The sequence below is a fragment of the Leptosomus discolor genome, chromosome 2 (assembly GCF_034619465.1).
Source record: "Leptosomus discolor isolate bLepDis1 chromosome 2, bLepDis1.hap2, whole genome shotgun sequence".
Taxonomy (NCBI): Eukaryota; Metazoa; Chordata; class Aves; order Leptosomiformes; family Leptosomidae; genus Leptosomus; species Leptosomus discolor.
Window position 1 is genome coordinate 109,883,791 of NC_141392.1, and position 72,089 is coordinate 109,955,879.

The following is a 72,089-nucleotide window of genomic DNA, read 5'->3' on the forward strand; positions in this document are numbered from 1 at the left end:
GCCTTCAGACTTTTCACTGTCCTATACAACCACAGTAATTGACCACATCACACTCTTCAATGTACTGATCTCCGCAACACCTCTGCAACCTAAACACAACAGCCCTGTTTTACAGATGCTGAAGTGAGGCACTAGAAAACTAAGTGATATGTTGAAAACCATACAACAAACAGAGAATCGAATCCAGCTCTCCCAAATACTGGGACAGTGTCTAAACCCGGTAGACATTTTTAACATATATCTTCTTACAAAAATTAAGGTGTTTTCATCCTCAGAAAAGGTCTGCAAACGTTTTCAAAAACTTAATTTTCTCTTAATTTACCAAGAGTTCAATTTGTCAAAATTTAGACAAACATTTGACTGAAATGTAACCCAATAAATGTTCAAAGTAACTGAACACTGTGAAATGGAATTACCTTGGAAATTTAGAATGGCATGTGCTTTTTTTACTTTTTTATTTCCATTTTTGTACAGCAAGAATAAATCTTTGTTGGTTGAATAAATGTGGAGACTGGAGCGGTAGTGTCTAGAAACTATAAGATTAGACAAGTAAAATCTACCACAACACCTGCTGTTCTTCTAGATGCCCCACATGCAGCATTTTTAGCAAGAATTACTGAGTCTAGAGATATCTAATTAACACTTAGTCCTTGTGTTTTCCGAGTCTGATCCAGCTGCAGCAGTGAATATGCTAGCTGAAGTTTCAGTCTTCTAGCTTTCCATTTTTAATGAAAAAAACCCTATTTTTCTGTCAAACAACAGTTTTAATGGAAGTTTTTTTGAGCAGTCCCATTGCCAAGTGCTCTCAAGCCCCATTAATTCACTGAGTAAGGGCATTTAGTATCTTTAAGTGCTCAATACTTTTGCACATTACCCTTTGGGATTGACATAACACGACATAGAGCCAGAAAAGTAGCTCCAAGTAGCACAAAACCTAAAAGTGTTTATTCCATTCACTGGCAGATTTAACTGGGATGGATGAAGCATTTACCATTGCCAGCTGTCGCCTCTGTCCCTCTGTTGGAAGCTACCATCCCAGGGACAGTTTAGCAGAACAAGTATCCCCTCTTGAGTCAGCAGGGTTTACAGCCTGAAACCAGCAGGAGCTTACAGGAGTACAGCAGGCTGTAAGCTCCCCTGGCTGGGGTGCAGGCACACACCACATTCAGCCAGCCCTGTGGCAAGGCAGCATCCCCAGCAAAGGGTGGGGAAGATAGCTGGGAGCCGTTTCTACTTCAGCTATCTCTGACTGAACTCTGTCACCAAGCATGAGTCAACACCCAAAGCTGGTTAGCTGGCTACCAGCATATAGCAGGGCTGGTTTATAAAAAGGAATGACCCTATAAAAATAGTTAGGGCTCAGACTTTCAGTGTGCACATCTGTTCTTCAAGATGGACTCTAAGGTCACTTTGAATCACAGAATGAAACATACAGCTAGTGAAATCCAAGAAAAATGACTGCCTTTCCCCTTGTGTCTGAACTTTTATCTGCTCATCTGAACATTTTGCAAAAACCAACAGAAAACCTATTACAAAGATTGCTGGTGCATGAAATGATTGAGAAATATTTGCAGTTTGAAAGCAGTTTCACTTCCTGCCTGATACCACAAAGAAGCTTTTTAATAAAGTTAACATCACTGTTATTTGTTTTACATCTATGTCCTTATTTTGTCTATTTTAAATTTCTTGAATACTTATTTTAAAACAAAAAGACCCAGCTCTTAAAGCCAGAAGTTCATGATTTTTCATTGTAAGCCACACTGCTGATAATGTAATAATGTTTCTAATCATAATACTTTGTGCTTACACTGTAAAGCAGCTTTCATCCACATATTTCAATGCATGCTACCAATTTTAGTTAAGCTACCTAAATATATGCACACCGTTTTACAGCTGGGCAGACTGAAAGATTTTGTGACCCTCTTTCCACAAGCATAGAGACTGAAAAACTAGTTTGTGGAGTCCAGAGTTAAGATACCCCAGGAACCATTAAACTATACTGCCTGTGCAACACCTATTCACAGTAGTCAAGCTTCAGAGCCGGTAGAATACTAATTAAATTAATTTTGCGAATGCTTCTGTGCTGCTACTTGTAAGGTTGTGTTCCAATACGCAGACAAGCTGTTAGATAGTCATAAAATATATTTGTGAGTCCTGAAAGTAATGAATTTCAGCATGAATAGCTAGCTAAAGACTGTCCTATGAAATGGAAATCCTAACAAAAAGCTATCGTATGTTCCCTACTATTATTTTTGGTTACTTAAAGTGTTTCAGCTACCCACTCAAAAAGCCACGTGACCAGTATCATAATCTTGCAGCCTATGTCTCTTTATAGAAACTACTTGCATTGTGACCAGAATAAAAAGGCTAAATTTGCTCATTACAGTTTTGACCAATACAATTAAATATAAAACCAATTACTGTTCAGATCCACAAGGGAATTGGCACAGGGACGGCTGACCAATAGTTCTTGCTTTTAGTTCAAAAGGAGGATCACTGGTTTCTATCACTAGTTGACATTTATGACCTACGAGCTTTTTCCAATGTTGTGTCACTGGCAGTGGCAATTACTTGGTTAAAAATCACATGGCCAGTCTTTGCTAACACGGTGATACTTCAGCCCATGTTCTGCACTACATCAAAGGTCATGTTTCTTAAATCTTCTGAAGCCATCTGGGGGCACCTGCTGGTAGTTGGACTTGCTGGACCCTGGTTCAGTTCTTGCAGGATAGTGGACATTGCTATGTAAGTAATGTGACACATGTATGTCAAAAATCTTTTTTCTTCACCATTTTTTTCCAAAAGGGAAAGTTAGACATGCATATTTAAACTCAGGGCTTTTATTACTATAGGTCTAAATGAGTTGCAAGCCCCACACCAAAATACCATTCTGGTTAGTGACAAATGTGGGAAAAATGCAGTAAGATGGAGCATGAAGGGCAGGAAGCAACAATGGTATCTGGCCGATTCATGTGTGCTTCTTTCTTTCATATAAAACTTTCGTTGCCCAGGGACAATCCCAGAGTGAGCTGAAGGGTATGAAACCATAATAATGAGTATATTCCTCCTGCGTAAGTAGACCTGTGTAACTGAGATCCTTCCAGTGTAGCACACTGGAAGGTTTATGCACCAGGACCTGCAACAACTGGAAATAGCAGAAATTCTAGACAAAAGCTTTTTCTGATGTGCAGAGACTTCCTTCCCCCTCATGGAGTCCTCACAGCAGGCTGAGGCTTTCACTGCTCTCTGTCTCAACTCTCACATTGCATAGTGCCCACTGCCCCCACCACGCAGCAGGAAAAGACTGCACTGCCATCGGGCACGCAGGATTTGCAGCACATGTTTCCAGGTGGGAAGCATCACTATGGGACCTGCAGAACCTCCTCTGCTTTGAAATTCTGCTTTTATCCTTCTTTCTTTCTTTAAGCATACCATTTCTCTTTTGTTTCCCGATCTTGAACATGCACTGAAAGACACAAAGATCGTCAGGTCCCTGGAGGCAGGGCTGGGCTAGCAGTTAGCCTCTGTGCAGGCAGACGTGTGTACGCACACACTTGGCAGGATGACCATGTTTCAAACGGGACAGCAAGACACCAACAGTGGATGACCACTCAAGTAGAATATAGGAAAGGAAACTTGGAAATCAGATCACAACCTTTCCCTGCTTCAGCAGGAAAAACAGGGTCAATTTATGACAAGAGACAAGGTTTTACAATGATGGAGTTATCCCTGTATGATACTTTATTCCTGCCAATTCCCAGCATTTCTAGTGTCTATGCCAGAGCATCTTCTATACCCATACCCCTCACCCTTGTATTGCAACCCACTAACCTTACTCTTTCCCCAGTACCTTCATATCCACCATTCCAAATTCTTATAACTTTAAAAACTCCATATAGATGTGCATACATGTGGAACACATAGAACATACATACCTATGTTCCTATTCACCCATATGAAGAATCCTTAGGTAACACTATCCACTGCCCTGAACCTCTGTTGCTCTCCAAATCCTCCTCTCTGCATTGCCGAAGATTTAGGACCAAACCTTATATCCCCTTTCAGAAACAGACATAGGCACAAACTGCAATGTAATGTTGGGAATTGCATCTCTTCACACCTACTTTCCACTGGACCTCAGCAATTGTCATTCAGGGTATTAGGTTGGCTTCTCAGGTCTCTGGAGCTAAGAGTTCCAGAGAAGTCAGGCTGTATTTGTTCACGCTGTTTGGCTAACATATATAAAATACATTGCACCCATCATAAGAAGAATGGATGTTACTATGTTGATGGGCACTATAATAAATAACAGGTTACATAATGAAACGAAACACCCATGCCACAGGAATAACAATCGGTAAACATGCTGGTTTCCTTTTCATGGAGCATTTCAGATTTTGTCTGGGTTTTACTGCACTGCAAGCAACATTTGCTTTGTGTTAGGTTACTCTTCTCTTTTATTCACTTTAAAAGCAATGGAGATTTGTTCTACAGTTACTGAATTTTTATTCTTATCTTATATACCACTGCACTATCCATATAAATGCAGCAAGATTAACCGTTCCAAGCATGACTAAAGCAATCTTGGAAATAACAGGAATAAACTGATATATTCCCCAACCCCCACTTCAGCACACAAACAAAAAGTTGCTAAACAGTACAAGCCAGCCAACATAGAAATCTCCAGCATTGTTCCCTACTTGATCTTGATTTAAAAGGCAGAAAAATTGGAAAATGTGGGAGAAAGAAAAAGTCATAGACAAGTACAGTTATGAAGACAAAGAGAATTTCTCATATAGTCCATTGTATCCAATTTCCAAAGCTTTTTCTAGTGTATACCAAACACCTCCTCACTGATTCGACTAACAGAGGAAATCGCAGTCTATTGATCCAGTTAGCATAGCTGCAAGTTGTATGTGAGTACACAGACACATATTAAACACATTTTGGAAATAAAAAGGAGTTTTTAGTACATCACTCCTCTCAACTTGGCTGTAGCAATGCTGCCAATTGTGCTGCAGTTTAATACAGATTTCCTATGGAAATTAATTCCACATGCTGATGGCTTACTAGTTAATGCCTACGAGTCACTCATTTATCTGTTTTGCATTTATCGACTGTCAATTTCATAGAATACCCCCCACCTTCTCATGTTATGAGACAGTGAATAGTAGCTCCTCATGTTTCCTCTACTCAGTAGTTTCCAGTAACTGTCTTATGCCTCTCAAGGAAATTTTACAGTGTTTTAAATGTCTTTTTATACAGGCCTCTTAACTAGGATCATTACACTCTTACCTAGTCTATTTTATTTCATACAAGGTTTCTGAGGCAGTCAAATACCTTTAGTATAATTGGTAGGCTCCTAAATTATAGAGGATATTGTTAGTATTTTCCTTATCAATCTGGTTTTTGCAGATAAAAAGCAGTTGTTAGGTGAAGACATGTAAACATCATTGTCAAAATGAGAGAGGACAAGTTGTGTATTCACTTTCTCTATGTGATCTCACTCATATATTTCTGTAGGACTGACTCTGTTAATGCTGTAATTTGGTTTGAAATCTAGTTTTGCAAGGCAAGCATTGCTAACCAAAGCTGGATCCTCTTACTCTGCTTTTTATTATACTTTATTTTACTCCAGCAAGACTTCACCTGTGAGATTTGCAGCTCAGAAATAGCCTGAAGTCATTGTCTCACATTAAGAGAGCAAATCTAGGGAGACCCATTTCCCTTCTGTATTATCAGTGCTCTTCATGTACGTGATAATTATACGTCAGGGCCTGATTCACAACAATAGTGAAACTCTATTAATGTCCACTGAGTTGCTCCCAACACAATAGAGATTTCCAAACCCTACAATAAGTTAAGATACTACTATTTCGTGAACGACCTTGTGTGGATCTTGGTGACCATATGTTCGAATTTTAACATGCATGCTGGACATAAACATCAGCACAATTTTTTCAAACAAATTGTGAAAGTGGTTTTGTTAAAAGCAACATTTGGTAAAAAGTCCTTTAGTGGATGAATTTCTGCACTTAACAGAAAGCAAGAAAACAATTGTTTCCTGTAATTGGACAGTTTGATTAGAGGCAGGTGGTGCAGAGCTGAGAAAACTGGAACCACGAAGCCAATTTTAGCGTCAAGCACATTTCCTTTTGCTTTAGGATCCAGAAGCATAACATGTAAATTGCTTCCCAAAAAAAAGAGTAAATTCAGTTTCTATTTATTATCCCTACTGGTACTCTATCCATGATAGAAGTTTGCAGCTCAGAAAGAGGTGCATACTCAATGTTCGCAATACACAATGTACACAGAATCACGGGTACAAAAAGAACATAGACTTAAGAGAAAGAACATAGACTTAAGAGAAAAAAAAAAGTCTTTAAGATTTTCTTCAAAAGGTAAGCAAGAGATCTGATGAGGATTTGTTCTTGTAAACCCCAATTCAAAAAACACACCCTCACTAAACTATTATCAACTGCAGCTTTACTACTTATTATTTTTATTATCAGTGCACTGAGGACTCCCAGCAATGGACCACTGTGCCAGGCACCATACAAAACAGCACCTTTGACTGCAATAGAATTAAATTTCATTCAACTCTTGCTGAGATTTCAGTGGGTATCAATCTCAATTACTGCACAAGCAAACACAATAACCAGGTCTACTCAACCAGCCTCAGCCCACATCAAGCCAGATACCGTACTTATGCAAGAAGAAACTAAAATCCTGACATGGGGTGAGAAAGAGGTTGACCATTTTATAGACAGCTGATTTAAATATTCAGAATACCTAACATTGACCTGAGATAGAATTAATTTTCTTCTTCATAGCCCACTTCACATTGATCATTCATGAGTATGGTTTAAACAACTGAAGGATGAAAACCCTAGGGACATATTTGCTGCCGATGTATTGGTCAGTATTCGGTGTAGGATATAAGTCTGAACAAAGTGAACTTGCTCTTCAGAGGATGACAACACACCAAGAACTGCCAGTGCCACCAAACCTCTCTGGGAGCTGACTCCTCATGCACTGAGATGGGAGATGCTTGTCACTCCCATTCTGATGTGGTACAGAGGACGTGACCTCATCCCACCCGCTCCGACTGAGAGCCCGCTGCACATCTTGACAGCAAGTGAGAACAGAGAAGCGATCCAAGCGGCACTGCGTTCACAGCACTTCTCAGCTGGGCCCTGTGCGTGGGAGGAGGAAGCCGTCTTGGTTAGCTGTCACCCAGCGCAACTGCGAGCGATTGCGTACTCCCACTCCCACCACCTGCATCCTACTCAAGCGAGCTACACCTCTGATCTGGACTTAGATGCTATGTGAGCACAAAGTCTCCTCCCCAGCACTGCTGGGAAGGGGACAGGGAAGGCCCGTGCGAACAGCCACACTAAACCACTAAGCACTGTGAGCAATGCAGAGGCAGGAAGGAGTTGAGCTTCTCAAGTGCATGGCAAAACTTACAAGAGCTACTCCTAGGCTTGTGAACCTTAATTATCACACACAGCTCACAGTTGGGCCTAATGTCCCCTCTTAACCTCCAGCAAGGGAGTGCCTTTGGGCAAAGCTTCATCCAGAAGCACTGCCTGGTGAGGAACCTTAATGAAATGCAGACAGATCAAGTTAGAAGTGCCAGCAGTGTGATCACAGGAACAGATGACACTCACGGAGAATATAGGAGGAGGATTTGCCACAAACGTAAGAGGCACCACTAAGTTATGTGATGGGGCAGAATGAACTTCCCCAGATGCTGCTTGCATGAGAGACAATTGATACACAGACAAGTTGCTACTATTACAATAGCAGTATTTTCACAAGGAAGAGAAGTACTGAACAATACCTTCACTGTACTGGGCACAATCATAGCTTCAATCAACATAACCCACACATGACCTTTTCTCCATCTATTCTTTCTTTCAAAGAGATATTTATTGCGGGCAACACCAGGCACATTTGCAGGGCAAGTGACTTCTTGCATCAGTATTGCACCTTTTAGACGAGGGTAACATGCTGTATATTACACCCTCAATATTTATAAGTCAGGCTTAGTAATAATATGAGTACGGGACAACAGAGATTCCAAGTGGTTTCTTAATATCAGAAAAAATGCTCTTTGTTAAACAAAAATTAAATTCTGAGAGATAGAAGTGAGTTTATGTGAAATTCAGGAGTGCCTAAGCATCTCTTGACACAGTTCAGTGGTCAGCACTAGTAACTTGTTAATTCCAGCACAAAATATTCTCTGGCTTTTTCCTAGTTGTCCAAAAATTGTTCTTACTTCGGACATTAATTCTTCCAGAGCAGTCCAGCCAGGGTCCAGGAAGATGACTGTCAAGCCCATCACCAGAAAAAAGGATTTGATATAAGAGGAAGAGTCATTACCAACAACATGGTAAACAAAGCACTTTTTGATCATCTCCTGGAGCTCACACCTCCCTTGGCAACTCTCTGTGACATACACTAAGAGAGATAAAGGATCAGTTCTAATGACAACACACTGGACACTGGTTTAGAAGAGGCTCCCTCAAACTAGAAACCTGCTCCTCAGCACTGAATAAGCTTGACCACTCTCTGTAACATTTATAATATACAGTTGTTCCATAAGGCCCATAAGTTAAATTCTAATCACAATATCAGTCCACTGAAATTCTTTGCATTTCCTCAGAAAAGTCAAAACCAAACAGATTCTCTTTGGTAGATATAGTATTTCTCACGCAATCATGCCAACTATGAAAAATCAAACCACAGTATTTAAGCTGTCTCACTATATACCTCTTCAGCTTTTCCAGCACCCTCCCTATGGCTATTGTCTCTTTTCACACTGCAGTATTTACCTAAATGATGCAAAAGCACAGGGACACTGTGTACACTTGTGCAATTGCTAGATGGACAAAATTGGAACAAAGTCAACACAGATTTTAAAGATGTTCAGGCATTTAGATCCCATGGCATTAGGAACAAGACATCTCACAAAATCTGATTGTTAGACTGAGACTGGAATAGAATAGCATTCCTCTGTACAGCTGGAGCCTGATGGTCATATCTGAAAAGGGTCTTTATCCCTAAAGTAGAGAGAAAGCGGACACAAATCAGCTGGAGATAAGGTCAACAGCTATGGTGAGCGAGGAGGAACTCCTGTTCTTCTTTTCCTAAATCTCCAGCAATTTCCAGTCCAACCAGACCTCTTCCAGGAGCAACCAATGCTGTGAAATGCAGCCTTCTCCCTAACGTACAACCTTCCACTTCAGGCACAAGACACATTTCTCAGCCCACCCTTAAGCAACAAATATTCTACAATACATACACAAATAATAACAAAAAAGTGCTACTGAAACAAGGCCCTCCAAGACACACTTGTTCTTCCAGGAGGAGAGGCTGAGAGAGCTAAGACCGTGTGGCTGATGTTGCTGAAAGTGCTCTGATAACTCCAGAAACAGCTGTAGTGCAGAAACGCACATAAAATAGAAACCACCCAGCCGATAATGATGTACTTTGATCTCTCTAGGTCATCACTGACATTACAGTCTTACCAGTCTTCCGGCACCTCCTAGTTTTCTCATGTTGTTCCATTTGCCTCAGAATTCAGAGAAGGTGGTTACCTAAGCATGGGTTATATCGACCTTGAGAAATCAAGTTTTCGGGCATTTCAATTTCATGATCACCTCTGCAGGTCTGATCCTGATCTTCTCTAGTAATTCGCTTTTCTCCCTTGGGAAATTTCTGCCATCTGTCCTCTTACTCATTCCTGAAAATGGAGGCAAAAATACAGCTTTTAGCAACATCCTCAGTCAATGCTTTCACTTTCTCTCACAGGCCCCATCATCCTTTTCAGTAGCCTGTTCGCCCAAACGCACTGCAAGCAAATACATTTAATTCCCTTTAAAAGCGAGCAAAGGTTTCAGTTACCAGTTTCATTCTTGCCCCCACATATATTTATTTCAAACACTTATTCACGTTTCCTTTCATTCTCCATCTGCCTTTTTTTATTTCCATTCATTCTTTCTGTTGTGGATTGTCATCTAATGTAGAGCATTATAACGGAAGTCAGGTCTCCTAATTCAGCTGCTTATCCCTGAAACTTGCACTGTGACCCTGTGTGTGTGTCATTAAGCCTTAATAAGCCTCAGTTTCCTGCCTATATTAAAATTGTTTAATTTAATCAGAATAATACTACTTTATAAATGCTAAGTACTATTTCTATTTCATGCCAATCATGCCACCCACATTAATAAATTCCTTTGTGTTTACCTCTGGGCTGATACATATGTCATCATCAAATGTCGGGCTCTGGGTTCATAGTGAATAGATAACTTTCACTCTGTGTGGAGATCTGTCTTGCTCCTGAACCCTTCACCCTCCTGCACAACCTTCCTCCCAAATTTCTTCTTCATGAAACCACACAGAGAAAACCTGTTAAAGAGAAACTGAATTTTTAAGCTGAACAACAGATAACGTAAATAGTCTGGTCCCCTATACTGCTAACTGTTTTCGTTCTTTAGAGCTTTTTATAAGAGTATCTGAATGCATTCATTCACCCAAAGCATTTTCAACACGATGCAATCACATTGAAATGAGGAAGGAGAACCTAGTACAGATAACTGGGGGGATGGATCCCACCTATTTATTTGTGACTCTGAGAGACGCAGAAAGCAAATAACACTCGAACAATGTTAACGAATTAAAAATTGATACAATGTGTTTTGCTTTGGTTTTGTTTGAGGGTTTTTTAAAACTTCAGTATGGTATTATTCAAATCAATTGACAGAGATTGGCTACTCTTACTTTAGTTTTGAATGGTCTCATTAGCATTCAGCTCCACTAATTATAGTTTCTTTTGGCAAAGTAAAAATGTCCTTCCTACTCAGAGCAACTCAACAAAACCTCCTTTGGTTACTGCCACTGGAACTTTGTAGAGAGTAAAGTCCAGGTGGCCTTTGTGCTTCAGGCAATAATTTGCTAACACCTTATATATGTCGAGCCTTAGCTACATTCCCCAGATGCCCAAAACTCCTCTCAACATTATTTGTACATTAGAATGTTCAAGGAACGCAGAATCAGACCAAGGACAGCAGAGCATGTGTTGTACAATTTATTGGGATAGAACCATCTCAGTCATCACTCATCCTTGCTTATAGGAGGTTATATTACCTCTTCAGCTCTGGTTGCTCTAGCAGAGAGAATTGCCTATCAGTTGCTTTCTATTATAATGTCAGATAGTGTCTGCTCTGGGCACCTTCAGTAACACACATTGGTGGGAGACAGTTTATAAGGGGCAGACTGTGATGATTTTCATTATTCCTTGGAAATACGAAGGCTCAATCTATGGCTTGATCCATGGCTTGATCCTAGCCATTGAGAGGACTGGAGCAGAGCTGAGTGCTTATTTCATGTCTGGTATTTCTCTCCTCTGACCACATAAAAAGGGATAAGGAGAAAACACAGCCATGACACTCTGCCTCAGTAAACCTGTCAGGCAGAAAGAGTGCTCCAGGAAACTCTGAAGTTCTGCAAACTACAACTTTTTCTGTAAGATGCGCCTCACCTCTTCTGTTTAGTGATTTTTTTAGTGATTCCTGGGTAGGTTGTTATAAAGCTCAACACATGCTCACAGTTCCATATATGCCTCCACAAGGATGCTGCTACTTTTGTGCCCTGACCCCTTAGACATTTCCATTTATCCAACATTCACAACTTTTTTCTTGGATTTTGTTTTCTAAAACTTTTCTTCTCCCTCCAACATCAAAGTTATCTATTCTTCAGCTCACCTGGTGTCTCAAGTGCTCACCACTAACTTCTCCCTGTCTGTCTGATTATCTAAACCTCCTGCAGAGAGCTCAGCCTGTCCTTTCCCACTAACCAGTATTAAAGAGCAGGCAGGGGCTGCAGAAGATGCTGACTTCTCAGTAACTACTTTGTTTGTTCTCAAAGACTAAGTGACTACTATTTTTTATTCATCACCCAAAGATAATCATATACATTTACCAGCAAGAAGAGTACTGCTACTCAAATATAAGTGTTAGTGTTACTCAGACTGTTACATCTATCCAAGATGGGTACAATTTCCTGTTGCCTTCTGCAAGTCTCTTTCTTCGACTTCAGGCCTCATTTTTTTCCTTCTTCCCTGCATGAGGATATTTCCCCCTGTGCTCTGCTTCACAAGAATGCAGCACTTTCCAAGAGATTAATGAATTATTTGGCAACATCAGGCTCTTCCACCCCATCTTCACCACTGGTTCCTACCCCTAGAGCCTGGTTCTCAGCCAGTGACCTGCTGAGACTTTCACCCCACAAGCTGCTCCGTCTCCAGCCCACTTAGCTGGTTTCTGCTCCCCATATCTCTATCTGAGAACTGAGTAGCACAATTTTCTTGAATCATTCACCTTTGCATTCACACAGCTTTGGAGGCCTGGTCCCAAGGCACATCCTCCTGTGGTGCAATACCCACCCCCTTTAGACTTACACCTTGCAGACCTCCCTCTCAGAAAAAAAAGAGAAAGGGCTTGTCTCACCTACAGACCTTACAGGCTCAGCTGATCGTATGGTAGAAGAAAATATTTAGAATATATATTGCTGCCATAAACTGTAGATAGTTAAAAGAAAAGGAACCATGTGGAGATATCTGAAATCTAAACTCAGACAGGCAGCAATCTAAAATAAACTACAGACGGTGTTTCAGCTTTGATTCTGCTGCCACCAAAGGCAAATGGCACAATTCCCATTGATTCCAATTAAATCATATACTAGGTCCTCTTCTTAATCGTCTTTCTTTTTTAGATGTCTCTATTTGCTTTTCAGTAGTAAGTTTTCCTGCAATACAGTATGGTTGTCATGACCATGAAAATTTTTCAGAAAAGTCCATACAAATACAAATCTTGGTATTTTTTGTTTTTTCATAAAGGAAGTAGCTAAGATGTTTAACTCCCTTAATTAGCAGCATGAAAGGAAAAGCAGCATGGTTTTGTACTCATGGTTTAGCTGGTTTCAGTTTGCTCTATAATCCATCCTAAAATCCAACGTACTTTCTGCTCATCTCTCTACTTAAGAAAAAACCCACTCCTTTATGACACGAAAAAGTGACATAGCATAAATGCTGAAACGCAACTGTTACCCATTTTGCAGTGAGATGGGTGTTTAACCCTTAGACATCTAGCTTGACCTTGACATGCCTTATCTCAAAGCAGAACCTGCACACATACATTTTTAGGCTGCGCTTTGCACACAGGCGTATGAAGGAAGCTGTGCTGATGTGCGACATCCCTGCGTTGGCGCTGCCATTCTTGTGGGAGCTGCGTCACCACAAGCTATGCAGCTCTTTGCTTCACTCTCCATTCTTACAAGGACAGCAAAAGGCTCTCCTGGTTTACACTTCAACGGTGACACAGAGCGCGACACTGAATCCGTGCTGTGGGCAGTTCAGTTGCAGCTGTTTTGAGACATTTGGGAGTCAAGTTTCAGGGTTGTCAGCTCCTGTGCTTTGCTGGGCTCACAGTCATCTTTCCTGGAGGTTATTACCTGCTGTCCTTGAAACTCTTGCCTTCCTGGCTGCAGAAATAAGCCTGAAAACATGGAATCTTACACTATTTTGAAGTGTGACTCATGACTTTTTACCATGAAGGGCACATACTACTGCCTCCTTTCAACTTCCCTTTGTCTCTTTGCATGCAGCCGCACCTGCAGATGTTCAGGGAGGAGTGCTTGCACTCATGCACCCTAAAAGCAGCTTCTGTGTATGCAAAAGTCAGCACCCGCGTGCACAGGTGTCACTATTCCCAGCGGGCGGGTGCAGGGGTTCTGCTTGACAGGGCCGTATGTGTATAAGCAGTTGCCCCTTTGGGCAAACTAGTCTCTAAATTTCACATTTTAGCAAAGTAGTGTAGCTTCTTCCATGTGTTCCTTCCAGACCACATTTTTGAAAGTAGTTTTATAGTGTTGAGATATACAGATGTCTATCTCAGACTTTTTTTTTCCACTTGCACTATCTGATGGTACAATGCAGAGCTTATAGTTCTATGCCACTGGTGGATCCTGGGATGAATTTGCTTTCTTTTGCTCATCAGGGTTCTTAAAATAGTCAACGTAAGTTGTGAATTTTTAGGACAAGTTTAGATCCATTTCCTGCATGTGTACCCAGGCAGGGCACAGGGTACAAAGAGCCTCCCAGAAAAAAATTAATCTATCAGGCACAGAAAAATATGTAAATATTAAAACGTCATTGTCTATCACCCCTTCAAGACCCTCACTTGTCCCTTTGGTTCATTTCTGCCTCTTTTTTTTTTTTGTGTATTATTGTATTTCTCACATCCCACCCTCCATGATCAGGCCAGCCACTACCTTCCCACATTTCCTTCTCTTCTATATCTTCCGCCAATCTCCCCAATACACAGCTTCCCCCTAAAGAAGAGGATGGGCAGGAGGCTGACCCCTGTTTGTGAACACAAGTCCGATAGCAAAGGGAAACAAGGACTATCACAACACAAGCCGACCTTCTCTCTGACAGGTAGCCTGAGTGGCTATGCCCCAGAGAGTGGCCATCTTGGGGCAGGAAACGCCTCGGTGGTTTTCTTCCACACAGAACTATCAGCACCAGATCTCAAAAAAAAAAAAAAAAAAAATGGTGATATAATTCTGAGATTTCTGCAGAGAGAAGGAGGATAGAGGATGCCAAGGTGAGCTGGCACAGGATCTGAACAGCGCGGGACAGGCAGCCCTCGCTCCGCTCCTTGGGGACCTGCTGCCACACACACACCCCCCCTGTCACAGAGCCCCTTCCCTCCCTCCATATCTCCACCCTGCACACCTACCCCGGATGGCACCTCAGGAAATGACAACCCTAATTGGTGCTCAGGCTACCTATCAGGCATAAACAATGCTGTTGATGAGGGTAATTTTCAGATGAGTTGAGATAAGTATGTTGTGTTTTACTCTGACCTTCGCAGTTATTTCACACAAAGCCTAGAGCTCAGTTAACTGTTTCTAATGCCTGCTGCTGAGAGCACTCAGCGCACAGAGGAAGAACCAGCCCAAACAAGTGCCCAGGGTGGGAGGACTCAGAAGTGTCCATCCTCGTTACCACTGGTCCTCCTCAGCTTCCTCCGGGGCTGGGGGGACACGTAGCCTTGCCCCATAACCGATGGGGCTGGGATGCTGGTGGGCCAGGCAGGGACCAGGGCGCTCTGCCCTGCAGCCCCCTCCCAAAAGAATGGCCCTCCTGCCTTCACGGCATGCCAGGGTCATGTAGCAACACACAACCAGAAACTTTCTTAATTAAAATTAATCTTAAGACTGATTTTTAAAAGATGTACCAATGAAAATGTCAAAGAGCGCTGTCATTTTGCCTCAGAGATGGCAGAACAGGTTTGCTCCTTCTCCAAATCAAAAGGGAGGAGATCTGTCCCTCCAGCAGAGTCACATCATGGGACTCTACTGGCAGGAGACCTTCTGCAACCTGGCAACAAGGTTTTTTGTATCACTCAAAACACCCTTGCTGCTTTCAGAGCAGTACAGAGGGAGCACAGATCCTCATTTCTCTTTATACTCCCTGGATCATTTCCTCAAGAAATGACACTAGACAACGAAAGTGACACCACGGCAGACCCAGGGGAACCTGCCCAGAATGGCCTCAGCCACCTTCAGCATGAGGCTGCCCAAAGAAATCATCATTCCAGATAGCTTTAATAACAACGCCTATGTCTCAGACAGCACTTCTCATCAGTAAACGTCGAAGGTAGCTGAGCATCATCACCCCATACAGATGGGGAAAACCAGACCCGCTGGGCTAAGTGATTTGCCTGCAGCCCCGTAGCACCTGGCAGACCTCAGAGCAGAAACTAGGGCCAGGACCATGTTGTGCTAATTCACGGCAGAGAGCCAGTGCATCCCACCTGCCTCAGAGGGGTTACAGCCTGCTTGCTCCTCTGCATGCATGAGCTGAGTGTGACCCCACAAATTCTTTTGCCTGAAGACAAGATGAAATACAAATTTAACTGGTTATTTTTGCCATTAAATGCGTTCCACCAGCCTAGTCCCACCGGATAGTATACATGAATACAAAGCAAAACAGAATGTTAAAAATTCAAGTGTAAGTGACTGAATTCAGTAAAGCCAATAGTTGCATTCAATAGAGTAGCATATTTGTGATTATGGAGTTTTGTTAGACACATTTTTAAGATAACATCTTATTTGTACAATGTAGTTAAAATGAACGGTTAAGCTAATCAGTGCAAGGGTTTAAATAGTCTTAAGTACATTAGCATAATCACTCATGAAGCACATGTAGTTTATAAATGAATTAACAGCTACAAATTAAAGAAGAAATGTCTGGTTTTTAAAGCATCTGCCCAATTTAAAGGGAAAAAAAAAAAAGTGAAAGTTGGGCATTCTGATTTTCAAATGCTCTCAGTTTGTGCACTGTGGAAATGCCTGCTTGCACCCTCTGCTCTTTAACCTGCCTGGCTCCCCATGGGACTCCAGGGGCAGCTCACAGGAGGTAGGACTCCACACATGAATGAAGCTTTGCAGACCCCAGTCCTGAACTCTAATGAGTCCTACCTCACTCAACTTCCAGATTTTTTATGTTATGTTGGGGTTAAACTGTTCTAGGTTTTTAAAGTGCTTGCACTTTCCCAGAATTCAGAAAAGGTGTATTTTTATTAATATGAAGATTTTACAGACCTGTTGAGTCTTTGAAGTGAGCAGGATGCATGGTTCCCGCTCTGTGCTCCCTCATCCCTGCACTCCTTACATATGCATTAGGCAAACAATGATGACTTCTTTGCTGCTCCCTGAGGTCAGCCACACTTCAGCCAACCTGACTGCCCATTCCCCTTGGAGTTGAGGAAGACAAACTCTGCAGTCAAGGAACAAGCCACCTTAAGCCTATACTGAAGAAATCCCTGCTGGAAAGACCCTCCGCAGCCCCATATCACAGTCTCCATTGAACATACGAAGGTGCACACACGATGGGGGTTCAGGCATTTCCTGGAGGGGTATGATTCTTACAAAAAGTGACACAAAAAAGGTGAATAAGAAATGCTCACTGAGAAAAGGGACACAAAATAGAAATCAGGAGACAGAGTCAAAACAAGGAGAGGTATTTCTCAACAGAACTGGTAATTAAATGGAGGACCTCCTTGACAAAGGATATTGTGAATAGTACATGGCCTCAAGATGCATTAACACAAATTCATAAGACAGACATCCATTTGGGTACTAGACACAGACTTCTGTGGCTTGGGAAGGAAGGAAATGTATAAGGAAATATTCCTGCATTTGCCCTGTATATCCTTCCCTAGGCATCTGGTTGACTATTATCAAAAGACAGCACTGGACCAGCCATTTTGTGTTCTCGTATTTTTTACTCTAGGCTGGCACAACTGGGAGTTAAGAACTGCATTTTCCAGAAGGGAAAGCAAGTGGGAACATTTTACCCCAAGGAGGCAGGATGTTCCCTTAGTGGTTTGCTGCACAAGATCTCTTTAACAAGCTCGTTAACCTTCCCTTCCTTAACATCCACCCCACCCACAAAATGCACTGGCAGTGGGTGTGTTGGGGCTGTGGTAAACACCTCTTGTCCCCTCCCTGCCCACCCCAGCCTGCACACAGCCCTGACAGAGGAGACCGACCGGTTCATTAGTCTTGCTTGTCCTACAGTTTCACTGTAGCAATTGTCAGCTACTGAGTGTGGAGCAAAAATTTAGTAAACACGTTGCCCTTTTGGCTATACTAGTACTACTCGGGCTTTTTTTCTGTGAAAAAAAAAAGATACCACTAGAGCAGATTTAGCCCTTCGCACAAACTAAGTCAATAAGGTGAATTTGCCTTGTATTTTGGATAGGTACGTTTGTTTTCTTTACCTTCCCGACTGACTGAGAACCACTGCGAGGCAGTAATCAGGAGCCTCACACTAGAAGTCCAACCTTCTGGCTCAAATCCCTAGTAAATTTACTGCTATTTTCATCTTTGGCTAAGGGCAGCCCAGTCACCACTCACACTGAGAGGTATTAAAAATACTTTCCCCAATTCTCAGAAAGAGAATAATCTAAAGTCTCAAACTAACTGAACTGAAAAAGAAAAAAAAAAAAAAAAAAAAAAGAAGAAGAAAGAGGAAGCTTAACGTGAAGAGCTATTATTATGTCTTCTCACATTTTGCTGTAGCTAAAAGCATGAGTTGTATATATAACTAATGCACCACCCACCCAAGCAAAAAATACTTGCTTGAAAAAGTAAAGCCATGCCTGTCAGAACTCATTCTCTTCCATTCAGTCTCCATTGTATATTTTTGTTCCTGTGATAAATTAGCCCACTACTTCTCAGGTGACTCTAGCATTTCAAATTTTAACACAGGACATACTCAAGTAAAATCATCAGTGCTTTCTTAAATTCACCAGCAGGATGAAATCACAGGGCTTCTAGTACTCAGCAAAGCAAAACCGAAATGTGAAGGTAATGGGGTGAAAGTTTGAGGCCTGCCCTCCACTTGCACTCACTCACACACATAAATGTTTCCATCCTGGCAGCTATAAACACTGTTTACCATCAAACACCTGCAACAGATTTCCAATACTCTCATGCTTGCAGTCTAGGTTAGGGTGTAATCTGTTTTGTATGCTAGTGCATAAGCAGAAACCTGAGATTGCCCTGGAGGGTTACAGTTTGTATGTGGAGCTGCCTGGTCACATCTTTCTTAGTATTCTCATTTCTGTCTTTCTCCCTCAAGATTCTAAATGTTCTTCTCAGTGTCAGCACTGACTTAAATTTTTTTTTCAATTAAGCGTAGCTAACCTCTACTTCAGTTTAAGCTGTAGTCATTTTCTGGTGTACACAAGAAGACTTTCCAGCCAGTGAAAAGGTACACAGAAAGATACACAGAGATACCTCTTAGTCAGTAAAATAGTGTCTTTGCACCAGCATCTTGCAATTTTAGCTCTAGAACCGTGCTATATAGAGAGCAAAACAAGGAGATTTTAGTTTATCTTTTCATGGAAAGATGGCACAGTCTGTGAACAATTATACTTTTGGAAGGCAATGGTGACAAATTCTTGGAATTTCTTTGAATTGTGAAACAAGGTTGAGAATTTCTAGACAAGACTCCAGACGTTCAAAATATTTAGCAACTTCACAGGTGGTTTTACAGGGATATTCCAGTAGAGCTTGGACATCTGCTGTGTACCATTACTAACATCAGGATAGAGAACAGGTCTTCTCACTAGTTCTGCTGGTTTCAGAATCTCAAAATGAACTCAAGTTCAACACAATTGGCCCAGCTCCTAACTTTCATGCAAGAGGGAGCTGTTAACCTGTAAGATAGTAACCAGGGAAAAGCATAATGTCATGCACTGTTTCTGGACCAGGTCACCTCCCCAATCATCGTACGCTTCTCCATCATGCCCTTATGATGTGCCGTAATTCCTCCTTAACAGCCCACTACAGAAACCTGGGTAGAGTAGGCTGAGAAGCAATTCCATCATTTCTAGGGCAACTGTTCCTCCAGTACATCTGATATATAGAGCAAAGCTTCATGGGCTCCAAGTGAGAGTTTTAATAAGTATCTGGACTGAGTTAGAAAAGGTATAAAATTTGGGAGCAAGATACTCCAGCAAGCACCATTATGTACATATTTTGCAGCTTTTGGCTGAGGTCAGCATTAACATGTTGACCTACATTAGCTGCTGGCATGCAAGGACAGAATAAAACATTCCAGCATATCTCTTCTAAGATGAAGTATTTGAATCTGCTCTCTAGCACTGCAAGGTATAATTGCATTCAGGTATTTATGAAGTTCACAAAGTTCAAAGCCATTCCAAGCCTTTGCTGGGTCACAAGCCATCCAGTGGTGGATGTGATCACACAGTAGAAGAAAACTCTGGTCTAAGACTGATGTACTGGTTTGGTCTGAAACCACAGACGCAGCTCTGCTCAACATAGGAGTCATCCCTGGGATTATTCCCTATGTATATTTTTGCCATAGAGAGCCTATGTTTCCTAGGTTTGGGGTGCACCGGAAGGCCTGTGTGCTACTGAGACCTTCAGAAAAGTGGGGTTTAGTTTCCCTATGCTGATTTTTGTACCTTTGTTACGATATAAGTTTAACGCTTTTAAATCATGCAAATGTGTCTAGAGATTGTGATGGGTGTGTGTTTGAGAAATCCAAAAATAAAATAATGTAATGCAGCCAAATACTTAATTACCAACATGTGCATCTGTTGTCAAACCATACGCTAAGTGAGTGGCACTGCTCATTAGTTCTGCTTTCAGGAGCTACCAGGCGTTCGTGTCATCACTAGCAAGAGTCTTCTGAGTCTGAATCATCTCCGGAAGGGACAGATTCTGTCACTCATGCAGTCACTGTTAACAAGAATGCTGATGGCGTAGCAGGTGTTTCCTCCACTTCTCTAAACCTGGAAAGGTTCTGGCACAGCTTCCCTCCAATTTTCCCTTTTCAGAAAGGAAAAACAATCTTTCTCTCCTGGCTCACATGAACAGGCAGGCATGTTCCAGTAACTCAGGTACTGGATACAATTGCTCCTAGTCTCTCTGTTGCCTACAATACAGTGTGATTATCATGCCGTGCGATAAGGTCCTTAGCAAAGACTGCTGGTTTATCCAGTCCAATCCCTTTTCATGCAATAAACTCTAGGCCCACTGAAACAGAAGGAGGTCTGTGACCCACAACAGTAAAAAAGATCCACTCATTGTCCACCTGACCCATTAATTCTGCAGCGTGTCTGAAATGCTCTTGAAAAGTCACTGACTGGTAAGCCCTTTCAAACCTTTAAGGGCATCTGATGTTCTGAAATAGACTTGGAAAACTTCTGCGCTCTGTCCACATCAACCAAGTGCCAGCTGGGATACAAAGAAAAGACCAGAGCGTCGCTACCAAGAAAACAACATTCAAGTGCCAAAGAAGAGTAGTGGAGGAGAAAGGATCTGAGCAATCCCAAATATGGGTCACAGCCTGATGAAATGTTACAGTAAAAGCTCTACAAAACTGGCTGCTCCTTGCAGCCTGAACACCCCATGGCTTCGGATTAGGAGCAAAAGGCATTAATGAGCTGTAGAGACTGACTGTACCTCCTGTTTAGCTCTTGCAGTACTGAGGGACTAGGGCTCACCACCTTCCTTCTGAGGATCGCCCAGAGAAGGGGATGATACCCATGGCTTGTGCAGTCAGTGTAGCCTCCTGTAGTTTAGGGTGGACAGTAGAAGGGGGCTGCTTGCCTCACACCTCATTCTGGCTGCTCTCCTTTGGCAGCTAGCCATCTACCATGGTGTGCAAGAGCTGATCAAGCCCATGCTGGGGATGGAGCAGAGAACCAAGGAGCCATAGCTGGGCTTCATCCCAGATGGGGCTTTGCTAGATGCCAGTTAAATCCCAGCCCAGTTCCACTTAGCTCTCCTACACTGCCCCTGAGTCAGCAAGGCACAACTTAGGTTTCTCCCCTCATTTGTGAAATGCCTCATGGCCACATAGGGCTCTTCATGCAGGGAAAAACTCAGCAGCCAACATGGAATATGGCCAAGCCCAGGTTCAGGTGGTGGCATCTGCGTGGGCACAGCAATTCTGGGTTGCACCTAGGTTGCTACTGTGGAGCTGGAGAGGGCAGGGATTCTCCCTCCCTCCCTGTGCCCCACTTTTCTGTGCAACAAAAAGGCCAAACCAAATCATTTTTTTCAAATTGTTGAAGATGACCAGGCACTCCTTTTCACTCATAATCAAATACACATTTTCTCTTCAGTACAGTGGCTCCCAAGAGCTGGAACATTGAAACTCACATGGCTTAAATCACCAGTGGGACACCTCTGGTCCTGATGATAATGTACCCAGCTTGGACTTGTTCAGGGCTTGGACAGTACTAGGCCCACATGCTCCAGAGCTCGCCTCTGCAAGCTTTCCTGTCCCTGCCAGCTGCAGCAACCGACACTGCCTACAGCAAATGTGTCACATGTAGGTAGGTCACTAAATATCATGCCCAAATGCAATACAGGACCAGATGCCATTAAAAAACAAAAATAAAATCCTGTTGATGTAAGCACTATGCTTTTACTTCCCCAAGTCTGACAAGCCTCCTACACAGCCAGCAGCAAGCAGCTATTTCCCTTGTAATATCATCAGCTTCCAGTAATGTTCACTTGCCTGTTTTTAATCCCCTCTGCAGCCCTTCCTACCATCTCATGATAAATCCCTTCACCTCTACCATTTCACAACTGCCCAGATCTTTTCCTCTCTCTCCCCACCATATCTGGCTTTTAGATTGTTCTCCACTTCTTTCTGTTAACATTTTCGAAGTTTATCTAGGGCTCGACAGACTTTTTTTCCCTTCTTGGTGGTGGAGGGACGAGGAGGGGGAACCTGCTGCTCAGCTGGCTTTGGCAAGCCCGGGCAGCTCTAGCTGAACTCCTCCGCCCTCTGCCAAGAACAGCCTAAATAGGAGCACAAGAAACATCTTTTAATGTCATTTGTATTAATATTTTTGGAATTTTCACATGCACACTTGAAATGGATTTTTAAATATGAAAAAAAAAATAGAGGGAAAGGATTGGCAACCATGTGAAGCTCAGACTGTATCACACACAGTACTGTCATAGGGAAGCAGCTACAGCAGGATGAGGGTCTAAGCTGTTTGTATCAAAGGCCTATTTTTCCATCCCTTTATTTAATAAAGTTGTTCTTAAAACAACCAGACTGCTTTTAGCCTTTGGACAGAAGAAACCATTCCTGTCTCTGCTCATCCTAAGCAAGGTCCATCAACAGTGTACATGCTCTTGAGGAAAAAGAGACCCTGTCCCCTTGAGGTGCGTCCAAAGGGAAAAGAAGGCAGACCAGGATGAAAGGGACCTATATGCCTTTTCCCTCTCCAGCTCCTTTCCTTACTCACCCGTTTGCCCTGCCAGGGAAGCAGAGTGGGTCTCTGGAAGGCCCCTGGCTTGCTCCCTACACAGATCATCAGGTCCAAAGAGCTCTTCAGGATTTCACTCCATGTGCCTTATCTTTGGTTCTGTAGTCATCCGAGATTTCCCATGTACTTGCTGGAGCACACAGCTTTAACATCTTCCAGAATCTGATAAAGGAGCACACAACCAGCAGCTTTAGGGAGAGTTCAAACCAGCCAGATCCCTGGCCCTTCCTTCCTTCTCAACCTTTGACTCCAGAAGGGTGGTAGAGCTAGCAGTATGGGACAGATTCAAAAGATCACCTTTCAAGGAGCGCAGTCTGGGTTTCAGGCTGGTTTTCTGATGCCCAAAGCAGAGTACAAACCAGGCCATGAAAATTTCAGATATAAGGGAACTGGAGACACTTGTGCTAGAGGTGGGGCTGGACAGGGAGAGGGATTGTTAAGCCTTGGACATAGGGCACTGCTTATTTCAGAAGTTCATGCCACCTTCATCTTCTTCCTCCCATACAGGATACAGCAGAAAGGCTTCAGCCAGTGCTGCCAGGGTGTCACATAAGAGCCCCAATGAGATAAAATAAATGCCCTCCATCACAGAGGCCTGCCACTGACTATCCTCAGCTTGGGTCTGTGTCTCCAATACAATGATCACACTCATCTCCATGCCTGAACTCCAGTCTGGATACAGCCAGCAGGTCTACCTTGAGACAGTCTCCACAGCAGCTTGCAAAAACAAGTGAAAAGCCTCCTTAAAATAGCAAAACATAGGTTTTGAAGCATGAAAGGAAGCAAAATAATCTGTATGACTAACTTAGATATATATGCACATTTTAGGAGGGAAAACAGATAAGAATCTTTCAGGTGAATTAGAGGGCATATACTTGCAAAGAAATAATGCTTCTTGAGTCTACAATTATCTCATGATTACATATGCTTCCCTGGCCAAGGAATGCTGGTTTCTTTTTTTTCCATAGCCCAACCCTTGTTCCCAGCTTCTAGACGGGCTTTTGCATTTTAGTTGTCCCAACAGGAGATATCATACTCATTCCAGCTCAGTTTGTATTTAACAAATTTCTCAGACTTTTATTTGTTGCCTTACATTTATTCTATCTCAATTAAAGATTACAAGCAATTAAATATTGCTAGATTTCTGCTAGACTTCTGATCATCTGTTTCTCAGTTGCTATTATCAATGTGGATCACAGAAAAATTTATATTGTCACAGGCAGAAGAGACAGAGTATGAATTTCACAATTATTTAGGAGTCCCCCAAACCTTGCAAGAGAACTTGTCAAAGCCTTTTTAAATGTTTTGGCCTCATCTTGTGATTTCTCCTTTCCAAGGAGAACCTTTCTGAGGTTCTTGCAAGACTGAAAAGTTCCTTTTTCTTTCATCAAGGAGAACACCTTTCTCCTAAAGACAAAAAAAAAAGTTGCCATACAACAGGTATTCTTATTTGCCATAATGTAAAACTTGCCTGTGGCTTCTGTGGCAAAAGGCAGCCCACTTCAGATCAGTTAAGCATGTGCCTCATTTACACATGTGACCTAATAATCTGGAGTACTGAAAAGCTTTTCTTGCTAAGAGGACAAGAAGGTTGTTCACTCAGGCCTCCCCCCATACTTCATGGGAACTGAGACAGCTTAAATATGAATGACACAATCTGCACTTTTCTAGAAAGCAATGGGGTTTGGTTTTGTTTGGGTTTTTTTTATTTCTTTCTGCCATAACCTAAAAGTAACTATCATTTTACATTTATTATAATATTTTGAGTTGTTTTTATGCGCTGTGTATTCTTTCTTCTGTAAAAAAATATCTGTGCAGGAAATCTGATAAAGTAATTTTATGTCTTCTATTCATTGCTACTAATTTCACTTGCTGACAAATTAAATTCCAGTCATCTGAGTCAGTCTCTAATTTCAGATCATCATCCCATTTTCCCAGTGTTTTGTCAAATAAATACACTTGTATGTGTAACTACACAGAGAAACCTACAAATGATCTACATGACACTCTCTCGCTTTGCAAATTAGAAGAAATTAGTTCTTCTAGAATAAGTTATTTAGGTTTCATAATCATTTTCCATCGCACTTTCCAAAGCTATAGCATTGCCAAACTTCTATTGCCTTCTGCATACAGAAGGCATTTTATTAGCTGAGATTCACTTCCTTGCTTCAAAGTTATTACGGTCTAAGAGCTTGGCTATGAGTGGGAAATGGCAGCTCAGAGAATTGCCCTGTGAATGCGTCCACATCGCGGTCCATACATGCACTAGTCTGTTGAGGCAGGGCACCGACCCTTTTACTCTTCACGCACTGTCCAGCCAAGCTTACAGCCCTGCACTTCCCACCGTGCCAAAGGACTGTGCGTCTCCCTCTGCTCATTAAGCAGCCAGCGATGGGCTGGGTGATCTGACGCGCTCCAGAAGGCGGTTCAGATCCTGGCAATGTCATTCTGAGACAAACAAATAAAACAAGAATTCAATCCAAGAATTCAAGAAAGGGCTGAAGGAACGGTAGGATGCGGCCGAGAGTCAGAGACATATGGGCTATCTGCACTAGGCAACCAGAGGGCCGGGGCATGGGCCCAAGTACTGGCACAGCATCATCCCACTGCTGAACTGTCAGTGCAACCCTTGGCACAGACTTGCTGCATGGCAACAGCTCTCTCTCAAACAACGCCTGGACACTTTTCAGCAATAGCCAGGGACCATTCCCAATGCACAGTTTGGATGGACTGCTTCGTTGGGGTGGGAGAGGAAGAGAATCTACGGTCAAAATCCACGACACTCCAGCTGGCCTTGAGGCCAGTGAACAGTTCCCTGGCCTATTTTATTTACTAGTGTAGAAGGAATCTGTAATACCACAATTCATTCAGCACAGAGAAGTTCCCAGAACGGGCACTGCCTCTTACTAAGACTGCCCCGACTGCTCCAAAATAACAGACTCAGTTTCTTTGTATTCTTTTGTTCCCTGAGATATTTCTGCAGATTCTATTTAATCTCCCCAGTCTTCATGCATTGTCTGGGCTGATTTTTAATTGACCAGAAAATTAGATTAATGCATCTATTAGGCCAGAGCACTATTTCACCTTGATCTGGCCCTCAAACTGAGATTGTAGATTGCATCTCCGAGCAGCAATCTACTATCTTACAAAACCTTCCTCCTCTCTCATGGTCATTCTGTCCCTGAATCTAAGCTTCTCCTACTGGATTTAATTCCAAGTACATTAAATACAAGCTGAGATCAGCAGAGGCAAGTTATAGGAGAGATAAAGATCCTGTTTAACAGAAAAACAATTTCTGATTGAGTTAATGCTACTTAGCAATTTCTATTTTCAAAGTGCATTACAAACATGAATTAATCTTCATAATATCCAAGGGAGTTAGGTATATAAGCACTGTTATGCATCTTTTACAGTTGAGAAAAACAAGAAGACAAAATCACCTGCTTATTTAGGGTTCCTTGTTTTTTGAGCGCTCCTATTCCAAACAAAATCAAAGTGTCTCACATCATAGACCACATGAAACATACAGCTTTCTTGTCACTTTTCCATGACACTGTGACACCACTGTCCTGACAAGTTTCCACTGCTTGACAGATGCCGAAAGTACAGAACAAGTTAGGAAAGGAACTAGGACAGGAAAATATTAGGAGTTTCTGGAGCCCAGCTCAAACCACTGGGCAGTGTTGCCTCTCACAGCTAGAGAGATTCACAGCTCCAAGGGGAGAAAGGGTGAGCATGCACTAGAGCAGAAAACTGCCTGCTACAGAGCACAAGGTACATCTGCATAAGGTGAAAGAATAGATAAGTATAACCACTGAAAAAAGCAAGTGGCTGTACAAACACAGACTAATAAAGATGAGATATGTTTCTGCGAATGCTGCCCAGGTGTTCTTTGCAAATCTGATCTCATAGGGACTTTCTTATAAAGTAACAAGGTGAAACAATATGCAGCTTATAATGGTTTTTAGCAAATGCAGATCAGTCAGTTTTCCTGCTTGGGTGCTTATCATTTTGCCTCTCTGCGGCTGCGGTGGTTCCTTCCACCACTCTGCTACCCTGTCTCCCCTCAGCCCCACAAGCCAGCTTAACTCTGCTGCTGCCCTTACCAGTCCTGACAGAAGAAGGTGTTTGTAACTAAATGAAGGTGACCAACACAACCTTTCTGCAGACCTTCCTTCCCAGAGCTGCAACCTTTCCAGTGCTGCAGTCTCTTGCCCGCCTATGGCTTGAAATCATTATGCACTGGTTTCAAACGAACATGAATAAATCAGAGTAATATTCAAATAAGTGGAAGAAAAAGATGAGTAACGGGGAGTGAGACTAGGAAACCAAGGAAGAAATGCTAATTAATTCCAATAGATTGATTTGCCCTGTTTGCTCAAAAAATTAATTACAAAAAAAAAAATTGTAAATTAAGAATTAAAAGCTCCCAATAAGAAAAGCCAAAAGGTTTTTCTCTGGAATCTATTACGAGTATCTGAGAAGGGATTGTGTCTAATTAGACATTATTTTGCATCAAGATGACCTCATATTATAATTAGAGATATGCTAAATTACGTGGAAATAATTATAATGATTGGATATCCTCCATGACTGCCAGTTTGGGAGCTTTAATGTTCACATTGATTCTACCCACCTCAGTTCCTTTTGGTCAGGAGTTGGATCTTTAGCAGATATCATCTAACATGCAAAAACCCAGTATTCTTCAAAATCTCTATCAGGTTTCACTTTTTCTAGACACTTAAAAACATGAGAGACATGCAAATTTTCATGTAATAAAACCATGACCTAAACACGTGGCAGATACCCACTCCTTTTCCTAAGCCGGGCACTCACAATGCAAACAGATGTTATTAATTTTTATATTTACAACTAGTATATCCGCAAACACTCTGGACTTCTAAAACATACTGCTCTAGGGCCAAATTTCATTTTCATCTACATATTTCAAAAACGTTAGCCCTAACAAGTGTCAGTTGCTATTTCAGTCCTATGGTCCGGCTCAGAGAATCAACTGAGCTCCAACTACTTCACTGGCTACATAAAGGGAGGCAAGACAAGTCCAGCACACTGGGCTGCAGACATGCTGGGTTGTGTGATGTGGGTAAGGAAATGCTAGTCATGTTAGCAAGAAGCTAGGTCATTCACAAAGAAGCTAGGTCAGAAAGTGGGGTCAATGGCAAGGTGAGAAACTGGAATAAGGCAGGGAACAGCTACAGGAGATCCTCCTGTATTTCAGCATCTTTCTGATTCACAGGGAGAGCCAGATGGATTGAGCTGCACTGAGCAAAAGACATTGAGATAAAAGTGAGTCTGCATACCCTGAAGTGCCACCTGAGGAAGGGAACAGCTTCAAAGTTGCCCACAATGCTTTGAAAGGCACAAAGTATAAGGGCTTGCACAGATACATCAGCCCCTGCATGGAGCCAGCAAATGAGTCCAGCTGCAAATCCAGCTGGACAGAACAAATACAAAGTCTCCTCCAGGAGAAAAGAAAATGACTGCATCAGCTTTCACATCAGTGTGGCAGCAAAGTGAACAAGATGGGCAACTTCATTTTTGTGGGAGCAGCTGAGGATGTCATAGGGTGGGTACAGCTGGTATAACTGGTCTCAGGAAACACGATTACAACATATCTCCCTATTCAGTGACCGGTTTTGAGCCCGTTTCACAAGGCATGGATATGGATCTTCCTGAGGGCCAGCATACAAAGAGAGCTGGCTTTGAAAGGAAGGCTTACAGACACTGGCTGTGGTCAGCCGGAGAGAAAGCAGACAAACAGAAATGGGATCTGTGTGAAATAGCTACCTACTGACTTGGCAATGAGGAGGGATGCACAGCTGCTCAGTGAAGGACTATGCTCTTCTGTCTGAGGGGTGGCAGCAGACTGGAGAAGAAAAAATTACTGAAGCTATAGGGCAAAGCACAACAGAGAGTTAAGAGTAGAGCCCACCACCGGCTCCCACAATCATTGGCACAAAGGGTGGCAAGGAGGACAGCAGGACCCTGAAAAGCTCTAGCAGACAAGCACCACCCAAATACGCAGCAAACGCACAGGTCCACACAGCTTGGGCATGAGTCCACAATCTGGGCACCTCGGTATCTGTGCTGTTCTGTGCCTTGCGATTTCAATATGCAGAGTAAAATGTGATATGATTTGTGCAACTATGAAACAGACCAGCATCTGAGCTGGGAAGGGAAGGTACATTTCCCACATCCAGGCCCAGTGCCCCCATCCACCAAACCACAGGGCTCTGAGTCTCACCACTGACGTGCGTGACTGTCAGCACAGCCCAGCCACAACTGCCACATTCATTTCTATCACAGCTTCGTTCATCTTGACTGCTGCAGAAACAACACTTTCAATATTTTGTGGTATTGACTTATCCATTCATTGTGTAGTGACATTAGCACCCATGAATAATCATAAAACAAAAAAAAGATAATTAATATTTAACTTTGCCAGACGGATGTACTTAAGGGAGAAACCATGTTTTAGAAAGAGCAGCTGATATTTGTCAGCTGGAGAACAGGACTAATTAGATGCATCAGGCAGTGGTGACATGAAGTTGAAAAACAGCTTGTCAACTCTGACATGACTTATAGCAAATGATTATACATAAAGATGCTTTGTTATATACTCACACACAGGTGTGTTCCTCATTTTCCAAATACTTCCTGCACCTTTTGTTCCATTGATAAAACAGGTGCAAAACAGATTTCCTGCTCATAGATACACTGTAATTATATTTTAGGTAGAGCAGATACGTGGCCCATTTCTTGTGGCCAAAGCAACAAGGTGTTGAACACTGAAGCACCCTCCATTCTCACTGATTTCAGTGGAACACAGACAACAACTTATAGGATCAAAGGCTTGATGTCTGAACCACATAAGGAAAGTGATGTTGTAGGGGATGAGGCAATGAACCAGGAGGCCAAATTCATGTCTGTTGTAATGTTGGTTGACTGCAGCCAGACAGTTCATTGATCATAGCAAAGGATTTGCCCCAGGCTGTTTTAATTTAAAACAGATTGACATTAATCTGAAGAACAAATCACCCAAATCCTAAACTCTGATCTGATGCAAGTCAGATGCAATATGACAGCAACTCAATCTCCTGGGCAGCAGAGCTGCTAGCTTCAACTTCATACTCATTTCCGAACAGCGTCTGGAAGTTCTTGAATGCTGCTGGAACAGACCCAGCAAGGAACAATTTATCCCAAGTAGGGGTACACATCCTTCAGGACATGCAGGAGCTACCAGGAAAGTGAAGCCTTGAGGGGGAACAACGGGGTGCAGATACTGAGAAGTAGGGCCACTTTAGGAGGTAAGTGCTTGACTAGTGAATGAGCAATACTAATGCTGGGCAGGCAAAACAGAAGCATAAATTCTGAGACATCAGTTAAACTGCAATCATGGAGTACTCTAATAACCTTATTAACTTACCTCGGAAGTTGAACACAAACTAACCATTTGGATTGAGCTGCTCAGACAATAAAAATGTTTGAGATGTCCTGGGAGTAATTTGTTTAACACAGTATTTGAGCTGTCACAAAAATGAAAGACAGTATTTCTCTCCACCCATAACAAAATCACACCCATACACACATTTTGGCACCAGAGAAGAATATTTAAGGCCTTATGTAGCACCTGTAATACATTGCTTATATTTATAGTCCTGGTATGGTTGATTTCTAAAGAAAAATTACATCCACAGACAGCATGTTTTGTTCCTCCTCGTTACTCATATGCAAGAATAAAAGATCTATTACAACATAGTCTTCCTTCCACCTGCTTTGATGAACTGCCTCAAAGCTCTCTGGGGAGACTGCTGCAAAGCCTGTGACTTAAAGCTTGGGCTCAGAAAACAGATACTGGATTGCAAGAGCAGACTCAAAGGTCAGTTCAGAGCAGCACGGGCAGCAGATTGCAGTTCCATTTCTAAAAGCAAAGAATACCGCTGTGGTACAGGTGATTCCCCTCAAGCCTATAGCCTCACAAAGAAAAACCTTAACAGATCTGCCTTTAGGGACAAACGTAAAAAGTTCAACTTGAAACTCTTAACACCTGTTTTACAGATACTTCTCCAGATTGCCTATTATTTAAAAATCGCAGTTCACCCCAGCACCATTCCTCACTAAGTCAGTTAACGATTTCTACGTCTGCTCAGTTTTCCAAACAGCGTATTTTGTTCTGCTCAGGTTTGCATAGCATGCCCATCATTGTGATATCTCAACACCCCCTGCAGTGTGACAACCCACTTCCCTGATGTGCATCTGTCACATGTTGATCTTTCTTTTTTATCCTCTTCTCCTCCCAGAGAGATGTCTTTCTAGATAAGAAAAATACAAATATGTGCAGTTCATTTTTCAAATATAGCTATATAATACATTTATACTTTCATACACAATATACAACTTTTTAAAAATATGGTTATTGATGTCTGCTATTATCTGTGCTTTCAGTACTAAAGGCAGAATTGAAGAAAAGTGTCTTAGCAAAGTACCTAGGTTTCCGGTAGATCATACATCTTACTGAAATTTATTCCACAGACTTGTGTAGGAGCCTGAGAAACTTTAGCAGAAGCAAAAAAGGGAAATATGTGTTACAAAGCCTCAGACAATCTATCAGGTGTTCATGCAACGCACTTTGCAGATAAGCTCTGAGACCTCAAACTGGACATAGCAGATATACCCAAATTTAACAGTGAGAAAGATAACATCATGACTAACACTGAGCTTTGTACTCGGCATCTTGATAGCATTTTTAACGCTGCAGCACTGGGTGATTCACACGGACATGTGGTCACCCTGCTTCGTGATGGCACTGACCTGGAGAAGTTGAATGCTTTGTCCTTTGTCACATGCCAGGCCACCGCAGGGTCACAAACAGAAATTGGGGCATTGGGACACAGTGCTGTGTTCTAATTATGTGGCAACCAGCATCTTGCTTACACAGACTTATGTGCATCTGCAAAGAGAGCGATTGACACACTTCCCATTGCGTTTTTTGCAAGCACTCATGCAACTGCATTGCCGAATGTGTAGCACCTTCACATGGCTTTAAATATTTCCTCAAACCTATTTTCCTTTAACCCTTTCAAGCATGCTGCTGACTGTGGTTAATTACAGCTTTAGAGAGAAACCTATCAAAACACAGCAGTATATTTCCTAGAGATACAGAGGTTTCAATACTCACATCTGCACAGCATTCATCGTTTTCCTGAACAGTCCTGTACAGAACAACATTTCTGTCATTACATTTTTAATATAACAATTCCCACGGGAAACTGTTGATGAGGACTGGGATACAGATGAACAGAAAGCAGAAAGAGTGCAAGATGAAGGGCTGTTCTCAGCCCACAGATGAGTGATGGTTCTTGTAGGGGCTTATCATTAAATACAGATGAACAGTAAATTCTGACATTTTTAGTAAAAACTACTAAACCCACAGGAAGACTGGATCTGATAGAGGTGGTTTTTTTAAGTAAAGCTCTTCCTTGAGTATAGAAGAATGTTTCAGATTTCAGGTGTGGAAATCATCAAAGTCCACAGATGATACTACCAAGAACAACCAGAGCCTAACTGGATCTTTTAGCTACTTTCCCATGCCTGGATCTGCAGAGCAGATCACTGAACCCCTACAGATCACACCATGGAGGGGAGGACTTGGACATAGGGACAGAGGACCGCCAGCTATTAAGATGCTGTGGTGGCCTAGGAAATCAGCTGAGCCATAGCAAGGCTACCCTAAGGCCTCACAAACACTAAGTTTCATGGCAATTTGTACTTTCATGTACATCACTTGTGACTACGAGCACGTATCCCGTGAGTTTTCACAGTTCAGCTCACCATCGGTAACTCATTAACTCAAATGCTTGCAACTGTCTGTCCATAACATTATAGTTGACCTTGGGAAAGCCACCTGATTCTGTTAATCTATTAATTGCTCCCTGGCAGGTGCTGATCTTCCTTCTTTTTCTGAAACAGAGACATGTTGGATTCAGGATCTACACAGCATTGGGCCTCAGATTCCCCATCAAAAAAGTGGAGATAGTAACATTTACCTACCTCAGCAGATAGTTTGTACACTTAAATAATCCTTTCAAAGCTTTTTAAAATATAACTAAGAAAAAATTATCCTTTAATATAATTTTCACTGTGTAATAAAAAAGCACAAAAAGTTGTTTTCCCAAGCAATAAGTAGCCTGTTTAAAGCACTCAAAACTTATCAAATTTATTCATTGCTTTAAGACCCATTAAAAAAAGTAAGACCCTTTGAGCAGTTAACCTGACTTGATGTTTAATTAGAACAAATTCAAAGGCAACAACTCACTCGTGATTAAAATAACATGGTTTCTGCCATTTCTTTTAATCAAGTTCAGCTAAATTTCATATTTTGTAGTGAATAATTCAGACGAGGGCTGTTTAAGCCTCTGAATACAATTTAAGAAGAGCTGGTCCAATGAAGGTTTGGGCAAAAGATGGCTGCACCAGAAACTGTGTCACTGTGACACGGTTGCTAACACTACTGGCATTCTTGTACGCTGTGCAAAACATGACATGCACCCCGGTGGGTGGTCAGGTGGGTGGTCAGATCAATCGCTTGGTTAGTCAAAGTCATATGAATCAACTCAATCAAAATCAGAAGAAGGGCTTACGTATGCAAAGGGAGAGGGTTATGGGCTGTCCGTCCACAGGAAAGGCCGTCATTCAGGTCCACATGTGCTCTTCAGTGCGAGACCTTCCATCCAAGGAGTCCTGACCATGTAGGAAGCGTGCGAGGGACACGCAAGGTCCTTTGTGCCGGGAAAGGTAAGAGGGCACGGTGTAGGGGAGCACAAGGACAGAGGCCATAATCAGGAGCACGTGCCCTTCGATAACGATAACTTATATGAGGTGTTTCTTGTTAATTATTAATACTTAAATATTATTTAACAACACCTTTAACAGTATCACTTCTGTAGGTACAGAGGCAGGACACGGTTAAGATATGAAAGTCTTTGGTAAAAATTTGCTTTTATCACGCACATACCAGCACAAAATATGGCCGTGTAGAATATGGGACACAACACTATAAAGGTTTCTCTTTAAAAGAAAAGATGGTGGGTTACTGTTGTTGAAGTAATAAAGGGTTTTAACCTTGTAGTGCCTTAATGCATTGGTCTGAAGTGTTTGCAAACAAGATAAAAGGATGTTTTACTACTGTGTATCCTAAAACACATACACAAGGTCAGGCTATGCTTTTCAGTGTATTTGTACAGTCTATTTGTAAAGTCCAGTGATTTTTGTGACATTACAATGTGACAGAACTGCAGATGTGATGTTCACCAATAGACTAAGTTGTTCAAAATACAGCGTGATGCAGCTACATGATGGTTATAGCACAACAATGCTTACAACATCAATGCATTAGGAAGCTCACTTGGGTTTAGAAATATTGCTATTTCTCCTATGGGAGCAGTCAGTTTTGTCCACAACAACTTTTACATGACTTAGCAAAGAATTTCAAGCCTGTATTTAACTGACGTAGCTTTGGTTCACATTCTATATCAGCTTCATGCCTATCTCTCAGTGGGAGCAATCATGAATGCTGAGGCAGAGAGAGAGGACGAGGAGTAGAGAGAACCTTCTCCTGCTCCAGGCAAGCATCTCATATAGTCCCGTTTCTCCAGCCAGATAGCTGGATTACGGAATCCATTTTGCTTTGGTTTTTAATCAATGATGTTTCAGCTATGAATGCCCCATGAATGTCCAGCAGAGAACCAATAATATAACAGGCAAGTGACAAAGGGATGCCTGTATGTAGAAATAAAAGCCCAACCTTAGTTGCAGCAGGAAGGACGTGATGCCAATGGGACCTAAGCAATCCACAACCCACTCCAGCAAAAGTCATCCTGTGACTTTTTAGTCATTTAAAGCTGTGCAAAAATATAAAAACCTCCTGCTTTTCCTTGATGAAGTTTTACATCTACTTTTGATTCCACAATGCTTGCGGCATTTAATACTCATGGCCTATATATTTCTTAGTAGCTATTATAATATATAAAAAATATTTTACTAATTTGACAGACTTTATTAGTACAGAGGTTAATTGCCTTTCTCTGACACATTTTCACTGCCTACATCTGTGTCATAACATTATTTGCTTCATTAGTTTTTAAAGTGGAACAGCTAAAACTCAGGTTATTGAAATAATAATGTGTCTATGACTGTGCTTCTGCACCACACTATCTGCTTGCAATTCAACTGATGAATCACCTATATTTCAGGCAAAGCTGGCCTTGCATTTGGAGGAATGCCAGGAAAACAGGTCAGTGTTATCAGCTGTAGGCACTGCTACCCCTTTTCATTTCCCTTGCCATCTTCCAAAAATAGCTTTTTCCTGCCATGAGGTATTAAGACTTAAGATGACAGCAGCTGAAATATTCCTTTCTCTTTATTGGGAAGCTTTATTTCTTTTGCATCAATTTTTCAAAGTTTGATTTGTGGTTTTAGCAAAATGCAAGATTTGGCTAGAAGTTCTGGTCTTTAGGCTATTACTCAGAGGCACACATTGGTGCCGACTGAATGATTAAGTAGGAAAAGGATTAGTTGTTTGTGCTGAAAAATCACCCATAACCTCAGACACACACCAGCACCTACTGATCAAAGGACAAAAAAGAAACACGGTTTTCCTGCTGTGAAAATGTGCCTGTCCCAATGGAACATCTCTATCTTGCAGCCCATGTCCAAAAAATGTCAGCGGATGTGTCTGAAGTGCCGGCATGATAGTCTGCATGATACTGGCCCACTGCAGCAAACAATGAGAGGACAAGAAGAGAGCCCTGCTGCCCCAGGCAGCTAACAACCCAATTAAGGCCAGCAACAGAAAGCAGACATACAGAGAGCATAAGGAAACGATGAAACAACATGGGCACAACACCGCTTTTTATTTTTCAAGATTGTGCTTGATCAGGAATTACAGGATGCGATAGCAGAGATTGAGCATACTGTCCCAGGAGGCTCCTTCCTGCCCTCTGTTCCCACATAAGACGACGGCGAGTCACGTGCGGCACAGCAGCTGCCCAGCTATGGCTGTGTCTCTTACAGAAGGGACAGCTCTCACGCTATGGATGAGTGCACGAGTCAGCTGGAGCGTGCCCTTTCACTTTCTGTCCTAAATGTGCCTCTGTGCACAGCTCACTGCCTAACTCAGATATGCTCATTTGGTATCATGTCCTGCAAACTGTCACCACCACTGATGATAAATTGCATTTTAGCACTCCTGACTTTGCCTCCTTAATGACTTCCCTGTTACAGCCCACCTTCCACCAACAACTTCTCTCATTTCTCTCCCTCACTGTGTTCCCTGTTTAACATAAGAAGGATGCTAGGAACATTTCCTGACCTTTTGTGCCTTCAGTAATATGAGAGTACAGAAGAAAAACAGCTGGAGGAAAGCTCAGATGCAACAGCCTCAAAAAGGTGCCTCTGCACGATCTGTGTGGCTTGCCCTGCACAGCTCCTGGATGTGCACAACACTGATGCTGCGCTGGTCTGGTCACTCCAGGCTCCAGCCTCAGGCTAGTGTCTGGCAGGAGAGCCAAGCACAGCCGAGGGAGACAAGTCCCCTCACTTGTACACCCGCTCTGAACAGACGCAGCTCACTCCAGAGAGTGCAGTGCGGATGCAGCAAGCCTGTCCTGGAGTGACTTTGCTCTCAACAGCATGGATGCGAGCTGGCCTGTGACAACTTGCTGACCAGACAGGGCTTACTCCCCGCTGCCGGTCACAAGGGCGATAGGGCCAACCTTGAAATGCCGCTAGCCAGAATGTCAGTGGTCTCATCCTAAGCTACGGTGCAGCTTGCACGGGTGGCCCTGAGCTGGTTTTGTAAGAGCAGGCTATGGAACAGCCTGCGAGTGTCCCAGGAGAGCAGCACAGAGCTCACTGCAATTGCCTGCCCGGCTGTTCGTCCCCAGCTCCATGCAGCTGAAACACAACTGTGCATTGCTATGGCTACACCAGGTTTGATACTCAGCTTAGCGCTAGCTCAGGCACAGCTAAAGCACACCTTCAGATCGCAGGCTAAACCCCGCCCAAGCAGCTTGTCAGCAGCGGCTGCTCCCCGTGCAGCTATTGCCCTGCACATCCCTTCCTCCTCCTTCCACTCACTGCAGAACAAAATCAGTGCACAAGCACAGTGCACATGGGCAAGAAACATAATTACACACACACACACACACTCTCGAGCACTTCATAATTACATTTTAAATTGGTTTACTCAGAGTCCTTTCAGCTAACCATTTTCACACAACTCTAATCAACTCTAAGCACTAAAATAAACATAACAGCACCTTTACCTGGTGTTTCTCCTCTCTTCTGCCTTAAGCCCCCATGCTCCAGTTTGTTGGGCATTAGGTATTTTAATATGGCCAGTGTTAGGTTCAACTTTCATTATGAGCAAGCACCAGACTTTCATTCTAAGCCACCAAAATGCACTGGCAAAATTCACACGTGCAAACCAGTGGCAGCTTCCGTCTCTGTGGAATCCCACAAATATTTTTTTCAGTTTCAGTTCCTGTGCCTCTGGATATCTCATAAATGTACGGCTGAAACAGAAGGCAAAAACTCGATGCAAATGGATGCCTGATTCTCCTTCAGAACAAGTAATTATCTTACTTTCCCTTAAAACCAAGCCTGAACAGAAGATGGCTAAGCTTGGTGCGCATCAAGGGAAGCGGTTCACAGCTTCTTACTTGCTATAAGAATATTCTTACACACACAACTGTAAAATCTGCATTTTCATGAGCAAGTCAGCACTTCTTTGAGTTGTCCCTGGCCTATACTTGCCTGCCTGCAGCTTGCATTCACAGTTTAGGAAAGAAGGCTTGAAAATTCAACCCCAAGTATCTTCAACTTGACTCACCAGTGCTATGCATTTCTCATATCCTTCTAGCTGCCCTTCATGACACAACCAGTTCCTCTCTCTTTTACCTTTCTGGGTCAGTCCTGTGTTGGCTGGAGCCAGCTTGCTGGTGTAAAACCTTCAGGGCTGTTAAGGAGAAGGGCAGTCCTTCACATGCACCCTTAATAACTCTCAGTGCAGCAGTGTGAATCCAGCTCTCGGCAAAGCTTTAATAGCAAAGCTGAAGGTGTGAAGCTTCATTACTTTTAAAATATACTACACAGTTCTGCATATTCACTGGTATACATAACGCTCCATCTTACAGACCAGAGTGCTTTCCAGCCACCAAGCTCAGTGCGTAATTCATACTAAGGAATTAAGTTTCCCAGAAGTCTGTAAGACCAGCCACTATTTTTAGCTTCTCTTTGTGGGCTGTGAGGCAGAAACCAAGAGGTGAACTGCCTCGCTGGAGGGGTCAGCATGGGCACCATCATCTAACCCCACATGGCTGTCCAGCACCAAACCCAGCAGGGGCGTCCCGGTCCTTAATGCCAATTTCTGAGGTTTCACTGGTCTGGTCTGGGAGATATGGGAGGAGAGATGGATTGCTGTGCTCCAAAGACAGAAAAACATGTCAGGATTTTAATCACTGGACAGAAAAATATGTAAGGAGGAAATTACGTTTCCAAAAGGCTTCTCTGTCTACGTCATGAGGCACCTCACCTGCTACCAGCTGGCTCCCAGGGATCATTTGCCCTTGGGCTTTGCCTTCTCTTGCCACATGTCTTCCTCAAGCAGCTGTGACCACATCACACTCTCCTCAGCACCAGCTCTCACTCCCTGCCTCTCCAAAGGACCTGAGCAAGCTATTTGCCCTCAGTCAACTCTTGTTTATGTGTTCCGATACAAAAGACTAAGTGTTCATATGGCATACTGTATCTAGGAAAATGTCATGCTTCATACATTCAGTTATCAACCACTATGCCAAGTGCTTTATGTTATCTACAAAAAGCAGACTTCAGAGGGAAATGAACTACGGCAAATCAAAGTCTATTACTGGGAAAGAGAGGAGAGTTTTAAGCCAGGCTTGCAGCATTCTTCCAGCTGCATAACTTTCTAAATAACTTTACCCAGCCAAAGAGTCAATAAATGGTCACCCAGTTGCAATGAAAAATAACAATTCACCTGCTGTTGTCTAGAAGGGCTTTTCTAAGCCCCTGGGGCACAACATCCCATGCAACAACTGCAGCGGATGGCAGTGCGCTGGTTCAGAGACAGCAGCAAGAAGGGTGAAAAACAACTCACACCCCCCACAACAGCTTGGAGGAGGCAATGAGCAAGTCCCACTCACCCCACCCAATGTCTCCACATGCCACTGCCACCCACCTCCAAACTCAAAGCAGGGCAGCGCTCAGGCTTACGCTCCCAGACACACACCCAAGGCTAAGCACTGCTGCGAGTGACCGCTCAGCAGGACAGGGAGGAAACGTGCGCAGCTTCAGCCCTGATTCATCACCAGGAATTCATTACTCCCCACTGTCTCGTTACTTCCCATCTTCTGTTATTTATACACACCTCAGCAGCACCTGGACCAAAGCGTGAGGGCTTTGCCTCTGTACTTGATAGCTGCTCCCTACCTGCAGAAAGCCTCTAGTGTCTGCAGCCAGGTCAGCAAGAGGTCTGAGCCCTGCATGGGAGCAGAGGACGAGCAGCCTCATCCACCAGTTACCTCTGTAGCCAAGTTCATACTCACCACCCACAAAATAAGTGAGCTATTTTTTGTCGTAGTACAAACCAGTTCACTCTTGGTTCACAGGAATTAAATGAATGGGATTTTTTTTTTCTAATCTTAGTGCTAAAAGACTGAGAGCCACCACATAAGAGGTGGCTTTGAAACATGCCAGCTCTTCTGGATTCAAAGGAAAGGGATGTGAAATTCAGAAATTAAAACTCAATTCAATCTTTATAGCTGCTTGCTTGTATTGGGTCGAGCCAAAAACAGGGGCCCGAATTCATTAAAACTTCGGTGGTTTGGACTTTGGACTTGCATCTGGATTTGACAGTGTGGGTGCACATATATCAGCGGTGAGGAAATTACCATAGGAAATTAAAGGCACCAACACACAAATCTGCAGCCAGTAAGAACAATAAAGAGGAACTGCTTAAATGTATCAGGAACAAACAAAATCCTAACAATGGGATAGCTCCACAGCTAGATAGGAATCTCAAAATTGTCAGTCATGATTCATAAAAGCAGAAGTATTCAATAAATATTTCAGGTTTGTATTTGGAAAGTAGCAGGATGATGTATTCTTATCTCACAGCGATAAGGAAACACTTTCTATTTCATCAGTTACTTAGGGGAAAGTTAAACAGCAGCTATCAAAACTGAACATTTTTCAATCAGCTGCACTCGGTAAGTTGCACCCTAGCATATTAAAGAAACGTGCCAAAGCATTCTCCAAAATGTTCGCGATGATTTTTCACACATCCTGGACCACTGGTGAACTTCCAGAGGACTGGCAAAAAGCTCATGAGGCATCACTGTTTACAGAGGGTAAAACAAGGAGCCTGGGCAATCACAGGCTGGTTAGCCTAACACTGATCAAGGAATCAAGTGGATTGATGAGAAGAGTTAACAAGGTAGCAGTCTCTTTTTTTTTCACAACTAGTACTACCCAGTGCAGCTCCTGGCCTGGAGATGGCACAGCACAGCAAGTCCCCTCTGCCCTCATGTCTCATTTGCATTGCAGCTTCATCCCAGTCAGACAGGCTCATGTGGGTCAGAGTTGAAAAAGGCTTGAAAGATGGCAGCATAATAATAAATAGTCATCAGCATGTCTTTGTGGAAGAGTCTTGTCAAATGAGCTTCGTGTTGCTTTTTAGTGAAATTACAGGTTTAGCTGATGAAGGTAGCTGTGTCTATGTCATGGGTTTCAACATCTGTGAGGCATCTAATGCAGTCCCACATGGCATTCTGATTAAAATAATGAGCACTATCCAGAATGAATGTAACTCATATTAAATCAATTAAAAGCTGGTGAGGCAATAGTGCTCAAAAAAGCAATCCTAACTGAATCATCCCCATCTTCAGAAGATGTCTAACGGGATCCCACAGAAACCTCTTCCTCGCCCAGTGCTGCTCACTATCCTTAGCAATTATCTGGAGAAAATGAAAAAATGTTGATATTGAAAGTTAGATCTGATTTAAAAAATCGCTGGAGTGGTAAATAATGGAGAGACAAATAGTTATACTGGCAGCTCTGTGTCATTGGGTCAGATGGGTTCACTGGAACCTGATTTTTAATAAGCCAAATGCATCAATGCCTTAAAATCTGTAACTACCTCAATACACAACAGGAGCTCCACAGCAGGCACGGAAAAATCTAACAAGTAATTTCCATCTTAGCATTCTGTGGCGCTCAGCTGGACTGGATTTTTCCTAGATATGTCTACTAAAGTGACCAGGAGAGAAGCAGGCAACAATGCTGAGTGTTGAACACAGAGTATTCACTCATGCTGGCTCTAGGACAGTGTGACAAACCTCTTCAGGAATCCTCAACATATTGCTGAGATTGATAGGCTCTTCCAAAAGGTTTTTCAGAGAAAGAACACAACCCTCACCCCCAGATATCATCACTAGGTTTGAGAATGAATGCGAAATGGGAAAGGATGGAAGCAATCCCTCCTACCATTTGGATGGCAGGAAGACGTCTCTGGTTTGCCTCTCGTTTGAGAAACTCTGCCATGAATGTTCAGTCCCCCAGAAGCTCAGCAGTGAACTCTGCTGCATGAGCACAACTTGGCGTAAGCACTCCTGCTTCCAGGCATGCAGTTAGCCTGCATGGTTGAACAGGACGTAGTCATGGCCTCTACCCATGCTCTTATCCATGCCCTCCCTATGCTTAATCACAGGGGATGAAGCTACTGATGGTATGCATCAGGGCTTAGCAAAGAGCAAACAAGAAGTCACAGGAACTTCCATGCTGCCCCATGCACCAATATGAAGATCTATTACATGCTGACTCATAAACCTCATAAAGGTTTAAAGTGACTTATTTTGTCTTTTAAAAAAAAAGAAAAAAGTAAATTCTTTGGGCAAGGCTTTGAGCTTTTCTCCTTTCACTGCTTCAAAACCATTTTTCTTTTTGGTAGGCTATAGCCCCAGACTCTGGGGAGCTGATTTCCGCCCCACTGAACACTCATCTCATTTGAGGCTGATTGGGTGCTCCCAGGAAGGGAGTTCCCACCCAGGGGAAGTCAGGGCGGAGAGAAAACCCTCACTTAATAGCCCTGAACTCCAAATACTTTGTTCCCCCAAGGTGGGTGCTTCCCAAAATAGTCCTGACGGTAAACCTAAAACCTGACCTGACAGGAGAAACAGGAGCAAGGGACATGTCCACTGATAACTGACCCGCTGCAGTTTCTGCAGCCTGCTGCCTCCGAACTGAGCTCAGCACATGAACCGCACTTCAGTGCCGTCAGCTCAGTCATAGCTTGGAGAAGTAGCGATTTTCCAGAAGGCTTAGGCAGAGGAATTATCATCCTGTAAAATACTAAATTCTGCATTCAGAGCAGGGACTTGTGCCCTCAGCTGCTTTAACATCTCTGTGGGACAACTTGGTAAAGGAGGGAAGAAGGATACCAAAGGCTGGGATCCTTGTGTGGAGGCAATGAGTTATAATTGTTGCTAGAAACAATTTTGTGCTCGTCAAGCCTCAGCCATAACACTGCAACAATGCAAGAACTGAAATAAAACTAATGCCGTGTCGTAAACCGGAGGCGTATTTCTTAGAGTGATATTCTTTAATTGCCATGACACTACACATGAAGAAATCCTGTATATAAAAATGCAGAGCAGCCTTTGCAAAGCCTACATCCAAGAAATAATGCAGCAACAGGCTCAAAAGCTCACCATTGCCTGTATGCCTGGCGGGGCTGACTAAAAGACCAGTAGCAGCTGGCAGGAAATGGGTAAGAAAGCTGACCACAGATAAACTGTAGGATGCTAAAGAGTAGCAGAAGATATACTCTGGGAGAGGAAGCCAAGCTGTCAGGTCACAGTGTAGTCTAGTGCATACAGTACATACAGTCCGCTATTGAAGTATGCGGCCACCAGATAATGGTCAGGGGACACAGCTGTCAGGCGACGATGAAGTAACTCCAAGGAGCCCGAAGCAGAGTGTGGTACAGCTGCGGATGTTTCTGTTGAGCAGGATAAAGCCTGCCTGTCTCAAGAGTACCGTAGCGAATTCAGTGTCATGTGAGCAGCACTAAATAATTAGGTTCATGATGCTTATTTAAATCAGCATTGATCGAAACAGGATACCAGCAAAAGCTCCGTGGAGCCAGGCCTAATCTGTGCATACATGGAAGCTCAGAAATACTTACTCCATAGCCTGAATAAAACAACATTCAGGTTTCATACTCATTTTGCAGGTAACACTGCCAGCAGCATCAGGGAGGGCTTTTTTCTCCGTGCCGCAGAACTGGGAAGTCAGTGGCTGTGTGGAGGCGGTGGGGGATTTACCACCGCTTCAAGTGGGAGCAGGACAGGGCCTCAGGTATCATTTAACATTGGAAGGCTGTGCCCGGGCTGGATGCTAGCGTATATGCTGTGGAGATATTGAGCTTTCCTCATTATATGAAGAAGGTAATTATGGGTCATTAACCTGCTGGGTGGCAAACAGTGCGGCGTGCTAAGTGGATCCAGGAGAAATGTGATGACAGAGCAGGGCACGTTTTGCCGGTTTTGCCGAATGGCCAGAAAGCAACTGCTGGATCATACAGGGATCAAAGAGCAGGAATTTAAAATACACTGAGTAATGGCTTATAAACACCGGTTCTTAGTCACGCAGCTCTCCAGGAGGGTATTTCAGATGATCCATTGGCTGAAACGTTATTTCAGGCTCAGGAAGCTCCTAAGGTGGAGGAAAAGAGCCTCATCCAGATCCACAGACGTGTGTATAACAACATTTTAGAAGGCAGGGACCCTGACGGGCAACACTGGCCTTCAGACCGCTCCAGGAGATGCCTACAGTCACCCCCGGTGCCCAAAGGAAAAATTAACCACGCTCCAGCTGTGCAGAGACATTTCGGCACAAGGGAGAGCTGCTGTCTCAGCAGCACCACCGCAGCAAACAGCGAGGGGAGGCCTACGAGCCCACCGGTCAGCAGAAACTGCCCTTCAGCCTTGAAGCAAAAGCAAGAGGAGCGAGCTGCTGTGCGGTGACGAATGGCCTTTCCCTCCTCACTCTGCAGAATGAGAGGAGTCGATGCACTAACTAATGTGACATTTGCTTTAGTGTTGGGATTTTTTTATAAATTCCAAGCGTCCTCTAGCTAATGGAAACAACAGGGCTTTGCACCTGGAAAGGCCGTTGTGCATTTCTCTCCGATAGGCAGGATATCAGGGTTAGCTAAATATGAGTTCAGCTGTGGGACTGACTCACCGCTTGTTCCTGGAACTGTCTGAAGGAGGGGAGGATGCTGTGGGCAGGCTCTAACTGTATCATCTGGGTTAGGGCCGGTAGCAGATGGTCCTAAAAACATACTTCCATGTGGGTTTAAAATAGCACAGCACCCACAATCAGCTGAATGGGGAAATGTGAAAAAGGCTTGTCACACAAGGAATGCTGCTGTGAAGATCTGCAGTCAGGAGGGGATCCAAAAGCTTCGCCAGCCCTCGCAGTGTGGAAGTGCCCGACTCCTCGCTCACACAGGCTTACACCACTGCCGGGTCCCAGCAGCCCTGGCAGGCAGATTCTGGCCTTCCCATCATATTTCATGCAAGAGAACAATCTTTTTTTCCCCCACCACAAAACAAAACAAAGAAACTTTCTCTTAAAGCAGCTTTTCTAGTTAAGCGGCACTCCCTGTCCACTGCAATGCAAAAGCCTGAGCCTGAAAAACTGCATTTAAAAAAAGAATCCCTTCTCCTTCATGAGTCAACCTGCTGTACGTGTTGGTCAGCAGCAACGACAGCCCTAAATAGTCTGAGTCTATAGTTACATCCTGCTGGCTGCTCTGATGCCACACACAGAGTAAAAGAGGTGGTGACAAGGGAGGAATCGACAGCCGGCTCCAAGGCACTGAGGCTGGCTCTCCCCAGGAGCCAGCCGAACCACGTTGGCGGGGAGCACCCCCAAGGAGTGCCAGAAAGATCCCCCAAGCATGAGCTGTACAGCAAGTTTTCACACCGTGCAGCAGCCCAAGCAGAGGGGCTCGCTGGCCGTGAGGGAGGCACAGCACACTGGGCGCACTGCAGGGCTGCCCTCTTCCTTGCCCCAGACCACCTGAGGTCGGTCCGGTGTAACCAGCGATGGCTAACCTCACCTCGGAGGTGCTCATTTCCTCCAGCTGCCTCTACAGCCAGCATGGAGACCCCTTCCCACTGCACATCCTAGGACCCTCCTGGCTGATGTCTTCTGCTTGAAGAGAGCCAGGGTGATGTGCTTCTCAAGGCTTAGGTTAAGCCCCAAAACTCCCAGCACCTGAGGGAGCAGGCTGAAGTGAAAACCAAGAAGCTGCTTTGCTATTGTGTGCCTGGCTTCCCTGGGCTGATGGTGGGGAAGAAAAGAACAGCCTGCCATTCCCCCAGCCTTCCCCCATCCTCCCTGCTGCAAGGGCTGTTAATGGAAAAAAAAAAAGCCTGATTCCTCCTCAGGCCCCATATGTGTCTCAGTAGACATGCAAATACACCAGCAAAGGTTTCTTGCTCCTTCCCCTCTCCTCCACCTCCTGCCTTTTTGCCATGCAAGCACCAAGAGCAATCTGGGCTGTAACCTTTAGAGGAAGAGTAATATCACAGGCACATCTGTTTTTACAGCTAATTGGCCACAGTTTTTGAAATGGGCAGAAGTGGCTCAGATAAACAAAAAGAGATCCCTGAGAAACCCTGGCCCCTGTGGGGGCCTGGCTCAAGCTCCTAGAGCAGTTAGTGGCAAATGTCCCACTGACGCGAGACAGACACATCGAGGTTAGCTTGACATCGCACCGACTGCTGGTGCAAACAGGTCCAGCCCCGTTTGCTCTGCCAGAGTCTTGCGCGACTACGCAGCAGTGAATTTGGCCCTCCATTTCAAAAGCACGTTTCAAAAGCAAAGATTTTCCTAGGCAGTACCCCAGTCTGAAAAAGCAAACACGCAGTATCTACATCTTGCACTTTGTTTTCAACATCTCCTGTAAACTGTTTTTAGCACTGCAAGAAAGCACTTCAGAATGCATTTAAAAAAACAAACAAAAAAACCCAAATATTTTTGGGGTTTGGCTCGACTGCGTTTTTATCAGTACAAAACTATTAGTATAGCACTGGCTTATTATGCACTTATTGCCAATACAATAAAGGCTGTAACAAGAGATGTTTTAGGTGGAGAATATTTATTACTGCCAACGGTTGCAGAGAAAGTGCTTATTTGGGCAGAGTGGGCTGAGAGAAGTAAAGGCCGTTCTGGTGTTCACTGTAGCCTTCACTCGTTACCTTTTCCAGAAAGCATTAAGCTTCCCGCCTGCACTTGCAGTACAAATCCCACAGTTTTACCAGGAGACAGTCCCCAAAAACTAGACTCAGAGATTTAAGAGATGGGAAAGCTATCTGAGTTCACACAAGGTTGCCCTTTCCACTCATGTTTTCGTATTTTGGTTCTAGCCAGCCGCAGCAAAGGAGCTTCCCTCCACGTTCACCACCTACTAGACCCCACCGAACAGATGCAGTTGCACAGGAACAGTCACTATTCTTCTGTTCAAACTGCAGTTGCACACATCAGCCAGGGCACTTTCTAGGTGCAAAGGAAGGCACAGAGGTACAGTCTTACAAGATCTGAATAGCACTTCTGTTTCTGCCTCCAAGCATGCAGAGAGGAAATTCTACAAAATCTCTAAGATACATCTCTTTCCTTGTTGCTATATGCAAACTATATGCCCCTTTAACTGGAAATGATCACCTCCCCAGGACCCTACTTATTTTTGCTGCCATTCTCATCTCCCCCCAAGAATTCAAAACACAATAGTGAAATAGCAAGCCTAACGCGTGCCACAGCCTGAGTACATAATATTTTGCAATAAATGTAAATTATATATAAATAAACAGAAAGAGCATGACTGTGAGAAAGAACGACCCTACCTACTTCCCATTCATGTTATGCAAACACCTTTCACATGTGTCTTTACTCACTGAATGCAAACAGTGAGTATGCGTACAGCCATGCCCACAAAGCACACATTCCTCATTAAAATCCATGCGATAAATTTGTATCTGATTGACTTTTAAATCCTTCACCTTCCCACAACTCTGTCTTCCCCAGATCCAGTGATCCAAATCCTGTTCACTGTTTCAGGCGGCCTGTCGCAGTCATGGTCTTCTGTCTCCACCAGTGAAGAGCGTCCTCCCATCCCTACGGATGTTACTGGCTTGAACCCCAGAATTGATCACATCCAGTCTCACACCATTGGCAACAAGGTGAAGAGGTGATACACAGAGTTTGGTAACTTGCAAAGGGAATAGACTGCACTTTCTAACAAGGCACTATTTTTTTGGAAAATCAAGGCACATGAGGACATTAACATGCTTCATTTTCACATAGGGGAAAGTTTTTCTCAGTTTATATTTAGAAAGATTTACTGGTTTTAATTTTGGTAGTTGGATCCTAAAAAAGGAAGCATGGCACATGGCCTCTTAAAAAGTTGCAAAACCCACTCTCAATAAAATTTAATATGCCCTGCCTTGGCCTTTCTTTAATGTGCACTGTGTGGAGTGCAGCGGTATACATTTTTAGCATCAATCATTTCGGCATACTCCTGAGTAAGGCGACTACCTCACACCTCTGCAGATAGGACATTTATTCAACAGTACCACTTATTTTCTCTGTGCTATGCGCATGTGTGCGTACCCGTAAACACATGTATCACTGGCGGCTTTTTCTTGCTCACCAACATTACTGCCCAGTGCAGGAGTCACTAAGTGCACGGAGATCGTGAGAACTGTGCTGACACAAACTCACTCTAACAGACCAGATTGTTATCCCAGCAAAACAGGAGTTCTGGTGAGTACATGCTGGTATGTACTCTGGGTATGCGCTGCTGCATGTCTGTGTGTATGTCTAGGCAAACTTCCCATCCACTAATTCCTGATGGAACAAGGGTGGCCAGATTGAGGGTGGTAAGACACTGGAACAGGTTGCCCAGAGAAACTGTGGATGCTCCATCCCTGGCAGTGTTCAAGACCAGGTTGGATGGAGCCTTGAGCAACCTGGTCTAGTGGGAGGTGTCCCTGCCCATGGCAGGGGGGTTGGAACTAGATGATCTTTGAGGTCCCTTCCAACCCAAACCATTCTACGATTCTACGAAATCTTCTGCTACAGTGAAATGATTGAGTCCTGTGTAACTTGACAGAGCTGTAACAGGTGACACCAGCTGAATGGTTGCTTCAGATGCTCTGGAAACTGCTCCAGGAAAGAATTTTGCTGCCATATCTATTATGTGAAATCAGTGCTGCTATAGATTGTATGATTTATTGCATACTTCGTGTCACTGCTGCAGTCAGGAGAGTGCAGTATACAATGAAAAGGAGCAGGACCACCTAGCTCACCAAGTCCAGTCCCTCCAAGATGACATGAATAGATGTTCTGCCCAGAATGTCCTCTGAACATTTTCTCTGTAACACATACACCCCCCGCCACACACACACACACAAGCACAGACCACAAAACAGTCCTAACAGCCTGAGAACAAATGAAAACTGTTAGGATACAATACTAAAATAGATTAAAAGTGTAGTGTTCCACAGGAAGCATGAGAGATCAAAGTGCCACCAGCATCCTAGATCCCAAAAGTAACAGGGAATTTGCTCCCATCCCCTAAAAAAAGTCCATTTGGGTACCACCATATATCCTGGATGCCACCTGAAGCTTTGGCTTTGTGAAGCTAAAATCTGCACAAGAACGGAATCCTCCCACCATGGTTGATTATTTATTCAAGTAGATGCTGACCACTAACATTTTGGCTAACAGAGACCTCCTTGAACTGCACGCCTAACTTTCTACAGGGTGGGTTAAATACCAAGGCTGTACAGAAGAGGACTTCAAGAAGAAGCCCTTGTTATTCAGCATGTCATTGCAAAACTATATAAATAAGCTCATATTCCCCCACGGGTAAGGTTCTAAAGCAGCAATGTGAAAAGTACCACTGGTTTAAAGCAAGCATCCCCACTTTCTTAAAGCTAGTTTTCCTCTAGGGAAAGTTTTTCATAAAACAGAGAGATCCATAACATTTGGGTTTTTAGTAGAGACAGTCAGATCGGTACAGCTTTGAACCTCCCACGTGAGATATTCACTACGCTTTTCAAAGGAACAGGTGGATTTGAAAGCAGAATTAGACACTTCATATTTAATCAACCAGACTTATCACCTAAGACTGCTTTTCAAACAATTGGATGTGAATTGGCCACAGGACATGGTTAAAAGGAAGTTCATAGAAAATAAAGCACGCGAAATCTGGAGTCAAAATACATATGGCCTAATTTAAAAACAGGATTAAAGGAAATTCACAAAGTCATTTTGCTGCCAGATTTAATTAGTATGTTTAATATGTGAGATCACCTGAATCTACTTTTACTTGTTTTGTGTCCCATTAGGAGTTTCACAGGAGCAGTAATATGATTGAGTGGCCCTTGTGAGGGATGAAGCTTAGGCTGCTTTGAGACAAATTGAATTAATTCAAAATGATTCTTTCCAGGTATGACATTCTTGGAAACAGATGTGGGGGTAAGAAGGGAGGGCATCAAAAGTACAGACAGATACATCTATAACCATACCCACCTTTTTGTATATACACTGTCACCTTTTTAAATATTTGCAGAAATACTGTAACACTAGAAAGCTATTCACATAACAATACAATTGATGGTACTCTTTAGAATTAGGTTAGCGTTTGAGATACTACAGTGGCAAGGGTCCTCACACAAATTTGCCGTCTCTATCAGTTCCCTAAGACGTGAAAGTTGTGGGGACTGGGTCATGGGGCTTCTTTTGAAAGATGTTGGAGTGTAAATTTGCACCCACAGGCTTTGCAGTGAGTGAAACAGGCCAGATGGCAGGTCGCTGGCAGAGTTAGAGCCATGGTAGAGGAAAGGGGGCCTTATTTTGAGTGACATTCACAGCCTTCCACTTACTTTCACTATTGTTCATTGATTTACGTGGAAGTCACTAATTTGAACAGATAGAGCAGATTTTTTACTGCTTCCCAAACAAACGGTATCATAAATGGTTTAAATAGTACAGTTTCACAGCTAAAATACAATATAACAGCAGAGGAGATGGAGGCAAGGGCAATAAGGATAGTATCAGGGGGAAAAAAAAGAGTTCTGAGACTGATTTCTGGAGACTCAGAACATCTAAAACTTGCGCTCAACTCTGCAAGCTACAAGCGCTCAGCTTGCCTGAAAACAAGCCCATGCATATGCATTCTCATTTTAACCTACAAAAATATTTCAAAATCCAGGCCCTGATCTGGCAAGATGCTGAATGTTTTCCCTTTTCATCAGACAAGCCTCTAAAGAGATACTGAAGCGTGCATACTGTAGAAGCCAGAGCACAGCCACAAAGGCTAATTTACCGAGCCAAAAAGCAGTCATTGCTGTGACTGCCATGCAGGCAGCCCCACTGCCTTCAGCAGAACTTCAGTGAAGACTGAGGGCACTTGTCACTTCACAGGGGGCACTCAGTGTCTCCCAGGCTCACGTTGGGTCTACATATGGATGAACCGAATATTTTCTGCTACAAACACTCTTCCCCTTCCAGGCCTCCTTCGCTTTCAGTTCTGAAGAGTGAATTCATTGAAAACATCTGCACTACTAGAAACATTCTGTGCTTTTTCCAAACCTCATCCCCATGGTGGCTGTGTGGCAACAGAGAATAGAGAGAGCTGCATAACACAAGCCTGCAAGCGATGAACTGCAGTAGAGGATGCCGAATGCTGGAGCTTTGCCTCCCACACCTAGGCACTACCTAGGCTCCACTTACCTTCTGCGCTGTATTCTGCTCTCCGCCGTATAGCCAAAGGGTTTCCACAGCAACTGCCACATCACACAACGCCACTCTTACCTCGGCGGTACAGAGCACCTCTGAAACGAATTGCACTCAGCAGTCTGTCATGTTAACTTCTGCACACCTACAAGTTGCTACACACTCCCTTTGGTATCAAGGCCAATTTTGGAATTGTTTTGGGGGGATCTTATGTAATATATATTTCTCCTTTTGTCCTTTTTCTCCCTTGTCTTTTCACACTGCAGACTTGCAGCAGTAAGGGAAGGGCTCTGTAACTGTGTCAGAACAGCACAGTAGAGGCACAAATGGGACCGATCCTGTGTCATTCACAAGAGGCAGCGATGTACCTGGGCAAAGACTGCAAGAGCATGGTTATGGCAGTAAACTTTAATGTAAACGAATTCTTCAGACACGGGAAGGGAAAAGATTTATTTTTGTTTGGGGAATAAGGGATGTGGACCAGCCTCCAGCAGGCCTACCAGGAAGGCGTGTGTAAGGGCTTGCGTGGCCATCTGTTTCTCCTCCTTATCAGCGCTCCAGTGCCAGCTGCCTCTGCGGCTGAGCCGTCCCACGTGTGGGCTCCCCTGCCCGGTCCTGCGCTGCCGTCTGTCTGCTCCTCGCTAATCCCACATAACCGTATGTGCCTGCTTCCCACCGACCCTATTTGGCCACATCCCACCATAAACCCCATATAAATCATGGGAGGGGAAGCTGGCCGTCTCCTCAGCGGTGCCAGTTAGCTGCACCGTGCCCTTCCCTTGAGCGGCTTCTGGGGCACGCGAGCGGACGCTGCGCTCTCCTTGCCTCCCGCGTCACCTATCCCCGCGGTACCCCGGTGTGCCGAACCTCCATTTCCTGAAAGGCCATAAAAACGCGGTCCAAGCCTGAACAACTATGGGATTTATGTTTGCTGACATAGCACCCACATCCCAGCACTGCTGTGCCCAAACTGCAATTAAAGCTGCAAAAGCAGCCCAGAAGTCGATATCCTGGACAGACAGGCAAGATACAAACCTAATACCAGACAGGCGAGTTTTAAAGCTGCAGCCACCTGGGAGACGTGCACGGTGATGCAATCCAGCAGTGGCAGTTGCCAAAGTCGTTCTGACGGCGGAGGCCAAAGGCGGGCAGAGCGCCCGCAGGGGCGCCGGGGAGGGGAGCCGGGTCCGCGGCCTCCATCTGCAGAGAGGTGTGAAAACAGGCAGAGCCACGGCCAAACTCCCTTTGGGGTGTCTCGCAGCACTGGCAGCGTAGCTCAACGCTAAGCCTTGTGCTCAGAGACCATGAACAACCGGGATTAAAAAAATATGTATAACCTGGCTAAAGGACAGCAAGCTGCTGGGGGAACGGAAGGGGGAGGCAGGAGATCGCAGTAGGCTGTGGATATCTGAAAGATGCTGACCTCGACGAGGGCACGGAGGCCTAGTAAGAGAGCAAGAAATCATCTAGGATGCTAAGCTTTGCATTAGTGTTCCCTGATAGAATTACTGGATGAAATTAAAAGAAGAACAATGAAACTCAGCCAGGCAGGACAGTCTGGCAGATGCACTGGCGCTTCTTCTCCTTCTCATTCCAGCACCTCTGTAATGAGAGTGACAGGGAGGAAGGCATGGGGGTTGCTCCCATGGCTCAGCCAAGGAGCAACAGCCAGACCTGGTCTTCTCAGGTCACTTGCAGAGGTGGAGAGGATCCATCCATATCATTATAATATCTCTGAGCCCAGGAGGCATGGCCATGGACAAAGCATGGACAATTCAGAACAAAACGACGATGCTGTTTCCCAAAGAATTTACCATCGATCTAAGTGTAAGAGAAGTAACAGCAATTGGATGTCATCACTCCGCCAGGGATTTAGAAGTTTACAGTGAGTTGCCACAGCACTTTCACTAGCTTTTCAGCCTCCTCTTTAGCTTTACTGCTTTCTGGTCAACAAATTAGTCTGTAGAAAAAGCAATATTGAATGCAATTTTCACTTTAACCTACATGTTGAACTTCAATGTCTTCAGTGAACACAGGATTAGAGGTGGACTGATGCACTTTTCAGGGTGGGTTTAGAAACTCCAATGTGGCCCAGATTATTATGGATTAAAATCCATAATAACAACTTCATAATTTAACTGTTTGTCTGCCAAATGCACTACACAAAGGCTATTTCCTATTGCTACCATCACAGCAGAGTGTGGCTTTGTGATCAATCTCCATAGCAAGACTAAGGACTGAGCTGGACTGACAACTGAATTACAGGACCCTGCCAGAAGCACTTGCTTTTATTCCAGTGTTGAAGGATCTGGTAAGGCAATGCGGCAAAGGTCACACCATTATCACCAACACTGGCTTCCAGAACAGAGAGCTTCTCTTTCCTGGGGTGTCAACTGAACTAGCTATTACAAACCTTTGACTGCCTCTTGGAGAAGAGTCAGTAGTCCATCCAACTCATTTCTTATTCAAGCCTTCTATGATAAAATGACTGGCTGGGTGGACGAAAGGAGGGCAGTGGATGTGGTCTACCTTGATCTTAGTAAGGCCTTTGACACTGTCTCCCATCACATCCTCATAGATAAGCTTAGGAAGTGTGGGTTAGATGAGTGGACAGTGAGGTGGGTTGAGAACTGGCTGAAGGACAGAGCTCAGAGGGTTGTCATCAGGGGCACTGAGTCCAGCTGGAGGCCTGTGACTAGCAGCGTTCCCCAAGGGTCAGTATTAAGGCCTGTCCTATTCAATATATTCATCAATGACCTAGATGAAGGGACAGAGTGTATCCTCAGCAAATTTGCTGACAATACGAAGCTGGGAGAAGTAGCAGATACAGCAGAAGGCTGTGCTGCCATTCAGCGAGATCTGGGCAGGCTGGAGAGCTGGGCAGAGAGGAACCTAATGAAGTGTAAGGTGGCAAGTGCAAGGTCCTGCACCTGGAGAGGAAAAACCCCATACACCAGTACAGGTCGGGGGTCAACCTGCTTGAGGGTAGCTCTGCAGAGAGGGACCTGGGAGTTTTGGTGGACAACAGGACAACCATGAGCCAGCAATGTGCCCTTGTGGCCAAGAGGGACAATGGTATCCTGGGGTGCATTAAGAAGAGTTTGGCCAGCAGGTCAAGGGAGGTCATCCTCCCCCTCTGCTCTGCCCTGGTGAGGCCACATCTGGAGCACTGTGTCCAGTTCTGGGCCCCCCAGTTCAAGAAGGACAGGGAGCTACTGGAGAGAGTCCAGTGGAGGGCTACGAAGATGATGAGGGGGCTGGAGCATCTCTCCTACGAGGAAAGACTGAGAGACCTGGGGCTTTCTAGCCTGGAGAAGAGAAGGCTGAGAGGGGACCTTATCAACACTTATAAATACCTAAAAGGTGGGTGTCAAGAGGATGGGGCCAGGCTCTTCTCAGTGGTGCCCAGTGACAGGACAAGGGGCAATGGGCATAAACTGGAGCACAGGGAGTTCTGCTTGAACATGAGGAGGAACTTCTTTACTCTGAGGGTGACAAAGCACTGAACAGGCTGCCCAGGGAGGTTGTGGAGTCTTCTTCCCTGGAGATATTGAAAACCCATCTGGACGCGTTCCTGTGTGACCTGCTGTAGGTGAACCTGCTTTGACAGGGGAGTTGGACCAGATAGTCTCCAGAGGTCCCTTCCAACCCCTACCAGTCTGTGATTCTGTGATTCTGTGATTCTCTGATTATAACTCTTAAGTGATGATTTGTATTACAGAACAAGCCATGATCCCTACTCCCTTGTGCTAGACACTGCACAAAGTTTTTTGAGGCATCATTTGCAAAAGGAACCTGGAAAATTAAAAAAAAATTATTTAGGAGAAATCAAACAGAGAGGAGACAAGATGTTTTATCACAGTTTCAAACCTAAATTCCTACTGAAGAATACATTCTCACCTGAAGAAGTGCTTACAAAGCATACTAGAGTTTCTGGGGATTTTACTGAGACTGAGCGCTAGAACTATAGATTATTTGAAACAGGCTAAAACTTTGACCAAACACCTTGAACGATGAAAAAATGAGTGAGATATGAATGCAGGCTGGATCCAGTCCTATGAAGGACAATCCCATGTCACACAGTACAAAGCATAACTTTGAGATTAAAGAGAACTGAAAATAAATCCGTGTTCTTCTTTGGTAATTTTCATTTACAAAGACACAAAACACAAATATATACAAACAATATTCTTACTGGACTTGAAGGATAATCTTCCCTTTCAGATAATTACTATTTAAAGAAATTCTGACCTCATTTAAAATGAAATGCAGCATGTGAGCATGCAGAGTTTTGTTGGAGAAAATAAATACTATTAAAAATAAAATGAGTGTTGGAAAACCTCAGGCAATAATCCCAACCAATCAGCCTGGCAGGCTTGAAGGCAGACATGCAAGAAAGGCGCAGATAATGCAGTGATGCAAGATGCAAAAGAATCTGCTTGCTTGGATGAGATAGACGATCACTATTTAACACCACCAAGACAACACCTCCAGGCTCTTTTATTTAAGTACTGAGCTAACCTGGCTCTGTTTAGCTCACAAAGTCTGTTGTGACCAGATGATGATGAAGTCAGAGGCACGATAACTGGAGATTAACCTGTATAGACATTTCTGTTCCTGAAATTACTTCCCTTTATATACTCTGCTACTGGCTCTGGCTCACAAGTTTCTTATTCCCTCTTAATAAAATTAAAAACAATTCACTCACCTGAGGATTGGGCCCCGAATTTTTGTTGCCCTTGATATTGCTCTGTTAGAAGCAAGTAACATTAATGGTGCTCATAAAGACTCCAGAAGGTCAGGGAGACATGCATGGAGCACCCTGTGACTCGGTATTAAAAGGAAGAAATCCCAGTCCCAGTTTCTCAGCCACCTTAATTTCAGAGATATAGGAGGCATCATACATATGCAAAATGCAAATGAGGGAGGGGATGTATGTGATGGACTGGAGGGGCTAGATAGTTACTCAATAGTACAAATAATAAGTAGGAAGAAGAGCTTATGATTATAGCAGTGGAAGAGGTGCTTTAGAAATGCAAGGAGGAAATGCAGCTACAACCCCATTGAAATATCGGTGCTGTCTGCACGGTTCTATGGTGAGTGTTATTCTGAGGAGGTGAGGAATGCAAGGCAGGGGGTCTGTGGTCTATGGTTTGTTTTTCTATCAATACATATGTCTGACTTTGAGTAAAAGATTAATGAGACAGCTAGCAAATGTCCTAGGAGACAAATGGATAAAATGCTGTTTGTACATGTCAGATGAGGGAGGGCTCATTCTCGTTGCTCAGTCTCGGAATGAATCTGCTAGGATGCACACCTGCACCAGGAAGATTTCCTTGACAAGGTAACCCTTTCCACTGCAGAACACATGAGCACGTCAGCATACAGCTTACCTGACACATACATTCTTTCGGTCAATGTGGTTTGGAAAGAACCTTCCACCTACTTTTTTCTGTATGTGACGTACATTGTTGCATGTTACAGAAAAGCCCCAGGTAAAGTAAATGGAAACTCTAACCAGCAGCTATGCACCTGGTGTTTTTGCATTTCCCAACAGATATTACAGTTGCTGGAATGATGTGTGAATCTTCTACAACTCCTATTGACAATTTAGTTTAGGTGTGGCATGAGAGAGATCTGTGTTATTGATACTAATGACCCCACAGCCTGTTGCTAAAGAGAAGGAAGAAAGGAACTGAGGGGATTTATAGTTATTAAAAAAAAAAAAAAAAAAAAAAAAAAGCCCACAAATATTTACATTCTATTACGTTTGACAGCAACTACTCTGTTACAGGCTGAAAACATTGCAGACAGGCATGCTGACACTCATTTTCCAGGGATAGTCATGGCAGTGGACAGATCAGCTAGATTGTCACCAAAGCTCATCCTTCCTAGGTATCAAGTGTTGCGTTTTCCTCTCCTGTTGGCAATCTGTGCTATTGGTGATCCCTCAGAGTTGATGGTGTAATGCTGTTGGCTTGAGTCCCACTGCAAGGAATGCAGCGGCACCCAGTCAACCACCAGCAGTAACCACAATCTGCCTGAATATCTTACTAACCCGGCAGCTCAGCTCTGTGTAGTAACAAAAAATGGGAGCACCTTTTCCTTTCCTCACTACCCTCCTCAGTTTTTTGTTCTTTTTGGGTCTTTTCTGAAAAAATCTGAGGGAGTTAAGTAGATTCCCCAAGGAGAAAAGTGACCCATCACTTACAACACTGTCATAACCTTCAACATCTCTCATGTTCTGATTTCTGCTTTACCTGAAACCTCCAAGTGTGAGTCACATCCATTTTCCTTATGCCATGATGGGGAGGAATGCTGATATGTGGGAACTGACAAAGTGGCATGAGGCAACCAACATTCACCTCTTCATCCCAACAAAATCTGCTGGTGAATCATAGAGTAAGAACTTGACCTCACCCATGAAGTTGCACGAAGATTAAAAGAACTTCCTTGTATCTCTTTGCTGTGCCTCTGACTACCAGATTTATTGGCTAGAGATGAGCAATTAAACCACCCCACTAAGCTCAGGGAGAATGAGTTCAAGTCTTGTCAAAGGGCAACCCTTGACAGCCCAGCTCTAAAAAACATAAGCTATCCCGTTTTGTGAGTCAAGAGCAAACAGTCCTGCTACTGGACACATCAGATATCTATCTGAGGAAAGGGACACACTTGACAGTGGTGGTTTGACCTTGGCTGGATGCCAGGTGCCCACCAAAACCACTCTATCACTCTCCCCCTCCTCAGCTGCACAAGGGAGAGAAAAATATAACAATACGTTGTGGGGTCAAGATAAGGACAGGGAGATCACTCAACATTTACCGTCACGGGCAAAACAGACTCAACTTGGGAAAAATGTAATTTATTACCAATTAACTGAATGAGGAGTAATGAGAAAAAAACCCAAAACTTAAAGCACCTTCCCCTCACCCCTCCCTTCTTTCTCAGGCTTAACTTTGTTCCCAATTTCTCTCCCTCCTCCCCCCGAGCAGCACAGGGGGACAGAGAATCAGGGTTGGGGTCAGCTCATCACACTGTTGTTCTCTGCCACTCCTTCCTCCTCAGGGGGAGGACTCCTCACACTCTTCCCCTGCTCCAGTGTGGGGTCCCTTCTCATGGGAGACAGTCCTCCATGACTTCTCCAACATGAGTCCTTCCCACAGGCTACAGTTCTCCATGAACTGCTCCAGTGTGGGTCTCCTCCATGGGGTGCAGTCCTGCAGGAACCGACTGCTCCAGAGTGGGTGCGCCCCATGGGGACTAGTAGCAAACCTGCTCCAGCCTGGGGTTCTCTCTCTCCACGGGCCACAGGTCCTGCCAGGAGCCTGCTTTGGTGCAGGCTTCCCACGGGGTCACAGCTTCCTTCAGGCATCCATCTACTCCGGCATGGGGTCCTCCATGGGTGTAGGCAGTCATCTGCTCCACCACTCATAGGCTGCAGGGGGACAGCCTGCCTCACCATGGTCTTCACCGCAGGCTGCAGGGGAATTGCTGCTCTGACATTGGATCTGTTTCTGTGAGAAAAGTTTGGAGCCCTGAACGAGAAGGTGATGTTGCAGGAAGTTAGTCCTCAAGTAATGTTTCTATCTCACTTAAGTCTGCCAGCATGCAAGGAAGCACAGATTAAGCTTGTCAAAAAAGCTGGAAAACAATTAGAAAATTCTAAGCCCATCTACAGCCATCTCTGAAAAGCAGGAAAAGGGAACAACATGAGATGAACGTGATTTGTTATAAACTGAACAGCCTTCTGTATTCAAAGCTCTTTGTCACTTAGGGGTTAAAATGGTCCTAATGGTACTCTCTTTCCACTCCTGAGTGCAGCTCTTGAACCCTTGAAGATTTGTCCCATAGTCACGGCCAGGGTGCCGTGTCCCTCCTCCCCGAGAGTGCTGCCAGAACGCAGGAAATAAGACACATGCTGCCCCATCCTGTATTGTACTCTTACTTCTATTTTTTTCCTTCTTTGCAGCTGCAAAATACAACTGAGCAAGTTAAATTCCACTTCCCTTGAACACGGAAGCAAGCAGTGCATTTTGTCACATGGTCACATCAGCAGACCACAACAACAAGCGCAGTCACCTGGTGAAACAATCCACTCAGAGATTTGGAAGGAAAATTTCCTTAGGGCAGGTGACACTGGACATCTGGCAGCCCTCTACTTTTGTTCTGAGAATAACACCTACATTGTAGGGCATGCTGCCAGAAGCTGCACCCACCTGGGATGTAGCCAGCCCAAGATGAAAGGGAACACCAAATCCAGAGGGATGATTAGCTTTTACTGATGTTGTTCAGGACAGAGGTACCTGGGAACACGCTAGTTCCCCTTAGGTGTTCAGTACTGCTTGGTAAAGTCAGGGAACTAAGAAAGAAAGTTAATCAGGTCAGAGCCAGGCTTGCATATGCTTTCTCCACAGGGATTATGAACTACTTGCCAAATATTCAGATTGGGTAATTGCTACCTGGATTACCAAGGGTATGAAGCCCAAAAGAAAAGAATTCCTTAGAGTTTCTGATAGATTACATCACTCCTGCCAAAGTGGACAGCAGAATGAGAATGATCAACACATGATGTAAGGACACAAGCCTGCCATAGTTTAGACAGCCGAGCTGAACCCATCGTGGCTGGCTGAAGCAGGAGAAACATTAACCCCCATACTCCATTTATAGGAAAGTAATAATTTGATTCTGAACTCCAGAAGCATTTGTGGAATCCAGAGATTCCCAGAAATAACCTTCCCTTTCTTAGGACACAGGGGACAAGCATTCATCCCTGCTCTAAAATGTAAATTTGACCAAAGCTAATTTTACCCTAGCGTCTAGCTATGAGATCATTGTTCTACCAGCATACAAGTTTAGCTTCATGCTGCCACATATTTTATGACCAAGTGCAACTTGGAGCAGAGCCTACGCTATCCGTCAGGGGTGCTGCTACGTGATAAAAAAACCCATCATCCATTGTATTTAACTGTAAAGCTCTGGTGAAAATCGGGTTCCTTCTAACAAAAATGGTTAGGTACTACTAAGATATATGGAAAGATTAGGCATCCATAACATTACCACTTAATTGTATGTGAGAGTATGAGATTCTTGAAGCATTTTAGAGGTGCTTTTCTTCTCTGCAACCAAACAGCAATACAATCCAGGGAAGAGAACAGAAATTATTCAAATTCTCACTCTATTCCAGTCAGCCATGCATACAGTGCTGACTCAGGAGAAAACATTAAAAAGCAGGAGCCGTGCGGGAACGTACAAATCCAATGTACATCTCCCAAGGGGGGTCATTACAACAGTGTCACACAGGCCTTAAGCAGGAGGAATGAATAGGTGGGGGGAGATTTGACGGCAGTGGAAAACAGTGCTGGTAGAAGAGGCCCCAATAACAACAGGTCCAGTCGACACGCGCAGCCTTCAAACTGCAATGTGATCCTGAGGTTTTTAAGGAGGAAAGTGATAGCCCATATCAAAAGTTAATAAGGAAGACATGGTGCAAAAACAATGAGAGAGAGTGCATTAAAATACCCAATGCAGGGTCCACTTCTGTATGCCATTAGAAGATTACACTCCTCCTTGTTTTCTTAGGTTTATAACTAAAACAGTTAATTTTAGACATAATTGCAAACAAGCAAACAGACTCAAAACTACATTCTAAGACAGCTGGGAGATGGCAATATTATTAGGGCTCATTCAAGATACTAAACCTGGCCATAGATGACATATTAATTAAAGGTTGCATTCAGTGCCTTCAGAAAATGATTATTCAACATAGCAATGATGTTTTGCCTAATTGTGTAATGAAGTTTTATCTTACTATGCAGTAGAGCTTAGACCAAAATGTTAGTGTAAGAAGAAGATCACAGAGCTTTAATGATGGGCTGAAACTTGGGAAAGGCATGTGTATATTAATATTCGACTTCAGAAAGTATGCAAATCACTTCAGTAAGACTGTGCTTGTCTTCTATATGAGATAACGGATAAATAGTCAACAGCCTTTATTTCATTGTTGGGTTGATCATCAAATTAGTGTCTAAATTAAGGATCCAATTAATCTGTATTAAATAATTTGTCAATACAAATAAAATCATTGCAATTTAAGATAATAATGTTTGTGGATTTTTGTCTCACTACCTACCATTAAGAATAGGGGGTTTTATCAATACTCAAATCACAGCTCCCTTAAACTGGGAGGTATCCAAAATTCAGATCTTGTAGCATGCCTCCCTCTCCTACAAATGCATAAAAATGCTTCTTTATCTTTTGTGAAAATATCTTTTTTCTTGAGACGGGAACTACAAATTCCACTCCTCCCATTCACACTGAGGAGAACACTACTCCCTAAACAGTGCCACTTAATCCAAAACAAACAGCAAGATATCTAAAATATCCCTTAGTTTACTAAGGGGTGTAAGACTCAGAGACAGACTATCTCCTTCTTGGGATAGAAGAGGGCAATAGGGTGGATTCAAAGGGACTGTATTCGAACGGGTCTAGCTCATCTCCAAGCACCATGCTCAAATTTGTGAGTGTTGCCACAGAAAAAACAAAAAAAAAAAACCACAAAAAAAACCCAAAAAAAACCATCAGAAGGACATCCTGGGGTGGAATGCAGCAGAACTGATTCCCACAAGCCCGGGAATGTTGCTGGTTTTCATGATAGAGCTGTTAATCTTACAATAAAGTAACTTTTAAATGTATTTCGCACTCAGTGATGAGCTCTCCTAGCATTGACCTCGGTAAGCAGCCCTCCCTAGTAATAAGGCTGTGGAAATATGGCTGGGGGCAGGTCTTGCACTGATTTCTTTCGTCTCTCCACTTAGTCTTTGCAGAAGGATACTTCTAGAAGCAGAGAAAGGCCATAAAACAGAAGACATTGTTTTAAATCAAAAGGCTTTTAGTGGTTGTATTAAAGGGGCTGTCAGTGTTCCCAATAGTGACTATAGCAATTACACAGTGAAAACATCTAAGCAGGTGCATAATTTAAAAAGAAAAAGGACACCCCCCCCCCATCTTTAGGAGAGGTCAGGCTTTGTATTTCAGTAGGTCTGTTTGACTAAAGAAGGAGAAAAACTGAGGGCAGAGTGAAAGAAGGAGGAGTGGGGTAGGATAGAAAAAAAGACAAGATGAGAGAAAAGAATGGGCAGTGGGAAAAAAAGCAGGGAAGGAGGATGAAAGGGAGAGATGACATCTGACTTGAACAAGGGGTGAACCACAAACCTAGTCACTGCTAGTGTCCAGGAACAAAAATAACTCATTTGTCCACCAGCGGCAGGGCAGCTGCCAGTGCGGGGGGACGGTGTCTTCCCCGGGCTGCTCTGCATGGCACATCCCCAGCCCGCTTCCAGATCTGCTCCTTTCGCTCTGCCGTGTGACAAAACTCAGGGTGTTCTCGCAGTCCCTGTGGTTGTGGTTAGGAAACTGCCGCATGTTGGGTCTCAATAGAAAAAGTATTTTAATACAAGAAAAACAGGAAACTCAAGCACGTTTTGGGTCTAATTCAATTTCAGTTCCCCGATTCCTTTATTTTCTATGGACAAAAGGCATGTAACAAAATTATGAACTGGGACATGAAGAAAGCAGAACTGTGCACATGGCAGATAAAGCTGGCTCATTATGTGAAAACTGAAGCCATGCAAAATATAAATTCAGAGCAGATTAAAACGCTCTCATCCAAAAACCAGTTAGGACCAGTCAAGCAAATCCCAGCACCTGGACAGAGTTTGAGCAGAACATATATGAACTGGCACAGGTCATGGTTTCACAAGTGTAGACCGGATTATGAAGAAATGCAAATACTCTTTCTTCATTTTAAGCTGAAAGCAACCTCTGGTTTAGGAATCTCCAGAGACAAGATACAATGTACAAGGTACCAGTTCAAAGTCAGCTGCCCTACACTCTCTTTGCAAGATCGTCAGTGCATTTTACTGCTAATGCACTAAAGCATGACACTAGCTCAAGATAACCACATTCTATTGAGAAACATAACAATAGAAATAATGGAATAAGCACTTCATGCAATTTGCTAGGAATGTAGTTTGGACACCAACAGCCAAAACAAACTAAAATGGCAAATGCAAGGACTCTATTTTGAAAAGATCTGCAAACAGACTCAGCAGCTTTACAGGGGGTCATATTTTCCACAAGGATAAACTGTCCTTGAACAATATTTTCAGTGTTCTGGATACTAATGTGCTTTCTTTTCATATGGATTGTTCTCACCTCCGCTCCTTTTCCTTGAACAAATGTTTACTGTGACCAATAAAATTCTGCTCTCCATTTATGAGTTAAATAGCATCGCATTCCCACATGCTGTTTTATATATCCATACATAGAGCATATGTGCCCACAGAAAATGACATCTCTAAACCACGTCTGGTGGAATTATTTTTAAGCAATCATATTCACTGTAGATTTCAGTCCTGATTCAATGCATTTAATTCACTGTGGTATTAGATCTGTGAGTGAGTGGAATGAAGCATTTCGCTCAAGAAAGGAGGTGACATATTTCACCAGAGATAAAGCGTTTCTGTGAGTATGTGAAAGAGTGATGCCTGCTGCAGTGCCCATAAGCATGGGAGTAAACACATCATCTTCACAGGAAACTACTGACATGTTTAATTTTAAGAAAGAAACCAAAAATATTTTTAGTGAATTATTCATACACTTCTAAATGTGTTTAAGGGTTTTACCAGGTCAGAGCTTAAGTGGGCAAATTACACCCTGAGAGATGCCAGCAAACTATTAGTGACAGGCATGCTGGGCTACTACCTGTTATTCATCCATTTTTCACCTACTGTTATTTGCTGCTCATCATCTTGAAAATTTCAGTAAAAGAGTCAGGAATGGAAAGGATCCATGTGAACCAAGAACATCCAGCACAAACTATGTATGAGAAAAACGTAAAAATTTCACAGGTTAACGCATATAAACAGAGCGTGTCATCTAAACCTCTTTTCTTTTTTACAAGATGGGTCACACCCTCGGCGCACCGGGGCCCACCAGCATTTCTACTGTGTCTATATCGCTTTGGGGAAGTCGGGGACCATGCTCCACACGCAGGTCCTTTTTGCTGAATTCCCCTCCAGGAGCGCAGGGGCGAAGAGGAACACATCTCTCGTGAACACCTGCAACCAGCAGTTCCTTCCTCAGGCACTTAAATAGATTCTCCTCACGCTACGGTAAAACAAGATAGCAGCTGTTCCCCTTCATACACCCCAATATATAAACAGTGGTACTAACAAGAAAGAATGCGAGAGTGCCAGCAGGTTCCTCTGGGATGCAAAAGCAGAGCTACATAAAGCATTAACGTCCTCGCTGGACTTGGTTTTAATTTGCAAATCCCAACTGCTCTGCAGTGGCCCCCTGGAAGAGGCTGAGGTTCAGGCCGCATAGCATGCCTGAGGTCTATCGCACGCATGCTTGTACTCAAACACCTTGTTTAGAGTCATTTCTAGTCTTAGGGATCTCTTTTTAGTCTTCTGGTCTTTACAGGGGGGGCTCTGTGGCCACAGACCATCTGAGACAGCCTGTTGGACGGTCCCATGGTGGAGGAAGAAGTGTACCCACACAGACAGCAACACGGACGGATTGCACCAGTATGTATGTTCTCCTAACAACTTGATTAGTACGGGACCTAATTTGGTTTAGGGCCTAGCTAAGCCTGCAGTTTGAAATGATTAGCGTAGGCATGCTTTGTTTTCTATTTGACAGTTACGTTGGTTGTGGACAAGCTTTGGTTTCAGTCAAGATAACCAGACTTCAGGACAAGATGATTGGCCACAAGGCAACCACCAAGCTGAGCCCAACGGCAAGGGAAGCACTGACTTCCCTGTGGGTGGAAGGAGAAATGTATCAGTGCAGACCCTTGGCCAAAGCAGAAGAGGGTGGGAATTCCCTCCCAAAAAAAGAGACGTCCAGCGTGAGGAAGGAGATGTTAAGCAGCCTGGCTACCTGCTCTGTCAAATGCCAGTGAAATGTTAAGCAGCGAGAAAATAGTCTCAATCACCAGCATGCTGGAAACAGTAAAAACTATTGGCTTTGGCACAGATACAAAGCATATATGCCTGGGTTGCCTGGAATAGCAAGAGATAAAAAATTCAGGACTGCCAGGAGCATTGGTGTGAGGGACTAAGGAGATGCTGCACTGCTGGGCAGAGAAAAAGGATATAATCCCACGTGATGAGCGCAAACAAAATCCAGGTTTCCTGACAATCTTGAGATTGAGAATTTCAGATTCATCAGGCCAAGAAAGGAGAACTACTTAGAATCATTTAGGTTGGAAAAGAACTTTAAGATCATTGAGTTCAACCATAAACCTAACACTCCCAAGTCCACCACTAAACCATGTCTCTAAACACCACATCTTTTAAATATCTCCAGGGAGAGTGAGTCAACTGCTCCCTTGGGCAGCCCACTCCAATGCTTGACAACCCTTTCAGTGAAGAAATTTTTCATAATAACCAGTCTAAACCTCCCCTGGCACAACTTGAGGCCATTTCCTCTTGTTCCATCGCTTGTTACTTGGGAGAAGAGACCAACACCCAGCTCACTACAGCCTCCTTTCAGGTAGTTCTAGGGGGCGATAAGGTCTCCCCTCAGCCTCCTCTTCTCCTGATGAACAATCCCGGTTCCTTCAGCTGCTCCTCATAGGATTCGCTCTCTAGAGCTTTCACCAGCTTGAGACAGAGTTGTATCATGAGGTTAAGGTGACCTTCTTGTTCACTGGGTTGCTAGGTTGTAAGGTGTTTTTTGCACTTAGCAGCAATTTTTTTCTATCCTAACGCCTGTATGATAAACAATTTGATAATTGAAAGCTGTGTCATCTGAAACCTTATCTGTCTCATTTGAGCAAATTTACCTCCTGTCAGACACCAAAGATCTTTACTTTTACTTTAAGATTACTTTATTTCCAAACTTGTAAACACTGCTTTACAGAGAAAAAATCTTTTCATCTATTATCCAGGCACTACCAAGCAATCATCAACAATAGCACAGTACGAGTCACACTCGTCTGCCACCATGCAATACAAACAAAAATGTCTCTCTTCTAACTAGTCCCTAATCAAGCCACAGTGCTGGTTTCAGGGGCTTTTACAGCACTTCTGAGAAGAGACACTACGCTGAGTTAGACAGCAGTGGCAAGCAGCCAGTGTGCAGGTGAGAGAAGGGATGCCTACTTTCATCTCTGCCCAGCATCCCCGTATGCCTGACCCCTTTCAGCCTCTACGAATAAAATTTCACTAATTTTCATAAAACAGGTGCTATTGAACAACTACTAGGAAGTCATTAAGCATTGTAAGTGACTAAAAAAGATACATTGTTGTCAAAATATACTGAATAATTGCAATTTGTGATGCATAAGCTCTGCTGTGCTGGGTATGTTAAATCATTAAATTGCAAAATTAATTCAGCCACAAAGGGTCTCCCAGTAAACTGTTCAAATTAGCACGGTTCTGTTGCAATGCTTTATATTTCAATACTGCCTTTAATCAGAGGATCTCAAAATATATTTATGATCCATAATTAATAAGATGTACTGTATTTCCTTGAGCTATGCAAGTATCATTATAGCATACACTGCACTACTCTCGTGCTTTTCCACGTCTGTAACACTGCTGAAGGGGCTCATGCAACAGCAATAAGCTCTGACCATTGCCTTGTTTCTAGTTTACAAATGCGCTAGTCAGGTGAACATGCTGCTACTCATGCAAACGTGTCCCCACTGTTGTTCTTTCCCTACCTGTGCAGGTGCAAAAGATACAAATAGGTGGCAGGATACAAAACTTGCAATAGTCTTTTCCCAGATGCCTATTTCTTGCAATTTTCCAGTGAGATCCTTCAAAGGATGAGCAGCAATGGAACTGAAACGTGAATGTGTTTGTGTACATGAACTGCAAATCAGAATATTGCATGCAAAACCATGGAGAAGCAGACAGGTAAGCCTAAAACCCAACTGCATACCTAACTTGTCTTGCTAACCACAGAAAAATTTATTCATGGTGAAAGAGATTTAAAAGTCCAATTTAGTTTTAACCATGTATTCTTATTTAAAGGCTAGGAGGAAAGTATTATTTTACAGATAGTGATCAGAGACACCAGGAGACTTACTTTCCCACAGTTGCATTGTAAGTCTGTGGCCACGCTGGCAATTGCATCCACTCAAATTACTATTAATTCTGCTTACAACATCAGTGCCGAAGGACTACTGAGAATGGAGTGCCTTCGGTCTTGCTAGGCTCTGTACACACAAAGCTGCAGCCAGACCCTGCCTGGAGCTCTCACAGCTAAAACAAAGAACGATGGAGGAAAGGCTAGAGGAAAGGCAGTGACACAACCAGAAAAATTGTGTGATAGAAAAAACTTCAGAGGAGGTCCCTTTTGTGATTTTTTTTCTTAACGGGGTTTAGATAAAGTAGGGTGTGTGGAACTAAGAGAAACAAGGGACCAACGAGGAAAGATGTAAGGAGAAATAGGCCAGGAGAGTGAAGATAAAGCAGAGCAGACAAGGAGCAAAAATGAAGTGAAAGGACTGCGGGGAGTGGGAAGATGCAGACAGGAGAGAGATGGAGCTCCAGCAAAAGAGGATGGGGCACAGAAAATCCTCAAGAAGTGCAGCAAGCTCTCACAGCATCTAACAGTCCCTATTTCAGCAACTCTAGTAGCTGTTCCTCTCTGTGGTTCAGCGGAGGCACCACTTGTGTCCTAACATCCTCCGAGCAAGAGAGCTCCCTGCACAACTCTGCATTGAGGGAAGGGGGAGGGATGGGCACTGGCCAGAGCCCATCTACTTCCCCATCTCCTCACAGCCGGCTCGGCCCCGGCTGCCTCTGCAGCTGCTCCAACAGCTAGAGAGCTCGGCCACAAGGCCAACCACAAGCCCAAACTTCTTCTCTTGCTAGTTTGTTCACCACTTGTATCTCACACAACAGGCCTGTTGTGAGCACACTGCGAACACGTTGAACACTCCTGCTTCTCTTCCCTGTCCACACTGTTTCCCTTTCTGGTCCAGATAAGCAGAAATATATGCAACAGATGAGTGAAGAAGAGAGGAAAGAGGAGAAAAGGTGCATCTTTCTGGCACATCACCTAGATAGTCTTTTAGGCAAGTGTGCTGACGAACATGCAATCCCTCCAAAAGCTGTTCCTATTAAATCCGATTGAATTTGAAGGATGGGATGCTATGTTTATTTTTTCATGAAAGCTTTCAAAAAACCAAAATTTCAAAGTCTACCAGAGGGTTATGACATGCACCCTTTTCCTGCAGACAAAAGGACATGGGCATACAGCAGATCACAGTTTATGATAGCTGGAAACAGAAGATGGAGGCACTGCCACTTACCTCTATATTCCTGTCCCCCGTGGGACGAAATGGAGTTCAAGAGGATGGTTGTACAACCATTTCTCGTGGTATCTTGCCAATCCTCTGCCCCTGAGTCTATTATGATTAATGCTGATCCACCACCTGGAGTCTGTGTTGGCCGTTCATACTGTTTTTCATGGCGAGTAACCATAGTAAGCATGTGTAATGGATCTCCACCCACATTTTTGAAGAGTTCTGGGACTGCTGGAAAGATGAAGCGAAGCTAAACTGGGCCCCAGACTGCACCAAGTAACTGAGTCCCCTGTGGATCCGCTCTCTGCTCAAGGGCTTATAGCAAACGTTTACTCTCCCTTGCGCGTATATTAGGAGCAGCAGCAAGAAAGGAGTTACAGCAGGGTCACTTCTCAACAGGCAGCAGGTAAGAGAAGACATTTTCTGCTCCTAAGCCACTCTGAATCCTGTTCAGCAGCAAGTCCCCAGAACCCTGCAGACAGTATGACACAGCTCACTGCCTCTAAAAAGGTGACCTTCAAACAAGAATATCAAAGTCATGGCAACAGGTTTCTGAAACCTTTCAAAAAGTTTCTTGCGAGCCATCATTAAAATGGCCATTCGTAGGTAAGAACAAAACCCTGAGTAAAGGTTAGCCCTCAAATGCTTTTGAAAAGCCATGTGCTGTGTTAAACAACCATTACAACACAAGCTGCAACCTATTTACAACATCCAGAGCCAGAGATCATATAAAACTATCAGATTAGATTTGTATTGTAAAGTTTCTGCTAAAATAAAGTCACTCCTGATAACACTGATATACTACACACTATATATAGGTAAATCAATATTATCATTACCCCCCAGAGTACAATAGTCAAGCAAGGTTTGGTAATCAAAGCAGACTGCATTCAACAGAGTATCAGAAATATTTATGACATCTTTAAACAATTGCAAGCCTAAAAGCTAGAGCCCTGATGATTCAAAGTACAATAGCAGGATTTTGACAGCACTCCATGGAAAGAGAATTTTCTTTCTCCTTTTGGCTCACCACCATCAGATCCCTTGCATGCAATCCAGCCCTACAATAAATATCTAGGCCACATACAACACACATACACACCCCCACCCACCCAAAGCTTCAGCTGTTGCAAACCACTATCGCTTGCTTGACTTCAGCACAATTGTCCATGGCATCTGAGGTTGTAGTCCAAGGAACATGCTCCATCAGAAACTCAAAAGCACCAGTTTTAAGGTAGCTTTTGACAGATTAACAAGGTTGGTGTAGTGTTTAAATGAAAGTCTGTTTTTAAATTAACATTCTTTAGTTTGTGACAGGTCTTCAGCATTTTTATATAACAACAACCATTTAAGATCATCTGCAAGGTGTCAGGTCAATGCCAACACACAGTATTTCCAGACACTGATGTTCCGGGCTTAGAAATTATTACATTTTTTTCACCAAACTAAAGGCCCAGAAACTCAGTTGTGATTTTAAACTTCACCCCACAGAAGTGCAGATTATGAGTTGGGGCTGAGACTGCGGCTGTGACTGAGAGAGGGCCTCGCTTCACAACAAGCCCCACCAACTCTCACACCTCCCTCCTCACCTAACTTTCCCAGATAGATGCTTTTCTTCCATGCTCACACTGCTGTGAATGTGATGAACAGGCTCTGGTTTAACAACAGAGTTTTCTTGTCTTTCTGTCCAGTTGCTAAAGTAGGTAGGTCATTAGGATCAGAAGTTTAGTACGGTTTACAAAATAAAATCTGCTATTAATTGTCTGGGTGGTTTTTTCTTTTACTAAACTGGTTCATAAGAAGACTCATCTACTCGTCTATTCATTCTCAAGAAATGTAGACTCCTTAATTCATTGCACATCTAATTGGAAAACCCATGGCCCTATGATGTATCCAGAGCCCTTCCACCCAGAGAAGCACTGCAATTTGATGACACATTAAACAGTGTCATTAGTGGGAGCAACTTCTAGTTATAAACACTGAAAATCTTTACAAGCTGTAGTCAATTGCTCGTTGAAGAAACTGCTGCTAGAGGGTCCCCCCTTCAGCTGGTTACTACCATCCCTCTGAAAGAGGTAGCTGCCCCCACCGCAGAGCTGCTCTTCATTCCTATTACAAAGGCTGGCAGGTTAATTTAACCCAATGAAAGCTCTTTACTTTAAGCTGGCTGACACTGAAGCAGATTCTCATCATGTCTTTTCAAATGGCTCTGGCAGGGCAACAGCACTATTAAAAAAAAAAAAAAAAAAAGAAATGTTGGTAACCAGCAACCAAAAGGAAAGAACATCTGAAACCAGTGTGCTGTTCTACAGTGGATGTCTACCACATCCTAAAACACAAAACACCATTCAAAGATGAAATCTGCAGTCAAAACCAATCTTTGCCTGCCAGTGCCTTTCCTTTGAAAAAGATTAAAGAAAAAGTCATTGCAGTGAAAAACTAATCCTCCATTACCTAAACAAAATCTTGGGAAATTCTTGGAGAAAATTAATTTTTTCTGGAAATTATTAACAACTAGTTGACTTCTCTTATGGTAATCTTAGCATTTGAAGCTAAGGAAAAAGACAGTAAATTTTAGCAGGTAGATCTGAATCACTCTTCTCTAGTGCTTAGACCTGAATGGTAACTTGATAGCAAAGTTTGGCTGCAGCAAGCTTTTTGCCTTGATTTTTGTTTCTTTCCTGTGAAACTCTGAAAGTGTTTTTTCTTTTATAATTTCAGGCTGGTTTATGTTCTTCAAATTTTATTTTTCTGTACAACTGCCCAAAATGCTGACTGTTCTGTTCACATACACATATTTCAAATTCAGTTTCCAAGGGTTTCTTCTGGAAAATGTCAATTTCCTCTAAAACACTCCTGTTCAATGAGAAAAATAAAAATTATGAGGAGCTTCTCTTTTCTCAGAATGGATCTCATTTCAAACTTGCAGTAATTTGTCACTGTTTATTCCAAATCTCAGAATAGTAAGTTAAGATGATTCTCCAATTATCCAGATCTTGAAATAAAGAGGAAGAGGCACTTCCAGGGAGTTTGCATTGGTCTGCAGGTTCCCCCTGTAGCTGTTAATGCAGATCACCTCTTGATGATGGCAGTGTTGGACTTTGCAGGAAATGAAGCTTGAAAGAGCGGGAATAACCAGTAGAGAATAGAAACCTTTTCAAAGAATTTAAGACTCCTACTCTGCCAGGTCATTACTGTCAGCAAATCTCAACATGAATACAAATTGTGTTGTTTGATACTAGTATAATTGACTCCTTCATGTTCCCCCCATCCTTCTTCTTTCAATATTAGTCCGATGGAAAATGAAACCAGGTAACTTCTGTTCAGCCTAGGCATGGAAACCCACACTGCGCTATGCAGACAAACAAGGATCTCCTTGATTTCAAACAGGACTCTGCAAAACCAAGTGAGACCAGTCCAACACAGTCAGTCCCCGGATAAGGCTCCCCACACCCCTTCACAGCCGTCCCTCAGCCATGACTGGCCTCTTCCGGGCTGCTGCAACTCTGGGTCTTTTCACACCAGAAAACAGCACTTATGCCAAATCGTGAAGTGGTTTTACGAGGTGGAAAGGCACTTGCTAGGGGCTAAAGAAAGGCCAATAAACTCCTCTAACTTGTAACAAAATAACAGATTTAAACCCAGGTCAACTGAGGTGAAGGGCAAGTGCATTAATCGCCTGTATTAACGAGGCTCTGTGTGCCTGCGGCAGCACTCAACTGAAAAAGACAGTACGTCTTGCTGTAAATAAGACAAATAAACAGCAGCTACAACAACAAATCTTCCCCCAATTTCTTTTACTTTTCATTAAACAAGTAATCTGATTTTTATTAAGTCCTCTTCAAAGTCCATACAGGCCACCCTTTATAACTGTGCCTGTTTACACCACATATATACTCTCACACATACATCGCAGTCTGACAAATGCCTGGAAAGGAACTTCAGCCAGTTTT